Source organism: Aquarana catesbeiana, linkage group LG06 (genome assembly GCF_042186555.1).
Source record: "Aquarana catesbeiana isolate 2022-GZ linkage group LG06, ASM4218655v1, whole genome shotgun sequence".
NCBI lineage: Eukaryota > Metazoa > Chordata > Amphibia > Anura > Ranidae > Aquarana > Aquarana catesbeiana.
In genome coordinates, this window is record NC_133329.1 from 55,105,087 (window position 1) to 55,177,175 (window position 72,089).

Genomic DNA, 72,089 nt, shown 5'->3' on the forward strand with positions numbered 1-72,089 from the left:
CTCGCCTGCAGACCCCCACAACCACCGGGCAAGGGTTTTGGGGATGAGGCCCTTCTCCCCATCAACATAGGGACAAGGTGCTTTGGGGGGGCGCTACCCCAAAGCACCCTCCTAATGTTGAGGGCATGTGGCCTGGTACAGTTCAGGAGGGGGGCGCTTTCTCGTCCTCTCCTCTTTTCCTGCAGCCTGCGTCCTCAGATAAGCATCTGGTATGTATTTTTGGGGGGACACCATGCCATTTTTTTTTTTAAATTTGGCGCGGGGTTCCCCTTAAAACCCATACCAGACCCTTAAGGTCTGGTATGGATTTTTCCATACCAGACCTTAAGGTCTGGTATGGATTTTGGGGGGGACCCCCACGCCATTTTTTTAATTTTGGTGTGGCGTTCCCCTTAATATCCATACCAGACCTGAAGGGCCTGGTATGAAATTCGGGGGGACCCCCAAGCATTTTTTTATTTAAATTTTCTTTCAGGGTTCCCCTGTGGGGGAATCCCATGCCGTTTTTATCAATGAACTTTTATGTGTATTGCCGGACTCACAATTCATTATAGCTGCAAGTAGTTTTAAATTACTTTTTCCTTTAGAAACGTAATTTTGCTGTCAGACTGTTCTAAACACGGGAAAAATGTGCCCCTTTACAGACATACTATAGACACCCCCCCAAGTATGAAATTTAAAGGAATATTACACTTTTATTGTTTCACTTTAAGCATTATTAAAATCACTGCTCCCGAAAAAACGTCCATTTTTAAAACTTTTTTTTGCATTGATACATGTCCCCTGGGGCAGGACCCAGGTCCCCAAACACTTTTTATGACAATAACTTGCATATAAACCTTTAAAATTTTTAATTTTTCATGTTAATGTCCCATAGACTTTTGAATTTTCCCCGAACACCGCATATTGTTTGGTGTTCTGCAGAACATCCGAACAACCAAAGTTCGGCCTGAACTTATGCTCGGGCCGAACCGTTCGCCCATCCCTAGGTGGAAGGATGCCCATCATTGGTGTCAGTGGAATAGTGCTCTGTTGTTGGTGTCAGTGGCAAGAATTATGCCCCCATTGTTGGTGTCAGTAGGAGGAATAGTGCCCCAAGGGCCAGATAAAGGCAAGCAAAGGGCCCACAATTTGGAGACCACTGCTCTAGTGTACTGGGTGCCATTCATAACTAGGGATGAGCCGAACACCCCCCCTGTTCGGTTCGCACCAGAACATGCGAACAGGAAAAAAGTTCGTTCGAACACGCGAACACCGTTAAAGTCTATGGGACACGAACATGAATAATTAAAAGTGCTAATTTTAAAGGCTTATATGCAAGTTATTGTCATAAAAAGTGTTTGGGGACCTGGGTCCTGCCCCAGGGGACATGGATCAATGCAAAAAAAAGTTTTAAAAACGGACGTTTTTTCATGAGCAGTGATTTTAATCATACTTAAAGTCAAACAATAAAAGTGTAATATCCCTTTAAATTTCGTAGCTGGGGGGTGTCTATAGTATGCCTGTAAAGGGGCGCATGTTTCCTGTGCTTAGAACAGTCTGACAGCAAAATGACATTTCAAAGGAAAAAAGTCATTTAAAACTACTTGCGGCTATTGCATTGCCGGTCCGACGATACACATAGAAGTTCATTGATAAAAACGGTATGGGAATTCCCCAGAGGGGAACCCCAAACCAAAATTAAAAAAAAAAAAAATGACGTGGGAGTCCCCCTAAATTCCATACCAGGCCCTTCAGGTCTGGTATGGATATTAAGGGGAACCTCGTGCCAACATTTAAAAAAAAAGCGACGTGGGGTCCCCCCAAAAATCCATACCAGACCCTTATCCGAGCACGCAACCTGGCAGGCCGCAGGAAAAGAGGGGGGTACGAGAGAGCGCCCCCCCTCCTGAACCGTACCAGGCCACATGCCCTCAACATTGGGAGGGTGCTTTGGGGTAGCCCCCCAAAACACCTTGTCCCCATGTTGATGAGGACAAGGGCCTCATCCCCACAACCCTGGCCGGTGGTTGTGGGGGTCTGCGGACGGGGGGGCTTATTGGAATCTGGAAGCCCCCTTTAACAAGGGGACCCCCAGATCCCGGCCCTCCCCCCTGTGTGAAATGGTAAGGGGGTACTTACCCCTACCATTTCACTAAAAAACTGTCAAAAATGTTAAAAATGACAAGAGACAGTTTTTGACAATTCCTTTATTTAAATGCTTCTTCTTTCTTCTATCTTCCTTCATCTTCTTCTTCTTCTGGTTCTTCTGGTTCTTCTGGTTCTTCCTCCGGTGTTCTCGTCCAGCATCTCCTCCGCAGCGTCTTCTTCCCTTCTTCTCCTTGGGCCGCTCCGCATCCATGATGGCATGGAGGGAGGCTCCCGCTCTTCTCTGCTTCATCTTCTTCTCTTCTTCATCTTCTTCTCTTCTTCAAATTCTTCCCCGGGCTGCTCCGCATCCATGCTGGCATGGAGGGAGGCTCCCGCTGTGTGACGCTTCTCCTCTTCTGATGGTTCTTAAATAACGGGGGGGCACCTGGTGACCCCGCCCCCCTCTGACGCACGGGACATGACGGGACTTCCCTGTGGCATTCCCCGTGACGTCACAGGGAAGTCCCGTCAATTCACCGTGCGTCAGAGGGGGGCGGGGTCACCGGGTGCCCCCCCCTGTTATTTAAGAACCGTCAGAAGAGGAGAAGCGTCACACAGCGGGAGCCTCCCTCCATGCCAGCATGGATGCGGAGTGGCCTGGAGAAGAAGATGAAGAAGAGAAGAAGAAAAGAAGACGTAGAAGAGAAGAAGATGAAGAGAAGAGCTGGAGCCTCCCTCCATGCCATCATGGAAGCGGAGAGGCCCGAGGAGTAGAAGGGAAGAAGACGCCGCAGAGAAGATGCTGGATGAGAACACCGGAGGAAGGACCAGAAGAACCAGAAGAACCAGAAGAAGAAGAAAGAAGCATTTAAATAAAGGAATTGTCAAAAACTGTCTCTTGTCATTTTTAACATTTTTGACACTTTTTTAGTGAAATGGTAGGGGGGTACCCCCTTACCATTTCACACAGGGGGGCCGGGATCTGGGGGTCCCCTTGTTAAAGGGGGCTTCCAGATTCCGATAAGCCCCCCGCCCGCAGACCCCCACAACCACCGGCCAGGGTTGTGGAGATGAGGCCCTTGTCCTCATCAACATGGGGACAAGGTATTTTAGGGGGCTACCCCAAAGCACCCTCCCAATGTTGAGGGCATGTGGCCTGGTATGGTTCAGGAGGAGGGGGCTGCTCTCTCATCCCCCCTCTTTTCCTGCGGCCTGCCAGGTTGCGTGCTCGGATAAGGGTCTGGTATGGATTTTTGGGGGGACCCCACGCCGTTTTTTATTAAATTTTGGTGCGGGGTTCCCCTTAAAATCCATACCAGACCTGAAGGGCCTGGTATGGAATTTAGGGGGACCCCCACGTCATTTTTTTTTTTAAATTTTGGTTTGGGGTTCCCCTGTGGGGAATTCCCATGCTGTTTTTATCAATGAACTTCTATGTGTATTGTCAGACCGGCAATGCAATAGCCGCGAGTAGTTTTATATGACTTTTTTTCCTTTCAAATGTAATTTTGCTGTCAGACTGTTCTAAACACGGGAAACATGCGCCCCTTTACAGGCATACTATAGACACCCCCCAGGTACGAAATTTAAAGGGATATTACACTTTTATTGTTTCGCTTTAAGCATTATTAAAATCACTGCTCCTGAAAAAACTGCCATTTTTAAAACTTTTTTTTGCATTGATCCATGTCCCCTGGGGTAGTAAACACTTTTTATGACAATAACTTGCATATAAGCCTTTAAAATTAGCACTTTTAATTATTCATGTTCGTGTCCCATAGACTTTAACGGTGTTTGCGTGTTCGCACAAACTTTTTTCCTGTTCACATGTTCTGGTGTGAACTGAACAGGGGGGTGTTCGGCTCATCCCTACTCTACACCACATAAGCTTTATATAGAAAGGTACAGAGCAAAGATGCTGCTGTAAGCTATATTTTCTTATATGTGTGCCTTGCAAAAACTGTTATGCCCCGTACACACGGTCGGATTTTCCGACGGAAAATGTGTGATAGGACCTTGTTGTCGGACATTCCGACCGTGTGTAGGATCCATCACACATTTTCCATCGGATTTTCCGACACACAATGTTTGAGAGCAGGATATAAAATTTTCCGACAACAAAATCCGTTGTCGGAAATTCCGATCATGTGTACACAAATCCAACTGACAAAGTGCCACGCATGCTCAGAATAAATAAAGAGATGAAAGCTGGTGGCCACTGCCCCGTTTATAGTCCCAACGTATGTGTTTTACGTCACCGCGTTTAGAACGATCGGATTTTCCGACAACTTTGTGTGACCGTGTGTATGCAAGACAAGTTTGAGCCAACATCCGTCGGAAAAAATCCTAGGATTTTGTTGTCGGAATGTCCGAACAAAGTCCGACCGTGTGTACGGGGCATTACAGTCTGAGAATACAGAACTTAAACTAACTAGCAGATTATAGTGGTAAAGAGAAAATTTATTTTGAATGGGACTTTAACCACTTAAGGACGAGCCTCGTTTTGGATTTTAGGTGTTTACATGTTTAAAACAGGTTTTTTTTTGCTAGAAAATTACTTAGAACCCCCAAACATTATATATGTTTTTTTTTTCTAATACCCTAGAGAATAGAATGGCGGTCATTATACTTTATTTTGCACCGTATTTGCGCAGCGGTCTTATAAGCGCACTTTTATTTGGAAAAAATGCACTTTTTTGAAAAAAAAAAATAAGACAACAGTAAAGTTAGCCCAATTTTTTTTTATATTGTGAAATATAATGTTATGCCAAGTAAATTGATACCCAACATGTCACGCTTCAAAATTGCGCCCACTCGTGGAATGGCGTCAAACTTTTACCCTCAAAAATCTCCAGAGGCGACGTTTAAAAAATTCTAAAGGTTGCATGTTTTGCATTACAGAGGAGGTCTAGGGCTAGAATTATTGCTCTCACTCTACCGGTCGCGGCGATACCTCACATATGTGGTTTGACCACCGTTTTCATATGCGGGAGCTGCTCACATATCTGTTCGCTTCTGCGCACGAGCTCGTTGGGACGGGGGGGTTTTTAAGTTTTTTTGTTTTTTTTTATTATTTATTTTACATTATTTTATTTATTTTTACACTGTTTAAAAAAAAATTGTGTCACTTTTATTCCTATTACAAAGAATGTAAACATCCCTTGTAATAGGAAAAAGCATGACAGGACCTCTTAAATATGAGATCTGGGGTCAAAAAGACCTCAGATCTCATATTTACACTAAAATGCAATTAAAAAAAAAAAGTCATTAAAAAAATGACATTGAAAAAATATGCCTTTAAGAGGCGTGGGTGGAAGTGACGTTTTGACGTCGCTTCCGCCCAGCAATGTCATGGAGATGAGTGGGCGCCATCTTAGCCTCACTCGTCTCCAGGCACAGCTTGGAGTAGGACGCGATCGCCTCCACCGCTACCGACGGCTCCGGTAAGAGGCGGAGGGCACCGGATCGCGGCGGGAGGGGGGTCCCTCTCCCGCCACCGACAAAAGTGATCTTGCGGCGAATCCGCCGCAGGGACCACTTTTATCAGAAAGCCAGTCGCCGCACAAAAACGGGGATACCGGGGTTATGGCAGCTAGCTGCTGCCATAACAACGATATCCCCCTTCAAAGTTTGGACGTACATTGGTGTGCGGCGGTCCAGAAGTGGTTAAAGGTACTTCATGTATACACAGAAAAACAATTTATTAAAAGTATAAATCATTTATTGGAAGAAAAAATATACACATTTAAGACACAATAAAATATGCAACTACAGTTACAGTCATGGTCCTGGGTATGCACACCTATCTAAACCCTGACCTAATGAAAAAACTGGAGTTGCAAATACAGAGTTCCTGTGTCCTAAAATTTCGACATGTTTCGCCAAGTCGGCTTCATCAGGAAAAGGACGAAGGCATTCATGTATAAAAAATTAAAACCAATGACTTGTATAGAGCCTTAGGTGTATAAACAGAAAACAAAAAATTGAAATTAATTAACATATCACAATACATAGAGAAAAAAATTAAATTTTAACACGATATAGCATTGTAAGTGCATGATTCACGTTGGTATGTAATAATAAAAAAAAAAAAAAAAACCCAAAAACAACCCAACCCCCACAACCCGGAACCCTTGCCCCGTACCTTGATGGGTCCCGGAGTGAGCACCGCCGGGAGGGGGGGGGGGAGAAGGGAAGTCACATGCCCCCACCGCCTGGACCCCAGACCAGTCCCTATAGTGTCAGACTTCCCGTAGGGGGAGATTTGGTTTTCACTTAGGTCAAACAGGTAAGCAGTGCAGCAATATCTGCAACGAATTATACATCAAAGTATAAGTAATTATAAAACAGCTTGAGGGTAGGGGAAGCACCAGTCCATGACCAATAGTAAATGAACCGTACTCACCACACTCCCATATCTCTATAAGTATAATAGTGTACACGCCCAGAGCTCATGCGGACAGGGCAGTTATTAACGACATCAATAGATTCACTTCGTATGGTAAGCTTCACGTCATCTACACAACTAATAAGACATATAGGCATCTATCTGACATTGCCTTCTACGAAAACACCCAACCCCCATCTCATAATGCAAAAAGTGTATATAGAATAAGAGGTATTCTCACCTCAAAATGACTGATGCTAAAGCTAATCCCGTCCTCAATAGGCACAAAAAATGAGAAAATGCATGGGGGTGGCAGAGAGGCACAAAGCCAAATTGCCAAAAAGGAAAGAAGGCTGTAGGCGATCTCTGCAACATAAAGAGTGTATCAGGATCAATATGGAATCCCTCAGATTTCCAAGTGGGAACACAGGCAGTCACAGAGCCAAAATGAAAAAATTATCTTACAAAAACCCCACTGTCAAGTACCATGAGCTCCCAGGCTGTGTCAACATGCATCTGCGCAATCTGAGGTTTAAATATCCCCCCCGTGGCGCCAAAGTGGGCGTGTGACGTCACGCCGCACTGACGCTCCGCAGACGCAAAGGAGGAGGTGCATGCAGCACGGACTGACATCCGGAAACAATGACCGCATCCGGTTTCCGGCTAGCAGGGTGAAAGACAGACCCTGCACACAGTGCAGGACAGGAAAGCTGTCCTGCAGATGTAATATACAGCTGGGATGTCGTGAAAGAAAATGCACCTCGGGGCAGGCATGCATCGGGACAGTGTCACCCATACGGGTGCATTACTACTCCCAATGCACACCCTTGGGCGTCTGTACGGGAGTCAAAAGACAGGGACAGGACAGACCCCAGCCTGAGGAACGATGTGACAGAAAAAACAAAAACCCAAAACTCACCCACCAACCCCTCAAAATAACATCCAAACCCAATGAGGGCATGCATATATTTTCCATTTATCAATACTCAATCAAAGTAGACAAGTGATCAAAATCTATACACAATTGTATCACATGTATCAATTGATAATTTAGATTTCCATTTACTACCTGGCGGGTGAGTGACCAACAACACCATCTAGTAGGTAGCAGCTAGGCCAATGCCAGGGCACAGGCACACAGGATCACCAGAGGACCCAAAAAGATGGCATAAAGGAAAAGAAAAACCATGAATGACAGAGAAACTGTGGTCAGGAGGGCTCAAGATGCAAACATGGCTGCTCCCAAGAAAAAAAAAAGGGGGGGCACAATTCACAGAAAAGGCTTGTAACTAATCCCCTCGTTCAAACCTGGAGAGCGGGTGGCCTGTAGCATGTAGATCCACCTGGTCTCCAGCTGGAGAAGCTTGTTGTCAATGTCCCCCCCACGTTCATGTTGAGGTAGATGTTCCAGGCTGAAAAAGCCAATTGACTTGCGATTGAAGTTATGATACAATCCCACATGGCGGCTTATGGATGTCTCCATTTTATGTTTTGAAATCAGCGATACATGGTCCCTGATTCTACAAAACAGTGGGCGCTTCGTTTTACCCACGTAAAAGGCTCCACAATGGCATTGCATTAAATACACAGAGCCAACTGACTGACAGTTGGTTCTGTGTTTTGGAGTCCATAGATTTCCGTTGGGGAGCTCAGTGCTCCTTCCTGCAGTGATAAATCGTCAAAAATTACATTTGCCGCATGGGTAAGTAAGTGGCTAGTGACCAGAGTGTCTCTAAGTGAACGGGATCTCCTATAGGTTATTTCTGGATGAGGTTTAATAAATTGACAGACTTTTTGATCAGCGGTCAATAGATACCAGTATTTGTTATAAATTTTGCGTATCTTAGCATGTTGTCAGTTATATTTCGTAATGATTTGCGTTGATGTAGAGGATTTGTCTTGCCTAGGTTTGTACGGCAGCCTATGTCTATTAAGATTTTTCACTCAATTGAACGCTTTCCTTAAGCATGTTCTGCTATAACCCCTAATCAAAAGGCGATCGCGTAAAGCATTGACTTCCCTTTGAAAATCTGCATCATGTGTGCAGTTACGTTTAAGTCTTAAGAATTGACTGTATGGTATGCTTTTGATCAGTTTTTCAGGATGCGAACTACTGGCGTGTAGCAAACTATTTCCCGCCGATGGTTTCCTAAACAGGGTAGAACTAATCATCCCTGTAGCGTCTGTAAAGATTTCAACATCCAGAAAGGTTATGCTTGATTGGTCAAATGTGTATGTGAATTATAAATTATATGTATTCACTTGTAGACTTTCCAAGAATTTTTGCAAGTTTTCTTTTGATCCTGCCCATACCATGAATACATCGTCGATGTAACGATGACATGGAATCATTTGACCAATATCCACCGACCTTGACTCATCCGAAAACAGGTCACATTCCCACCCCCCCAGGTACAGGTTTGCATAAGATGGGGTACACTTGGCCCCCATAGCAACACCTTGCACCTGGAGGTAGTGGGAACCTTTAAATTCAAAAACATTGTGTGTTAGGATAAATTCCAACAACTCAATAACAAATTCGTTATATTTCCAATAGTCAAGGTCACGTTCACAGAGAAACAACTCCAACCCCTCTAGCATGTGGGATTGAGTTATACAGGGCCTCTATGGTTTTTTTTGTTGTTTTATTATTTCATACCAACGTGAATCATGCACTTACAATGCTATATCGTGTTAAAATTGAATTTCTTTCTCTGTGTATTGTGATATGTTAATTAATTTCAATTTTTTGTTTTCTGTTTATACACCTAAGGCTCTATACAAGTCATTGGTTTTAATTTTTTATACATGAATGCGTTCGTCCTTTTCCTGATGAAGCCGACTTGGCGAAACATGTCGAAATTTTAGGACGCAGGAACTCTGTATTTGCAACTCCAGTTTTTTCATTAGGTCAGGGTTTAGATAGGTGTGCATACCCAGGACAATGACTAACTGTAGTTGCATATTTTATTGTGTCTTAAATGTGTATATTTTTTCTTAGAATAAATGATTTATACTTTTATTAAAGCGGGATTTCGGCCACTGTAATTTTTTTTTAAAAGTCAGCAGCTACAAACACTGTAGCAGCTGACTTTAAATAAGTAGACTTACCTGTCCTGGGTGCCCGCGATATCGGCCGCCCGAGGCCGACCCGTCCCTTGGGTCGCGGCACCGCCATCCTTGCGGCTTTACTGCCAGTTTCCTACTGCACACATGCGAGCGGTGCGGCGATCTGTGAATGTGAATTTGTAGGGATGTTGGTACATTTGTATTATATGTTTCTTGTCTGGTGCTGACCTCTTTCCATATACATTTAGATAGCTAGCAGATTAATCCAAGTTAATCTTATATGAACTTATATAAAGATGGATTCACTTCTGTTCAGTCATATTACTACACAGTGAATTCAGAACTGTCTAGTACCGCCGACTGAATCCCTCGTATGCTGCGTGGCGTGCTCTCTCTCATACTTACCTTCCAGCTCCACTCGGGCCAATGTGAACAATGGAGCTGCAGCCTGCCGACATCACTTCTGGTTTCCATCTGTTCCACGAAACCCGGAAGTAACCTCTACATTTAAACAACAATGCTCCCATCCGTAGTGATTCTACGAGTGGAAGCTGCTGGGTGATTTCGATTGCGCCGCAGGTAAAAATCCTGCAAATGAAGTGCCACGTCTGCAATCTTGTGATTGCATTGACGTGGCCCTTCCCATAGTGCACTGTGTCCGGTGCCTGAACACAATGCACTTAGTTAAAGGACTTTTTTTTTTTTCTTAAAGGGGCCATTTACAAAAAAAAAATGTTTTTTTTTTTTTGGTGACTACAGGAGAGGGTGCGCCTCCTATGGATGGGCCGCCACTGCTCTCAGGGCTTCCATTTGTCTGTACTTGTCATAATGTCATAATGGCTGTGTCTAGGGTGTCGGTGTAAGATGGGGGTGGGGGGCAACACCAAGGGGTGTATTTATAAAAAATGTTTTATATATATATATCAGAGCTATTTGTTCTATGCAACTGCATGTACATTCATTCTGTGCAAATGGGTGGCCAAGTCAAATGTCGCTATATTCTATCCAGGAGAATGAATTAAATACTCATTTACTATGATCATCAGCTCCATCTAGTGGCCATATTGTGGTATGTTTCCCCAAAACTCTTGTTAGAGCAGATCTTTAGTCATTTGTGTTCATCTTTCCATCTATCAAATCTTCTGCCCTTGTTGTTGTTTTAACTTTGGATAGTAAAACTTTTTTTTTTTTTTCTGCCAGTAAATCCCCTATACAGGGGGGGGAGGAGAGAGAGAGAGAGAGAGAGAGAGAGAGAGAGAGAGAGAGAGAGAGATTATACAAAAGGGCGTTAATATTGAGACCTGCCTAGAGCGTTGTGATGTCTAAATGTAGCACAGGGTATAATGTATTGTATTGAGCATGAGATAATCTGCATGAGCAGTAATATTCTGCAGTGATCTGATAAATGAACGTTATACAAGATGATTTAAAGGGACAGTCTCCACTGATAATTATGGATGGGTGTAATGCTCAGCAGGGATGAACATATCATTGAAGGAAATTGGTTTTGCCCCCCCAAAACAACTTGCTCCGCTCATTAGCTCCTTAGCAGAGACCCAGAATAGAAAGGACACAATTTTGTTGCGCTGGAATCATAAAAATAGGAAAGATTAATGTAAAAGCAGCTAACACAACATGCGAGGATTGCACATTAATTGATGTAATAAATGGTGTAGCGCTAATTAAAACTGTATAATGAGCTTTCAGTGTTTCAGATGAATAAAACAACAACTTCACTTTAAAAGCCCATATTTACAGTGATGAATCTTGTGAGATCCAGTTGCAAAGAAGCACTTTTGCCTCCAAGTGCTAAACTTCAAGAAGTCGTACCAGAAAACCCCTGGCATTACCTCAATCTTTTTCTTCTTCTTCGTACTGGGGGCAATGCTGTGCGGTGTTTGAGGTGTGATGCTCTGCAGGACTGGGCGCGGTGCTGTGCGGTGTTTGAGGTGCGATGCTCTGCAGGACTGGGGGCGGTGCTGTGCGGTGTTTGAGGTGCGATGCCCTGCAGGACTGAGGGCGGTGCTGTGCGGTGTTTGAGGTGCGATGCTCTGCAGGACTGGGGGCGGTGCTACGCAGTATTAGAGATAGTGTTGTGCAGTATTGAAGCTACAATGCTCTGCACTACTGAGGGCAATTCTACGCAGTATTTGAGGTGCGATGCTCTGCAGTACTGGGGACAGTGTTGTGCAGTATTTGAGGTGCAATACTTTCAGTATTAGGGATAGTGTTGTGCAGTATTTGAGGTGCAATGCTCTGCTGTATATGTATTATATAATAATGTCAATTTTGTTTTATGACAGAATGTTGCTGTGGATCCTTGTCAGTGTGTGCGCCATCGCTGCAGGTAAGAGATCCTCTTCTCTCATCTGATATATTCAAATCTCATGTCACCATATGTCACTCTTCTTATATCTGGAGAGTGGTGATGTCACTTCTGTATAATATATTATATATAGAAAATAGTGATGTCACTCTTCTATAGTATATCTTATATCTGGGGAGTGGTGATGTCACTCCTGTGTAATATATTATATATAGAAAATAGTGATGTCACTCTTCTATAGTATATCTTATATCTGGGGAGTGGTGATGTCACTCCTGTGTAATATATTATATATAGAAAATAGTGATGTCACTCTTCTATAGTATATCTTATATCTGGAGAGTGGTGATGTCACTCCTGTGTAATATATTATATATAGAAAATAGTGATGTCACTCTTCTATAGTATATCTTATATCTGGAGAGTGGTGATGTCACTCCTGTATAATATATTATATACAGAGAATAGTGATGTCACAGCTGTTTTGCCTCCTTTATTCCTCAGCTCAGCAGCGCAGCTCCTCGTACTCCGGTGAATATGGCGGTAAGGCTGGAAAGCGATTTTCACAGTCTGGAAACCAACTGGATGGACCAATCACAGCCCTGAGAGTTCGTAAAAGCCGTTATTTCATCACCGGGTGAGACACACGGCGCCGTTTTTCCTTTTCTCATCAGCTTCATACTAATACATGTGTATATTGGGGGGATTCTCAGTGTCTGTCCCTATTCTCTATTATCACTGAGCTCAGCTGCTCCGGGTTTAGAGAACAGAGTTTGGCAAACTTCAAAGAAGTTCAGATGTCGAACCCAATGGGAGCCAAATCTGTCCAATCAAAATGCTCAGGGCAGTGCCGGGACAAGGTCATTCGGTGCCCAGGGCGAAGACGGCAAACCGCTCCCCCTGGGTCTAAAGAAAGAGTGTCAGTGGGAATCAACTATGTTTCCTATGTGTGCTGCTTTTTACTGCAGATCAATTTGTTCTTCTCCCTGCTTTGCAGGAAAAATTTAAAAAGTGATCATTCCCTCTGTAAAGAGCCCTGTATTAATTATCAGCACAGGGCTCAGAGCAACATGTCACTTATCACTGTCACCTGCTGCCAGATGCCACATGTCACTTATCACTATCACCTGGTGCCAGATTCAGCATGTCACTTGTCACCATCACCTGCTGCCAGATGCCACAAGTTATTTGCCACCGTCACCCGCTGCCAGATTCAGCATGTTACATAGTTACATAGGAGAGGTTGAAAAAAGACACAAGTCCAACCTATGTGTGTGATTATATGTCAGTATTACATTGTATATCCCTGTATGTTGTGGTCATTCGGGTGCTTATCTAATAGTTTCTTGAAGCTGTCGATGCTCCCGGCTGAGACCACCGCCTGTGGAAGGGAATTCCACATCCTTGCCGCTCTTATGCCCCGTACACACGGTCGGACATTGATCGGACATTCCGACAACAAAATCCTAGGATTTTTTCCGACGGATGTTGGCTCAAACTTGCCTTGCATACACATGGTCACACAAAGTTGTCGGAAAATCCGATCATTCTGACGTAAAACACGTACGTCGGGACTATAACGGGGCAGTAGCCAATAGCTTTCATCTCTTTATTTATTCTGAGCTTGCGTGGCACTTTGTGCGTTGGATTTGTGTACACACGATCGGAAATTCCGACAACGGATTTTGTTGTCGGAAAATTTTATAGCAAGCACTCAAACTTTGTGTGTCGGAAAATCCGATGGAAAATGTGTGATGGAGCCTACACACGGTCGGAATTTCCCACAACAAGGTCCTATTACACATTTTCTGTCGGAAAATCTGACCGTGTGTACAGGGCATTACAGTGAAGAACCCTCTACGTAGTTTAAGGTTAAACCTCTTTTCCTCGGTTCCCTCCGCCCAGTCTATAATTGGATAATTAAAATCCCCCATTATGATAACACTTCCCATCCTTGCTGCTAATCCAAATTGTGATAGGAGATCTGTCTCCCCTTCCTCCCTCAGGTTAGGGGGCCTAAAGAATACTCCCAGTATTATTTTCCCCTTAGCTTCATCCCTTTGGAGCTCTACCCATAAGGATTCCACCTCCTCCCTAGCTCCCTTAGTGATGTCATCTCTCACATTCACTTGTACATTATTCTTGATATATAGGCATACCCCTCCCCTTCTTTACCCTCTCTATCCTTGCGATAAAGGGTATACCCTTGAATGTTTGCCAGCCAATCATGAGAGCTGTTGAACCAGGTCTCTGAAATTCTCACAAAATCCAAATCCTCTTCTGGCAACAGTATCTCTAGTTCACCCATCTTGTCTGCCAGGCTCCTGGCATTGGTGAACATGCCACATAGTTTAGACCAGTCACATATTATCGGCTCTTATTGGGTGTTCCGAGATTGCAACTAGGACTTGCCACTATACTTACCTTGGGTTTATGCGCTTTGGTCAACCTACCAGTAATGCCCCCAATACTACCATCTGGAATATGTTCCGTGCAGACTATCTCTACCTCTGGACCCTCCCCCCATCACCTATTTTAATAACCCTTCTAACTTTTTGGCCATCTTCTTTCCCAGCTGATCTGCACCCTCCTCATTTAGGTGCAGTCTGTCCCTTTTATAGTACTGTACTGGTTATCGACTGAGAAGTTAGCCCAGTTCTCCAGGAACTCAAACCCCTCCTTACTACACCAGCTCATCAGCCACTTGTTTACTTCCCTCATCTCCCTCTGCCTTTCTGGTGTGGCTCGATGTATCGGTAGTATTCCTGAGAATACTACCTTGGAGGTCCTTTCCTCAATTTAGCTCCTAAGTCCCTAAAATCGTTCCTTAGGACACTCCATCTGCCTCTGACTTTGTCATTGGTGCCAACGTGCACCATGACAGCTGGGTCTTCCCCAGCCCCTCCCAGTAATCTGTCCACCAGATCCATGATGTGCCGAACCCGAGCGCCTGGTAAACAACATACTGTTCGGCGCTTCAGGTCTTTGTTACAGAATGGCCTCTCTGTCCTTCTAAGAATTGAGTCCCCTACCACCAGAATCTGTCTTTCCTTTCCCTTCGCTTCCCCCCATTCTCACTGGAGGAGTTCTTTCCCCGGCAGCTAGGAGAGTCCCCCAGCTCCAGCAGTGCAGGCACCCTGACTGGTTTCACCAATGTCACTCAATGGAGTGTACTTATTGGGATGCTCCAGCCCTGGATCGGCCTCCCTTAGACGTCCCCCTCTACCCTTCTTGACTGTCACCCATCTACTCTTTGCTAGTGCCTGCACCTCTTTGTCTCCACCCACCTCTGTGCTGGCCCCTGCCGGCACCTGCCCTGTACGTATGGAGGGACTTCTCAGTGCTGACAGTTGCTTCCCCAGATTCAGAACCCGGGCTTCCAGGGAAACAATGTGCTTACATTTTGAACAGCAGTATTCACCCTCGATCGGATGATCAAGGAACGCATACATGCTGCAAAATGAACAACACCCGCCGGGCATCATACCTATTAAATTTAATGAGGATTGGGGATTATACCCTGTCCAAATTACCTAAGAGCTAGCTTCCTGACACTAACACTCAAGACAATACACAGGTACTCAACAAGACAATACACAGGTACTCGCAGAACTACGTGCACTCGCAGACCACTCGCAGAACTACGTGCTCTCGCAGAACTACATGCTCTCGCAGAACTACGTGCACTCGCAGACCACTCGCAGAACTACGTGCACTCGCAGAAATACGTGCACTCGCAGACAACTCACAGAACTACATGCACTCGCAGAACTACGTGCACTCGCAGATCACTCACAGAACTACATGCACTGGCAGAGCTATGTGCACTCGCAGACCACTGGCAGAACTACGTGCACTCGCAGACCACTCACAAAACTACGTCCACTCGCAGAACTACGTGCACTGGCAGATTACTCGCAGAACTACGTGCACTCGCAGAACTACGTCCACTCGCAGAACTACGTCCACTCGCAGACCACTCGCAGACCACTCGCAGAACTACATCCACTCGCAGACCTACGTGTACTCGCAGACCTACGTGCACTTGCAGACAACTCACAGAACTACATGCACTCGCAGAGCTATGTGCACTCGCATATCACTGGCAAAACTACGTGCACTCGCAGACCACTCGCAGAACTACGTCCACTTGCAGAACTACGTGCACTCGCAGACCACTCGCAGAACTACGTGCACTCGCAGACCTACGTGCACTCACAATACACAAGTATACAGTACACAATACACAAGTACTAACGATCCACACGCACTACTCAGACAACACAGGTACTATGACCCCTGTTATAACCCCCTGTTTTAAACTCTGATTTTAACTCACCACTTAGACCAGTTCCACCAACTCTGGTTTTACTCAATGGAGTGTACTTATTGGGATGCTCCAGCCCTGGATCAGCCTCCCTTAGACTTCCCCCTCTACCCTTCCTGACTGTCACTCATCTACTCTTTGCTAGTGCCTGCACCTCTTTGTCTCCACCCACCTCTGTGCTGGCCCTGTCGACAGTTGCTTCCCCAGATTCAGAACCTGGGCTTCCAGGGAAACAATGCACTTACATTTTGCACAGCAGTATTCATCCTCGATCGGATGATCAAGGAACGCATACATGCCGCAAGATGAACAACACCCGCTGGGCATCATACCTATTAAATTTAATGAGGATTGGGGATTATACCCTGTCTAAATTACCTAACAACTAGCTTCCTGACACTAATACTCAAGACAATACACAGGTACTCAACAAGACAATACACAGGTACTCGCAGAACTACGTGCACTCGCAGACCTACGTGCACTCGCAAAACTACATGCACTCGCAGACCACTCACAGAGCTACGTGCACTCGCAGTGCACTCGCAGAACTACATGCACTCGCAGACCACTCGCAGAACTACATGCACTCGCAGAGCTACGTGCACTCGCAGAGCTACGTGCACTCGCAGGCCACTCACAGAACTACATCCACTCGCAGAACTATGTGCACTTGCTGACCACTCGCAGAACTATGTGCACTAAGACCACTCGCAGACCTACGTGCACTCGCAGACCACTCGCAGAACTTCGTGCACTCGCAGACCACTCACAGAACTACGTGCACTCGCAGAGCTACGTGCACTCGTAGACCACTCGCAGAACTACGTGCACTCGCAGACCACTCGCAGAACTACGTGCACTCGCAGAACTACGTGCACTCGCAGACAACTCACAGAACTACATGCACTCGCAGAACTACGTGCACTCGCAGATCACTCACAGAACTACATGCACTGGCAGAGCTATGTGCACTCGCAGACCACTGGCAGAACTACGTGCACTCGCAGACCACTCACAAAACTACGTCCACTCGCAGAACTACGTGCACTGGCAGATTACTCGCAGAACTACGTGCACTCGCAGACCACTCGCAGAACTACGTCCACTCGCAGAACTACGTCCACTCGCAGACCACTCGCAGACCACTCGCAGAACTACATCCACTCGCAGACCTACGTGTACTCGCAGACCTACGTGCACTTGCAGACAACTCACAGAACTACATGCACTCGCAGAGCTATGTGCACTCGCATATCACTGGCAAAACTACGTGCACTCGCAGACCACTCGCAGAACTACGTCCACTTGCAGAACTACGTGCACTCGCAGACCACTCGCAGAACTACGTGCACTCGCAGACCTACGTGCACTCACAATACACAAGTATACAGTACACAATACACAAGTACTAACGATCCACACGCACTACTCAGACAACACAGGTACTATGACCCCTGTTATAACCCCCTGTTTTAAACTCTGATTTTAACTCACCACTTAGACCAGTTCCACCAACTCTGGTTTTACTCAATGGAGTGTACTTATTGGGATGCTCCAGCCCTGGATCAGCCTCCCTTAGACTTCCCCCTCTACCCTTCCTGACTGTCACTCATCTACTCTTTGCTAGTGCCTGCACCTCTTTGTCTCCACCCACCTCTGTGCTGGCCCTGTCGACAGTTGCTTCCCCAGATTCAGAACCTGGGCTTCCAGGGAAACAATGCACTTACATTTTGCACAGCAGTATTCATCCTCGATCGGATGATCAAGGAATGCATACATGCCGCAAGATGAACAACACCCGCTGGGCATCATACCTATTAAATTTAATGAGGATTGGGGATTATACCCTGTCTAAATTACCTAACAACTAGCTTCCTGACACTAATACTCAAGACAATACACAGGTACTCAACAAGACAATACACAGGTACTCGCAGAACTACGTGCACTCGCAGACCTACGTGCACTCGCAAAACTACATGCACTCGCAGACCACTCACAGAGCTACGTGCACTCGCAGTGCACTCGCAGAACTACATGCACTCGCAGACCACTCGCAGAACTACATGCACTCGCAGAGCTACGTGCACTCGCAGGCCACTCACAGAACTACATCCACTCGCAGAACTATGTGCACTTGCTGACCACTCGCAGAACTATGTGCACTAAGACCACTCGCAGACCTACGTGCACTCGCAGACCACTCGCAGAACTTCGTGCACTCGCAGACCACTCACAGAACTACGTGCACTCGCAGAGCTACGTGCACTCGTAGACCACTCGCAGAACTACGCGCACTTGCAGACCACTCGCAGAACTACATGCACTCGCAGACTTACGTGCACTCACAGAACTACGTGCACTCGCAGACCACTGGCAGAACTACGTGCACTTGCAGGCCACTCGCAGAACTACGTCCACTCGCAGAACTACGTGCACTCGCAGACCAATCACAGAACTACGTCCACTCGCAGACCACTGGCAGAACTACGTGCACTTGCAGACCACTCGCAGAACTACGTGCACTCACAGACCACTCGCAGAACTACGTCCACTCGCAGAACTACGTCCACTCACAGACCACTCACAGAACTACGTGCATTCGCAGAACTATGTGCACTTGCAGGAACTACATGCACTTGCAGGAACTACATGCACTCGCAGGAACTACATGCACTCGCAGACCACTCGCAGAACTACGTGCACTCGCTGACCACTCACAGAACTAAGTGCACTTACAGACCACTCGCAGAACTACGTGCACTTACAGAACTACGTGCACTCACAGACCACTCACAGAACTACGGCCACTCGCAGAGCTACGTGCACTCGCAGACCACTGGCAGAACTACGTGCACTTGCAGACCACTCGCAGAACTACGTGCACTCACAGACCACTCGCAGAACTACGCGCACTCACAGACCACTCACAGAACTACGTCCACTCGCAGAATTACGTCCACTCGCAGACCACTCGCAGAACTACGTGCACTCGCAGAACTATGTGCACTCGCAGACCACTCGCGGAACTACGTGCACTCGCAGAACTACATGCACTCGCAGACCACTCGGAGAACTACATGCACTCACAGACCTACGTGCACTCACAACACACAAGTATACAGTACACAATACACATGTACTAACGATCCACACACACTACTCAGACAACACTCAGGTACTCACACTACACGGGTACTATGACCCCTGTTATAACCTCCTCTTTTAAACTCTGATTTTAACTCACCACTTAGACCAGTTCCACTAAATCTGGTTTTAACTCACCACACAGGTACTCAACAAGACAATACACAGGTACTCGCAGATCTATGTGCACTGGCAGACCTATGTGCACTGGCAGACCTACGTGCACTGGCAGACCTACGTGCACTGGCAGACCTACGTGCACTGGCAGAACTTCGTGCACTCGCAGAGCTACGTGCACTCGTAGACCACTCGCAGAACTACGCGCACTTGCAGACCACTCGCAGAACTACATGCACTCGCAGACTTACGTGCACTCACAGAACTACGTGCACTCGCAGACCACTGGCAGAACTACGTGCACTTGCAGGCCACTCGCAGAACTACGTCCACTCGCAGAACTACGTGCACTCGCAGACCACTGGCAGAACTACGTGCACTTGCAGACCACTCGCAGAACTACGTGCACTCACAGACCACTTGCAGAACTACGTCCACTCGCAGAACTACGTCCACTCACAGACCACTCACAGAACTACGTGCACTCGCAGAACTATGTGCACTCGCAGGAACTACATGCACTTGCAGGAACTACATGCACTCGCAGGAACTACGTGCACTCGCAGACCACTCGCAGAACTACGTGCACTCGCAGAACTACGTGCACTCGCTGACCACTCACAGAACTAAGTACACTTACAGACCACTTGCAGAACTACGTGCACTTACAGAACTACGTGCACTCGCAGACCACTCGCAGAACTACGTCCACTTGCAGAGCTACGTGCACTCGCAGACCACTGGCAGAACTACGTGCACTTGCAGACCACTCGCAGAACTACGTGCACTCACAGACCACTCGCAGAACTACGCGCACTCACAGACCACTCGCAGAACTATGTCCACTCGCAGAATTACGTCCACTCGCAGACCACTTGCAGAAATACATGCACTCGCAGAACTATGTGCACTCGCAGACCACTCGTGGAACTACGTGCACTCGCAGAACTACATGCACTCGCAGTCCACTCGGAGAACTACATGCACTCACAGACCTACGTGCACTCACAACACACAAGTATACAGTACACAATACACATGTACTAACGATCCACACACACTACTCAGACAACACTCAGGTACTCACTCTACACAGTTACTATGACCCCTGTTATAACCTCCTCTTTTAAACTCTGATTTTAACTCACCACTTAGACCAGTTCCACTAAATCTGGTTTTAACTCACCACACAGGTACTCAACAAGACAATACACAGGTACTCGCAGATCTATGTGCACTGGCAGACCTATGTGCACTGGCAGACCTACGTGCACTGGCAGACCTACGTGCACTGGCAGACCTACGTGCACTGGCAGAACTTCGTGCACTCGCAGAGCTACGTGCACTCGTAGACCACTCGCAGAACTACGCGCACTTGCAGACCACTCGCAGAACTACATGCACTCGCAGACTTACGTGCACTCACAGAACTACGTGCACTCGCAGACCACTGGCAGAACTACGTGCACTTGCAGGCCACTCGCAGAACTACGTCCACTCGCAGAACTACGTGCACTCGCAGACCACTGGCAGAACTACGTGCACTTGCAGACCACTCGCAGAACTACGTGCACTCACAGACCACTTGCAGAACTACGTCCACTCGCAGAACTACGTCCACTCACAGACCACTCACAGAACTACGTGCACTCGCAGAACTATGTGCACTCGCAGGAACTACATGCACTTGCAGGAACTACATGCACTCGCAGGAACTACGTGCACTCGCAGACCACTCGCAGAACTACGTGCACTCGCAGAACTACGTGCACTCGCTGACCACTCACAGAACTAAGTACACTTACAGACCACTTGCAGAACTACGTGCACTTACAGAACTACGTGCACTCGCAGACCACTCGCAGAACTACGTCCACTTGCAGAGCTACGTGCACTCGCAGACCACTGGCAGAACTACGTGCACTTGCAGACCACTCGCAGAACTACGTGCACTCACAGACCACTCGCAGAACTACGCGCACTCACAGACCACTCGCAGAACTATGTCCACTCGCAGAATTACGTCCACTCGCAGACCACTTGCAGAAATACATGCACTCGCAGAACTATGTGCACTCGCAGACCACTCGTGGAACTACGTGCACTCGCAGAACTACATGCACTCGCAGTCCACTCGGAGAACTACATGCACTCACAGACCTACGTGCACTCACAACACACAAGTATACAGTACACAATACACATGTACTAACGATCCACACACACTACTCAGACAACACTCAGGTACTCACTCTACACAGTTACTATGACCCCTGTTATAACCTCCTGTTTTAAACTCTGATTTTAACTCACCACTTAGACCAGTTCCACTAAATCTGGTTTTAACTCACCACACAGGTACTCAACAAGACAATACACAGGTACTCGCAGATCTATGTGCACTGGCAGACCTATGTGCACTGGCAGACCTACGTGCACTGGCAGACCTACGTGCACTGGCAGACCTACGTGCACTGGCAGACCTACGTGCACTCGCTGACCACTCGCAGAACTACGTCCACTCACTGACCACTCGCAGAACTACGTCCAGTCGCTGTCCACTCACAGAAATACGTCCACTCACTGACCACTCACAGACAGGGGCGGATCCAGGGGGGGGCAACAGGGCAATTGCCCCCTCCGAGATTGTGGGTGAGTGGGTGGGCAGGGCAGGCATCGCTGTTGGTGAGAGAGCCGGCGGACGGCTCCACAGCTGAGAGCACGGGCGGCTCCGAAGTGAACAGCTGTGTGCGGCTCAGTGACAGTTTGTGAGCGGCTGCAGTGCTGGCCAATCAGGGAGCCGGCGGGCGGCTCCACAGCTGAGAGCACGGGCGGCTCCGTTACGTGAACCGCTGTGTGCGGCTCAGTGACAGTTTGTGAGCGGCTGCTGGCCAATCAGGGAGCCAGCGGGCGGTGGAGCAGAGAGATAACATCATCTCTCACCGCCCAGCGCCGCCCTGCATCCCTGCAGTTCCGCCCACACTGTTGAATGCACAGGCAGCCGCGGCAGCAGAGAGATTACATCATCTCTCTGCTGCCCCCCCTGGGGCGGGATGCAGCGCTGACACATCCGCTCAGGATGAGCCCTGTGTTCGCTCTGCTCCCATCGCTCTCCCAGTGGCAGCAGCCAGCCCATTCCTCCCTGCCCAGCACTGATGACAGGGGGTCACCAGTTAAATAAGCCTGACTCTGACTGGGACACAGCAGACAATTATAGCAGTCAAGTGACAATCCGCAACGTGTGGCATGGGACGTGGCAAGTGACAATCTGCAACGTGTGGCATGGGACGTGGCAAGTGACAATCCGCAACGTGTGGCATGGGACGTGGCAAGTGACAATCCACAATGTGTGGCATGGGACGTGGCAAGTGACAATCTGCAACGTGTGGCATGGGACGTGGCAAGTGACAATCTGCAACGTGTGGCATGGGACGTGGTAATTGACAATCTGCAACGTGTGGCATGGGACGTGGCAAGTGACAATCCGCAACGTGTGGCATGGGACGTGGCATGTGACAATCTGCAACGTGTGGCATGTGACGTGGCAAGTGACAATCTGCAACGTGTGGCATGGGACGTGGCAAGTGACAATCTGCAACGTGTGGCATGGGACGTGGTGATTGACAATCCGCAACATGTGGCATGGGACGTGGCAAGTGACAATCCGCAACGTGTGGCATGGGACGTGGCATGTGACAATCTGCAACGTGTGGCATGGGACATGGCAAGTGACAATCCGCAATGTGTGGCATGGGACGTGGCATGTGACAATCTGCAACGTGTGGCATGGGACGTGGCAGGTGACAATCCGCAACATGTGGCATGGGACGTGGCAAGTGACAATCCGCAACGTGTGGCATGGGACGTGACAAGTGACAATCCGCAACGTGTGGCATGGGACGTGGCAAGTGACAATCCGCATCTAGTGACAGGTGACGTGGCAAGTGACAATCCCCAACGTGTGGCAGATAACAGTGGCAAGTGACACGCTCGGGGCTCCCACTGATTCTATGGTGAGTTGAACCATTTCATTTTTTATAACCAGGTAATAATAGTAATAATGCGCTTCAATCATCCTGACACCATAACAACCATGGTGCCGTGATGATTGAAGCGCTAACACCAGCCATTTCCCCGTTAAATTTACCCAAAAAAAAACATATTTTCTGGCAGTGCCCCTCCCGAGACTAGGCTCTGGATCCGCCCCTGCTCACAGAACTACGTCCACTCACTGACCACTCGCAGAACTATGTCCACTCGCAGAACTCTCGCAGAACTACGTGCACTAGCAGAACTCACGCAGAACTACGTGCACTCACAGAACTCTCGCAGAACTACGCGCACTCACAGAACTACATGCACTCGCAGAACTACGTGCACTCGCAGACCACTCGCAGAACTACGTGCACACACAGACCTACGTGCTCTCGCAGACCTACGTGCACTCTCAACACACAAGTATACAGTACACAATACAGAAGTACTAACGATCCACACACACTACTCAGACACTCAGGTACTCACACTACACAAGTACTATGACCCCTGTTATAACCTCCTGTTTTAAACTCTAGTTTTAACTCACCACTTAGACCAGTTCCACTAAATCTGGTTTTAACTCACCACTTAGACCAGTTCCAACAACTCTGGTTTTAACTCACCACTTAGACCAGTTCCAACAACTCTGGTTTTAACTCACCACTTAGACCAGTTCCACCAACTCTGGTTTTAACTCACCACTTAGACCAGTTCCAACAACTCTGGTTTTAACTCACCACTTATACCAGTTCCAAAAACTCTGGTTTTAACTCACCAGAATCTGTCTTTCCTTTCCCTTCGCTTCCCCCCATTCTCACTGGAGGAGTTCTTTCCCTTGCAGCTAGGAGAGTCCCCCAGCTCCAGCAGTGCAGGTCCCTGACTGGTTTCACCATTGTCACTCAATGGAGTGTACTTATTGGGATGCTCCAGCCCTGGATCAGCCTCCCTTAGACTTCCCCCTCTACCCTTCCTGACTGTCACTCATCTACTCTTTGCTAGTGCCTGCACCTCTTTGTCTCCACCCACCTCTGTGCTGGCCCTGTCGACAGTTGCTTCCCCAGATTCAGAACCTGGGCTTCCAGGGAAACAATGCACTTACATTTTGCACAGCAGTATTCATCCTCGATCGGATGATCAAGGAACGCATACTTGCCGCAAGAGGAACAACACCCGCTGGGCATCATACCTATTAAATTTAATGAGGATTGGGGATTATACCCTGTCTAAATTACCTAACAACTAGCTTCCTGACACTAATACTCAAGACAATACACAGGTACTCAACAAGACAATACACAGGTACTCGCAGAACTACGTGCACTCGCAGACCTACGTGCACTCGCAAAACTACATGCACTCGCAGACCACTCGCAGAGCTACGTGCACTCGCAGACCACTCGCAGAACTACATGCACTCGCAGAACTACGTGCACTCGCAGACCACTCGCAGAACTACGTCCACTCGCAGAGCTGCGTGCACTCGCAGACCACTGGCAGAACTACGTGCACTTGCAGACCACTCGCAGAACTACGTGCACTCACAGACCACTCGCAGAACTACGCGCACTCACAGACCACTCGCAGAACTACGTCCACTCGCAGACCACTCGCAGAACTACATGTACTCGCAGAACTATGTGCACTCGCAGACCACTCGCAGAGCTACGTGCACTCGCAGAACTACATGCACTCGCAGACCACTCGGAGAACTACATGCACTCACAGACCTACGTGCACTCACAACACACAAGTATACAGTACACAATACACATGTACTAACGATCCACACACACTACTCAGACAACACTCAGGTACTCACACTACACAGGTACTATGACCCCTGTTATAACCTCCTGTTTTAAACTCTGAACTCACCATTTAGATCAGTTCCACTAAATCTGGTTTTAACTCACCACACAGGTACTCAACAAGACAATACACAGGTACTCGCAGATCTATGTGCACTGGCAGACCTATGTGTACTGGCAGACCTACGTGCACTGGCAGATCTACGTGCACTCGCTGACCACTCGCAGAACTACGTCCACTCACTGACCACTCGCAGAACTACGTCCACTCACTGTCCACTCACAGAAATACGTCCACTCACTGACCACTCACAGAACTACGTCCACTCACTGACCACTCGCAGAACTATGTCCACTCGCAGAACTCTCGCAGAACTACGTGCACTAGCAGAACTCACGCAGAACTACGTGCACTCACAGAACTCTCGCAGAACTACGTGCACTCGCAGAACTACGTGCACTCGCAGACCACTCGCAGAACTACGTGCACACGCAGACCTACGTGCTCTCGCAGACCTACGTGCACTCTCAACACACAAGTATACAGTACACAATACATAAGTACTAACGATCCACACACACTACTCAAACACTCAGGTACTCACACTACACAAGTACTATGACCCCTGTTATAACCTCCTGTTTTAAACTCTAGTTTTAACTCACCACTTAGACCAGTTCCACTAAATTTGGTTTTAACTCACCACTTAGACCAATTCCAACAACTCTGGTTTTAACTCACCACTTAGACCAGTTCCACCAACTCTGGTTTTAACTCACCACTTAGACCAGTTCCACCAACCCTGGTTTTAACTCACCACTTAGACCAGTTCCACCAACCCTGGTTTTAACTCACCACTTAGACCAGTTCCACCAACCCTGGTTTTAACTCACCACTTAGACCAGTTCCACCAACTCTGGTTTTAACTCACCACTTAGACCAGTTCCACCAACTCTGGTTTTAACTCACCACTTATACCAGTTCCAAAAACTCTGGTTTTAACTCACCAGAATCTGTCTTTCCTTTCCCTTCGCTTCCCCCCATTCTCACTGGAGGAGTTCTTTCCCTTGCAGCTAGGAGAGTCCCCCAGCTCCAGCAGTGCAGGTACCTGACTGGTTTCACCATTGTCACTCAATGGAGTGTACTTATTGGGATGCTCCAGCCCTGGATCAGCCTCCCTTAGACTTCCCCCTCTACCCTTCCTGACTGTCACTCATCTACTCTTTGCTAGTGCCTGCACCTCTTTGTCTCCACCCACCTCTGTGCTGGCCCCTGCCGTGTACGTTCCTGGCTCTCCTTTAGTATGGAGGCACTTCTCAGTGCTGACAGTTGCTTCCCCAGATTCAGAACCTGGGCTTCCAGGGAAACAATGTGCTTACATTTTGCACAGCAGTATTCACCCTCGATCGGATGATCAAGGAACGCATACATGCCACAAGATGAACAACACCCGCTGAGCATCATACCTATTAAATTTAATGAGGATTGGGGATTATACCCTGTCTAAATTACCTAACAACTAGCTTCCTGGCACTAATATTCAAGACAATACACAGGTACTCAACAAGACAATACACATGTACTCGCAGAACTACGTGCACTCGCAGACCTACGTGCACGCGCAGACCTACGTGCACGCGCAGACCACTCGCAGAACTACATGCACTCGCAGAACTACGTGCACTTGCAGACCACTCGCAGAACTTTGTGCACTCGCAGACCTACGTGCACTCACAACACACAAGTATACAGCACACAATACACAAGTACTAACGATCCACACACTACTCAGACAACACTCAGGTACTCACACTACACAGGTACTATGACCCCTGTTATAACCTCCTGTTTTAAACTCTGGTTTTAACTCACCACTTAGACCAGTTCCACCAACTCTGGTTTTAACTCACCACTTAGACCAGTTCCACCAACTCTGGTTTTAACTCACCACTTAGACCAGTTCCACTTGAACAGAGTTCCAGCAGACTCAAAGATGAGCAGGCTCACAATGAGTTCTACACAAGGTTATATAGGACTCAAGCACCTGTGACCAATTAACCACTCCCTTTAATTAATAGGCTGAAGGAAGCAAAGAAAAAAAGCTGTTTAAAAAGTGTCAGAAAAGGGTGTTAAAAAGAACCTAAAAAATGCAACCTCAAGGTCCACACTGTTTAGCTTCCAACCAGATATCACTTGCCAACATCACCTGCTGCCAGATGCAACATGTCACTTACCACTGTCACCCATTGCCAGATGTCATGTGTCATTTGCCATCGTCACCTGCTGCCAGATGCCTCCTCCCCTCCCCCAATCGGATCCAGACAGTTTGTTTATGAACCTGCTGCAGATTAATAGATTAACTGTCTGGATCCGAATGGGGGAGGGAAGGAGGCTGGAGGGGTGAATTACCATTGCTATTTTTAATTTTTGTAATATGAAGCATGGGGGGGTTAATGTACTGCCACTGGTCAGCCACTAATGCATCAGTGACCAGTGGCAGTACATTAACCCCCCCATACTGCATATTACAGAAATTAAAAATAGGTAGCATTGGTAATTATCCCCCCTCAGCCTCCTGCCCTCATCTGATCCAGACAGTTCATTTATTAATCTGCAGATGGCATTTGGCAATCATTATCTGTTTGGTGCTTAATTTGGTGCAATCATATACACACTTTGCTGACCTGGTTCCTCCTCGGCGGCACCTCCACCTCCAGGTTGCAGCTTCAGCAGCAGCTCTCTATGCTCCTCCCATCCCGCCTCTGGCCGTGAGTGACATCACGCCGCAGGGACGGGACTACGAATCGTCTTCATAGGGGAGCGAAGTGCTGACAGGGAAGGGCTGGTGGGGTCTGTCTCTGTCTAGGCTTGTGCCGGGTGCAGGAGTATACTTGGCACATTGTAACAGAGACAGGTATAGACGACTACAGTACAGGCACAGCTATTAGTGGCACTGGCTAGTGCTTTCTGTGAAACACACTGCCGACACTTCACCTGTGCCCCCTCCCTCCTGCAAATTGTACCGCCCAGGGCATCCGCCCCTTCCACCCCTGCCTTGTACCGGCTCTGGCCCAGGGCACCGCCCTGGGAACGTGTACCAGTGCAGAACAACATGTACAACTTCCACTGGGCCGGGAGCAGTGACAGGTACAAAGGAAAAATGTTTTTTAACTGATGGCAAATGACATTTCCCATATGGCTTCTATTTAAAATAAAGAAATGGTGCACAGACCCCTGAAAAGGTCCCCCAAAAATTTTGAGGGACCTTTGAGGATGTCTAATCCCCATTAGATTGCCTTTTACATCAGGATTCCCATTGGACTCCCCTTACATCAGAATCCTTATTAGAGTCCCCCTTACATCAGGGTTCCCTTAAGAGTCCACCCTTATATCAGGGTCCACATCAGACTCCACCCTTACATCAGGATTCCCATTAGACTCCCCCATTACACCAGGATCCCCATTAGAGTCCCCCTTACATCAGTGTCCCTATTGGAGTCTACCCTTATATCAGGGTCCCCATTAGAGCGTCCCTTACATCAGGGTCCCTGTCAGAGTCCACCTTTATGCCAGGGTCTTCATTAGAGTCCCCCTTACATGAGGGATTGAATTGGAGCCCACCCTTAAGTCAGGTTACACATTAGAATTCCCTGTTCCATTGGGGTCCCCATTAGAGTCCCATGTTACATCAAGGTCCCCATTAGAGTCCTCCCTTAAGTCAGGGTTCCCTGTTACATCGGGGCCCTTCTTACTTCAGAGACCCCCTTTACACCTGAGTCCCTATCAGAGTCCCCATCATAATGCCCCTTACATCAGGTTCCCCATTAGAGTCACCCTTTACAAACTCTGGGTGTTGGTTGGGGGGGTTGAAGTGGAGACCATGGGCGACCTCTGCTGACCTGAATCCTCAATCAGTGCACACTGAGTTTACCTCACTGACTCTAGTGGTGGGCCGGATAAGACCTTGCAGAGGGCCAGATGTGGTGTAGTTTGGAGATCCCTGATTTAGGACTATGACATGACTATTGAGAAATAATTGTGCTCCTCATCACCATCTTGTGGCCATAATGTGGTATTTTCCCCATTCACACATTCCAATTGCAGAGAAAATAGACTGAAGAACATTTGATCTTGCCCCATTCACACAGGGTGAATGTACAGTACATGCAATTTCGATAGAGGAACTGCTCTGTAATTTTTTGATTTTTGCATTTGTGTTTTATTTTGTGTATTTCATTGTTACATGTGTAAAGTCATTTAAAATAATGAGACTAGAAAAACATGTCCAGTGTAGCTGAAAAGAGCGTTCATAATCCTCATGGTCCAGCTGATTGCATCCAAAATTAACACAAAAAATCACCCAAATTTGACCATCCCTATTAACACCTTCCTGCCCAGCTTATAGCAGATTGACGGCCGGGCAGAGGCTTTGCCATCCTGACTGGAAATTATTGGTTCAGCTCCATCAGTGTCCATCAGTGCAGCATATCAGTGCCCAACAGTTTAGCATATTCATGCCCATCAGTGCAGCCTAATCAGTGCAGCTTATCAGTGCTGCCTCATCAGTGCCCACCAGTGACGCCTCATCAGTGCCCACCAGTGACGCCTCATCAGTGCCCATCAGTGCAGCCTTATCAGTGCCCACTAGTGCCACTTCATCAGTGCCCATCAGTGCATCCTCATCAGTGACGCCTAATCAGTGCCTATTAGTGCCGTCTCATTAGTGCCCATCAGTGCATCCTCATCAGTGCCCATCAGTGCCTATTAGTGCCACATCATCAGTGCCTATCAGTGCAGCCTCATCAGTGCCCATTAGTGCAGTATCATTAGTGCCCACCAGTGCCTATCAGTGCAGCCTCATCAGTGCCTATTAGTGCTGCCCCATCAGTGCCCACCAGTGCTTCCTCATCAGTGCTCATCAGTACTGCCTCATCAGTGCCCATCAGTTCTGCCTCGTCAGTACCTATTAGTGCCGCCTCATCAGTACAGTCTCATCAGTGCCACCTCATCAGTGCCCATCAGTTCTGCCTCATCAGTGCCTATTAGTGCCGCCTCATCAGTACAGTCTCATCAGTGCCTATTAGTGCCGCCTCATAAGTGCCCATAAGTGCAGCATCATCAGTAATAATCAGTATCCATCAGTGCAGCATATCAGTGCCTCCTATCAGTGTCCATCAGTGGTGCCTTATTTGTGCCCATCAGTGAAGAAGAAAATTATTAATTTGTAAAATTGTATTACAGAAATGATGAAAAAGGGTTTTTTTTTTCAAAATTTTCGATATTTTTTTCATTTGTTTAGCAAAAAAGAAAAAAATCCCAGTGGTGATTGAATACCACCAAAGGAAAGTTCTATCTGTCTCAAAAAAATGAAAAAAAAAAAGTAATTTGGGTACAGTGTTGCATGACCGCGTAATTGTCATTCAAAGTGTGACAGCGCTGAAAGCGGAAAATGAGCCTGGGCAGGAAGGGGGTGAGATCGCCCGGTATTGAAGTGGTTAAACTAATGCATAAATCTTGTGATTTTTGGGGGAAATACCTGCGGCACTGGCAGCAATGGGAATGGAGCTTATGGCCAGGGCCAGATTTACCATTAGGCTTGACTGGGCTCAAGCCCATGGGCCCCGGGCCAATAGGGGGCCCCGCCCTTTTTGAAAGCAGCCGAGTTACACAAGACATCCGGCTCTGTATCTCGGCGGCACAATGACACTGGAGCAAGGCTACACTGACAAGTCTGCAAATAACACTGATGAGGCTGCATTGTTGGGCATTTAAATGTAAGTTTTTTTCCTTAAACTTCCCTCCTAAACTTGCGGTGCGTGTTATACACCAATAAATACGGTAATTATCATTTTATCCATTTTTATTGCTTTTATTAATCGTGGACCCAGGACGAATACCAGTACAGTATCCCCCACTTATACGCTTATATATTATCTACTTTTGTGAGTAGCCATTTGGCTGTTTTGTCTTGTCCAATTAAACAGAAGTTCTCTAATACTGCACTGAGTCTGGCGCACCTTGTCCTTTTCTATTTCTGTTTTATAGAGCTGTGCATATGTATAGAAGGGTAGGGCCCGAAAGTGACTCAAGCCCAGGGGCCCCGACCACCCTAAGTCCTGCCCTGCTTATGTCAGTTTTATTCATATTATTTATCTTATGTTACAATTTTAGATGTTCTTTCTCTATTTCTCTTCTGAAGAATGACGTGGGTTTGTTCCCTCCACAGGATCCAGGTGCGATATGGGACGACGTGGTCAGAGTACCGCGGGGGCACAGCGGGTGATCTGGAGGAAATTCTCCTTTCCCCCGGAGAGCACATTAGCCGGGTAAATGGGAGATATACCTCCACCGTCTGCCAGCTGGTATTTATCACCAATAAGGAGCGTGTGTTCAGTTTCGGCAAAGATATCGGATTTACCTTCAACGCCTCCCCTCTGTTCCCTGACACCTTCCTGAGATACATCAGCGGACGCTCCGGCTCCGCCATCCGCGCCATCGGCTTCCACTGGGACTATCCCTCCAGCAACTGCATCCACTGCAACAAGTAATTTCCAGACCGCTGTGCCGACCTGAGCTGCAGAGTATCGCCCCCCGTCTGTCATCTGTCTACCTTACCCCCCATCTGTATCAGCTCCCAATATTCCGTGTATCCTCTCCTCATAATAAAATCTGCATCTACAATGCCTGTCTGATTCTTTTATATTAAAACAAAATTATAGGCTTTCTGAAAGGAGAACTATAGTCAACTACACTATATTACCAAAAGTATTGGGACACCTGCCTTTACACACACAAGAACTTTAATAGCATCCCAGTCTTAGTCCGTAGGGTTCAATATTGAGTTGGCCCACCCTTTGCAGCTATAACAGCTTCAACTCTTCTGGGAAGGCTGCCCACAAGGTTTAGGAGTGTGTCTATGGGAATGTTTGACCATTCTTCCAGAAGGGCATTTGTGAGGTCAGGCACTGACCTCCAATTCATCCCAAAGGTGTTCTATCAGGTTGAGGTCAGGACTCACTCATCTTCTATGTCTCTATGGACCTTGCTTTGTGCTTTGTGATTATGGTGTGGGGTTGTTTTTCAGGGGTTGGGCTTGGCCCCTTAGTTCCAGTGAATGGAAATCTTAAGGCATCAGCATACCAAGACATTTTGGACAATTTCATGCTCCAAACATTGTGGGAGCAGTTTGGGGATGGCTCCTTTCTGTTCCAACATGACAACACCAGTGCACAAAGCAAGGTCCATAGAGACATGGATGAGCGAGTTTGGAGTGGAGGAACTTATCTGGCCTGCACAGAGTCCTGACCTCAACCCAAAAGAACACCTTTGGGATGAATTAGAGCACAACATCAGTGCCTGACCTCACAAATGCCCTTCTGGAAGAATGGTCATACATTCCCATAGACACACTCCTAAACCTTGTGGACAACCTTCCCAGAAGAGTTGAAGCTGTTATAGCTGCAAAGGGTGGGCCAACTCAATATTGAACCCTACGGACTAAGACTGGTATGCCATTAAAGTTCCTGTGTGTGTGTAAAGGCAGTCGTCCCAATATTTTTGACAACATAGTATATATAAAGGGCCCATTTTCTTCCTTGTGGCACGTTAACGTGTGTTTTCTTGCGTGCTGCCAACACACCTCAACTTACTAAAAAAAACACGACCCATTTTTTAAAACCCCACAAGGCACCAGTGTGCGTTGTGAAGCGTTTCAACACAGGCGTGTTGCCTCTAGTACAGGAGTCTCCAAACTATCTAAACAAAGGGTCAGTTTACTGTCCTTCAGACTTTAGGGGGGCCGGACTGTGGTCATTGGTAGTAGAAAATATCCTGGTGTCAGTGGTCGTAAATAATGCCAAATCTTTAGTGGGAAGAATAGAGCCCCATCATTGGTGTCAATGGTTGAAAAAATGCCCCATCATTGGTGTCAGTGGGAGGAATAATGCCCCATTATTGGTGTCAGTGGGAGGAATAGAGCCCCATCATTGGTGTCAATGGGAGGAATAATGCCCCATCATTAGCGTCAATGGGAGGAATAGTGCCCCATCATTGGTGTCAGTGGGAGGAATAGTGCCCCATCATTTGTGTAAGTGGGAGGAATAGTGCCCCATCATTGGTCTCAGTGGGAGGGATAGTGCCCCATCATTGGTGTCAATGGGAGGAATAGGGCCCCATCTTTGGTCTCAGTGGGAGGAATAGTACCCAATAATTAGTGTCAGTGGGAGGAATTGGGCCCCATCATTGGGGTCAGTGGAAGGAATAGGGCCCCATCATTGGTGTCAGTGGGAGGAATAGGGCCCCATCATTGGTGTCAGTGGGAGGAATAGTGTCCCATCATTGGTGTCAGTGGGGGGAATAGTGCCCCGTCTTTGGTCTCAGTGGGAGGAATAGTACCCAATAATTAGTGTCAGTGGGAGGAATAGGGCCCCATCAGTGGTGTCAGTGGGGGAATAGTGCCCCATCATTGGTGTCAGTGGGAGGAATAGTGTCCCATCATTGGTGTCAGTGGGGGAAATAGTACCCCATTATTGGTGTCAGTGGGGGGGAATAGTGCCCCATCATTGGTGTCAGTGGGAGGAATAGGGCCCCATCATTGGTGTCAGTGGGAGGAATAGTGCCCCCTCATTGGTGTCAGTGTGGTGTCAGTGGGAGGAATAGTGCCCCGTCATTGGTGTCAGTGGGGGGGAATAGTGCCCCATCATTGTTGTCAGTAAGTGGAATAGTGCCCCATTATTTGTGCAAGTGGGAAGAATAATTCCTGTTCATTAGTGTCAGTGGAAGAAATAGTGACCCATCATTGGTGTCAGTAGGTGGGAGTAGGGATAGGCCAAACACCCCCCCATTCGGTTCGCACCAGAACATCCAAACAGACAAAAAATTTGGTCAAACACTGTTAAAGTCTATGGGACACGAACATGAAAAATCAAAAGTACTAATTTTAAAGGCTTATATGCAAGTTATTGTCATAAAAAGTGTTTGGGGACCTGGGTCCTGCCCCAGGGGACATGTATCAATGCAAAAAAAAGTTTAAAAAAAACGGCACGTTTTTTCAGAAGCAGTGATTTTATTCATGCTTAAAGTGAAACAATAAAAGTGTAATATTCCTTTAAATTTCATACCTGGGGGGTGTCTATAGTATGCCTGTAAAGGGGCGCATGTTTCCTGTGTTTAGAACAGTCTGACAGCAAAATTACATTTCTAAAGCAAAAAAAAGTCATTTAAAACTACTCGCGGCTATAATGAATTGTCAGTCCAGCAATACACATAAAAGTTCATTGATAAAAATGGCATGGGATTCCCCCACAGTGGAACCCCGAACCAAAATTAGAAAAAAAAAGTGTGGGGGGCCCCCTCAAAATCCATACCCGACCTATGGATTTTAGGGGAGCCCCGCGCCAAAATGACAAAAAAATGGCGTGGGGTCCCTCCAAAAATCTATACCAGACCCTTATCCGAGCACGCAACCTGGCAGGCCACAGGAAAAGAGGAGGGGATGAGAGATCGCCCCCTCCTGAACCGTACCAGGCCACATGCCCTCAACATTGGGAGGGTACTTTGGGGTAGCGGCCCCCCTAAAGCACCTTGTCCCCATGTTGATGGGGAGAAGGGCCTCATCCCCATGACCCTTGCCCGGTGGTTATGGGGGTTTGCGGGCGAGGGGCTTATCAAAATCTGTAAACCCCTTTAACAAGGGGACCCCCAGACCCCCAGATCCCGGCCCCCCCTGTGTGAAATGTTAATGGGGTACAAATGTACCCCTACCATTTCACAAAAAAAGTGTCAAAAATGTTAAAAAAGACAGATGGTTTTTGACAATTCCTTTATTAATGTTTTCTTCTTTCCCCGCTTCTTCCATCTTCTTCGGGTCTTCATTCGGTTTTATTCCTCCATCTTTTTCTTCCCCCGCTTCTTCCTCTTCTTCCTCCGATCCTCTGCTTCTTCCTTCAGTCTTCTCATCCGCATCTTCCTCCGGTGTCTTCTTCCCTGCTTCTTTTTCCGGACCATCCGCATCCATGGGAGGTTCCCGCTGTGTGACGCTTCTGTTCTTCTGACACTTCTTATATAACTGAGGGCGGCCACCTGGTGATCCCGCCCCCTCTGACATCACGGGGAAAGCCATAGGGACGTCCCTGTGTGTCAGAGGGGGGCGGGGTAACTGGGTGGCCCTCGGTTATATAAGAAGTGTCAGAAGAACAGAAGCGTCACACAGCGGGAACCTCCCATGGATGCGGATGGTCCGTAGAACGAAGCGGGGAAGAAGACGCCGGAGGAAGATGTGGGCGAGAAGACCGAAGAAAGAAGCAGGGGATCGGAGGAAGAAGAGGAAGAAGCGGGGGAAGAACAAGATGGAGGAAGAAAACCGAACGAAGACCCGAAGAAGATGGAAGAAGCGGGGAAATAAGAAAACATTAATATAGGAATTGTAAAAAAACGTCTCTTGTCTTTAACATTTTTTACACTTTTTTTTGTGAAATGGTAGGGGTACATTTGTACCCCATTACCATTTCACACGGGGGGGCTGGGATCTGGGGGTCCCCTTGTTAAAGGGGTTTCCAGATTCCGATAAGCCCCTCGCCTGCAGACCCCCACAACCACCGGGCAAGGGTTTTGGGGATGAGGCCCTTCTCCCCATCAACATGGGGACAAGGTGCTTTGGGGGGGCCGCTACCCCAAAGCACCCTCCTAATGTTGAGGGCATGTGGCCTGGTACGGTTCAGGAGGGGGGGGCGCTTTCTCGTCCTCTCCTCTTTTCCTGCAGACTGCAGACTGCGTCCTCAGATAAGCGTCTGGTATGGATTTTTGGGGGGACCCCACACCATTTTTTAAAAAATTTTGGCGCGGGGTTCCCCTTAAAATCCATACCAGACCCTTAAGGTTTTGGATTTTGAGGGGACCCCCACACCATTTTTTTATTTTGGCACGGGGTTCCCCTTAATATCCATACCAGACCTGAAGGGCCTGGTATGAAATTTGGGGGGACCCCCACGCATTTTTTTATTTAAATTTTCTTTCAGGATTCCCCTGTGGGGGAATCCCATGCCGCTTTTATCAATGAACTTTTATGTGTATTGCCGGACCCACAATTCATTACAGCCGCAAGTAGTTTTAAATTACTTTTTTTCCTTTAGAAATGTCATTTTGCTGTCAGACTGTTCTAAACATGGGAAAAATGCGCCCCTTTACAGACATACTATAGACACCCCCCCAAGTATGAAATTTAAAGGAATATTACACTTTTATTGTTTCACTTTAAGCATTATTAAAATCACTGCTCCCGAAAAAACGTCCATTTTTAAAACTTTTTTTTGCATTGATACATGTCCCCTGGGGCAGGACCCAGGTCCCCAAACACTTTTTATGACAATAACTTGCATATAAACCTTTAAAATTAGTACTTTTTTCCCCGAACACCGCATATTGTTCAGTGTTCTGCAGAACATCCAAACAACCAAAGTTCGGCCGTTCTCCCATCCCTAGGTGGAAGGATGCCCATCATTGGTGTCAGTGGAATAGTGCTCTGTTGTTGGTGTCAGTGGCAAGAATTATGCCCCCATTGTTGGTATCAGTAGGAGGAATAGTGCCCCAAGGGCCAGATAAAGGCAAGCAAAGGGCCCACAATTTGGAGACCACTGCTCTAGTGTGCTGGGTGCCATTCATAACATACTGTACACGTGTGACGGCAATCCAGAAATGTAAATGAACCCATAACTCTTTGCTGCTGCCACCTGGTGGCCCTTTAAGTAGATGTTAATGGAAGAGAATTCTCCATCATATAAACCCTGTGATTGGTTGTCATGTGGTCACGTGATCGGGATCCCGTACCACTTGCTCCTGGTTGCCAATAGAGATCAGAAGATGTTGGTGACAGCTCGGTTAGTGAGCTGGGAGCATGTTTTCAGCACAGAACCTGAAATCCCAATGGAGGCCTATGTACAGTGTCTGGGCCTTAGAGCCTCCCAACCCTGACACTGCATACAGGCATTATGGCTGCTGGATGAGGTTAAAGAGTAGACTTCCTCTTGCCGAACATTTTGCTTTTTGATTTTGGGATAGTATTTCTTTTTTTTATTGCTGTCAGTGTCTCCATTAAGAAAAATTTATTAATTTCCTGTCCCTGGTGACCACAAAGTAAGTGCAGAGGTTCTAACACGCCATACTATTCAAACCCAGGGTGGGTGGACTTCCGCTTTAATTTATGAATGCCTTCCTTTAAAAGTAGAACTAAAGCCAAGCCTTTTTTTGGGGGGGTACAATAAGGGAGGGTTATACCCCCTGCCAGGTTTTTATTGCTGTCTGTACCTCCATTAGAGTGAGTCACTCTCTCTATTTGTCCTGGTTACCGTTATCTCCGGGAGTGAAAGTGAAAGAAAATCCCAAAGTTCAGGTTGTCGCCAGAACAGGAATAGAGGGGGAATCTTCCAATGGGAACACAAGTTCCAGGGATTTCCTCAATTTGGAAGGATGTTCTCTCATTTCCTGTTGTGACTATGGGACAGGAAGTGAAAGGAAATTCCTCCAATCTGATACAGATGGCAAAAAAAAATTCTGGACGGGGGTTATAACCAGGGATGCACCGATGCCACTTTTTTAACCACTTAAGGACCAGCCTCGTTTTGGATTTTAGGTGTTTACATGTTTAAAACAGTTTTTTTTGCTAGAAAATTACTTAGAACCCCCAAACATTATATATTGTTTTTTTTCTAACACACTAGAGAATAAAATGGCAGTCAATGCAATACTTTTTTTTGCACCGTATTTGCGCAGCGGAGAAATGTAAGCATCCATTGTAATAGAAAAAAAGCATGTCAGGACCTCTAAAATATGAGATCTGGGGTCAAAAAGACCTCAGATCTCATATTTACACTAAAATGCAATAAAAAAAAAGTCATCTAAAAAAATGACATTGAAAAAATGTGCCTTTAAGACGTATGTGCGGAAGTGACGTCTTGACCAGCAGTGCCATGGAGACGAGTGGGCACCATCTTAGCCTCACTCGTCTCCAGGCACAGAAGGGAGACAGATGCGATCACCTCCACTGCTACCGAGGGCTCCGGTAAGTGGCGGAGGGCACTGGATCGCGGCGGGTGGGGGGGCCCTCTCCCACCACCGATAAAAGTGATCTCACGGCAAATCCGCCACAGTTGCTGCCATAACAACGATATCCGCCACCAAACTTTGGATGTACATCGGCGTGCGGCGGTCGGCAAGTGGTTAACACCGAGTACGAGTACCAATACGTTACCTCAGGTACTCGTTGATACCAATTACCGATACCTGTTTTGTGTCATGTGACATTTTTTTTTTTAAATAATGAAAGATTATTACATTTTCCTTATAATATGAGAAATTGAAACTCAAAATACATTATGAAAGAAATAAAATGTTTTTATTTGCTGGTCACAAAGCTGTTAAAGCGCAAATTGCACAGAACATGTTATATAAAATAATGTCAATGACATGTACATTGTAAGTTCGCAATGTTTAGGATTGAGGAGAAGCAAGAACACGAGAACACTACAGTACCTCAGTCAACTCACAAGACATTGTGAGTTGACAAAAAAACTTTATGTGTTCAACTTCTTACACACAAATTATGTTCATTATGTCCAGGATGGCAAGGATGTGTATTAGGTTGGCATGACAGCTGATCACATGATGTAAACAAAAGCTTGGTAATCTTTTTTTTTTTCTCCTCACGCTGAGAAAAAAAGCCGATCACCGACTTATGTTAAAGGGACATCGGTTCCGAAGAGGAAGGAGGTACATATGCCTCATCTGTGCCTGCCATTGCCACCTGCCAGTGCCCACAGTGCCCAGCAGTGCCACCTATCAATGCCCACAAGTGCCACCTATCAATGCCCATCATTGGTGCCAATCAGTGCCACCTAGCAGTGCAGGCATCAGTGTAAGCAATCAGTGCCCATCACTGCCATCCATCAGTGCCCATCACTGCCACCTATCGGTGCCCATCAGTGCCGCCTCATCAGCGTACATCAATGAAGGAGAAAATGACACATGTGACAGCATGTGAGGAGAGCCGATCAGCGGCATCTCCTCACAGGGGAGACTGTACAGATAGTTAGGGCACTGATTACAGGGCAGCCCTAGCAGTGCCCAGCAATGACACCAATCAGTGCTGCCTTTCAGTGCCCATCAGTGCCACCCATTAATACTCATCATTGCCACCCATCAGTGCCCAACAGGACCGCCCATAAGTTCCTCCTATCGGTGCCACCTATCAGTGCTACCCATCAGTGCCACCACCTATCAGTGCCGCCCATCAGTGCCCCCTATCAGTGAACTTCAGTGAATGAGAAAAATTACTTACAGTGCGTTCAAAAAGTATTCATACCCCTTGAAATTTTCCACATTTTTTCATGTTACAACCAAAAACGTAAATGTATTTTATTGGGATTTTATGTGATAGACCAACACAAAGTGGCACATAATTGTGAAGTGGAAGGAAAATGATAAATGGTTTTCAATTTTTTTACAAATAAATATGTGAAAAGTGTGGGGTACATTTGTATTCAGCCCCAATGTGAGTCAATACTTTGTAGAACCTCCTTTCTCTGCAATTACAGCTGAAAGTCTTTTTGGGGATGTCTCTACCAACTTTGCACATCTAGAGAGGGACATTTTTGCCCATTCTTCTTTGCAAAATATCTCAAGTTCTGTCAGATTGGATGGAGAACATCTGTGAACAGCAATTTTCAAGTCTTGCCACAGATTCTCAATTGGATTTAGTTCTGGACTGTGACTGGGCCATTCTAACACATGAATATACCTTGATCTAAACCATTCCATTGTAGCTCTGGCTGTATGTTTAGGGTCGTTGTCCTGCTGGAAGGTGAACCTCCACCTCCACCTCAGTCTCGTCTTTTGCAGACTCTAAAGCCTCATACACACGATCGGACTTCCATCGGACAAATCTGTGGATTTTTGCCTGAACGGCGTTGTCCATGAGCTTGTTCTGCATACACACGGCAGAATATTTTCAGCCAACATTCACGAAACCACGTGGTCTTTTAGCTCTTTAGCGCCACCCTTTGGGCAGCTTCCGCTATTGTCTGATGTTTAGCATTGGTTCGGAGCATGCGTGTTTGTACTTTGGATGTGTGTACAAGGCTATACTCTTTCCATTTTTGGATGATGGATTGAACAGTGCTCCGTGAGATGTTCAAAGCTTGGGATATTTTTTTTTATAACCTAACCCTGATTTAAACTTCTCCACAACGTTATCCCTGACCTGTCTGGCGTGTTCCTAGGACTTCATGGTGCTGTTAGTTCACTAAGGTTCTCTAACAAACCTCCGAGGGCTTCACAGAACAGCTGTATTTATACTGAGATTTAATTACACACAGGTGGACTCTATTTACCAATTAGGTGACTTCTGAATGCAATTGGTTCCACTAGATTTTAGTTAGGGGTGTCCGAGTAAAGGGGTCTGAATACAAAATGCACTCCACACTTTTCACAGATTTATTTGTATCTTTTATTATTTTCCTTCCACTTCACAATTATGTGCCACTTTGTGTTGGTCTATCACATAAAATCCCAATATAATATATTTATGTTTTTTGATTGTAACATGACAAAATGTGGAAAATTGTAAGGGGTATGAATACTTTCTCAAGGCACAGTATTTACAAAAAAAATTTGGTCTTTTTCATATTTTAGCAAAAAATAAAACCCCCAGTTGTGATTAAATACCACCAAAACAAAAACTCCATTTGTGTGAAAAAAAGGACAGCAATGTAATATGGGTACAGTGTTGCTTGACCGCGCAATTGTCATTCAGAGCCTAGGTTCACACTGACATCGGGAATGAAATCGAGCGCGTTCGGCTGAACTATTGAACGATTTCATACTCCCATGTCAGTCCCGACTTTTGGGTGCGATTTCAGAGACATCTGTGTGGGTTTCTGTACAAATGTCTATTGAAATCGCACTCCGAAGTTGCCAAAAGTAGTACAGAAACTACTTTGGGAATCGGTGTGACACTGCAAGTGGAATCGATGCGGCGTTGCACCGATTCGGATGGTGCCATTGCCGGCAATTGCCACCGATTTGGCATGCGATTGACATGTCGAATTGCATGCCAAATTCCTCCAATGTGAACCTGGGTTTAATGTGAGAACACTGAAAGCTGTAAATTGTCCTGGGCAGGAAGGGGGTGCCTGGCAGGCAAGAGGTTAACTGATAAGGCTGAGGGAGGGATGGAGTAGGAAGCAGGGGCGGATCCAGGGGGGGCAACGGGGCAATTGCCCCCTCCGAGAAGTTCATGATTGGCAGGCCAGCCAGCAGATAAGTGAGCGGGCGGGAGGGCGAGTGTTCGGGTTAATGAGTGGGCAGGCCAGGCAGCGGGGGTCGGCAGGTGAGAGAGAGCCTGAGCGGGCAGGTCAGCGGATGAGTGGGGTGGTTGCAAGGTGAGTGTGTGGGCATGCAGGGCAGACATTGAGTGAGGGGGCGGGCCGGTCCACAGGTGAGCGGAGAGACTGGCCAGTCAGCAAGCCGAAGGGCAGGGAGCAGAGAGATGACATCATCTCACCCCCTGCACTGCATCACTGCAGTTCCGCTCTCACAGCCGTGGGCAGCAGAGTGATTACATCATCTCTCTGCTGCCTGCCTTCACTCTGACACAGTGTAGACTAGAGGCATAGTTGCCAACAGTCCCGATTTTCCTGGGACAATCCCGATTTTGGGACCCTCGTCCCGATCGGAGGCTGTCCCGAATCGGGATTTGCCCAGGGAAATCGAGAATGTTTGCATCTAACATTTTTTTGGCAAGCAGGCTTCAGCAAAATGGCCTCGGTGCCGCCGCTGCCACTAGATCACTCCCCCTTGTGTTCAGTGGAGAGAGGAAGGGGGCTCGATCCATGCAGCCAATGAATCGGCTTCTCCTCTCGCACAGATCGGCCCCTCTCCTCTCCATTGAACACACGGCGCCAGCGGCCGCTCATCATCATGCTTTAATGCCCAAGCTGCATTCAGAAGGGCAGAGGCGGCTCTAGGCTTTGTGAGGCCTTAGGCAAAACTTACACATGAGGCCCCACGGACTGGGACGCTCCGTAATGAGGCCGCTATTCCTCAGGCTGCGGGCAGTATCTGATTTGTCCGTCAGCTCCTAAGCCACAGAGTCCCAGTGGGAGTAGGCGGAGCCGCTGGCGTCAACTTCAGTGATTGAGAACAGGCAAATTAGGCGGCTGCGAGGCCCCCCTGTGAGTGCGAGGCCTTAGGCGACCGCCTAATTTGCCTAATTAGAGAGCCGCCTCTGCAGAAGGGGTAGGGAGTGCACCTCCATTTAGACCTTGCCCGCCTACTGACCACTGTCATGCTGCCACAGCCATGCTTTGCTGAAGATTAGGAGGTAGTGGGACTCCCGTGTGAAAAGAACAAGGGGGGGGCTGAGGACTCTGATGTGAAAGGAAGGGGGGACTGAAGGTTCTGATGTGAAGGGGGAGGGGGAACTGACATCCCTGATATGAAAGGGGGGGGACCTGAGGACTGATGTGAAAGGAGGGGACTGAGGGCTGTGATGTGAATGATTCCAGGGGACATTAGAATGATGTGAAAGGGGGGGGGGGACTGAGGACTCTGGAAAGGGGGGAACTGAGGACTCTGATGGGAAAGAGGGGAACTGAGGACTCTGATGGGAAAGGGAAGGACAGAGGACTCTGATTGGAAAGAGGGGACTGAGGACTCCGATTGAAAATGGGAGACTGAGGACTCTGGTGTGAAAGGGGGGGGCTGAGGACTCTTATTGGAAAGGGGGGAACTATGGACTCTGATGGGAACAGGGGGACAGAGGACTCGGATGTCAAAGGGGGAACTGAGGACTCTAGTTGGAAAGGGGGGAACTGAGGACTCTGATGTGAAAGGGGGAACTGAGGACTCTGATTGGAAAGAGGGGGGACTGAGGACTCTGATTAAAAGGGGGAACTGAGGACCCTAATTGGAAAGGGGGAATTGAGAACTCTAATGTGAAAGGGTGCCAGGTCACTGTGGACTTTGATGTAATGAAGGAAGGGGGGGAGGGAAGCTGGGGACTCTGATTGTATAAAGGTACCAGAAGACTGCAGACTCTGATGTGAAGAAGGATTGGAAAGGGGGGAACTATGGACTCTGATGGGAAAAGGGGGACTGAGGAATCTGATGTGAAAGGGGGGAATTTAGGACTCTGGTTGAAAAGAGGGGGGACTGAGGACTCTGATTAAACAGAGGGGAATTGAGGATTCTGATGGGAAAGGGGGGAATTGAGAACTCTAATGTGAAAGGGGGAACTGGGGACTCTGATGTGAAAAGATGCCGGAAGCCTGCAGACTCTGATGTGAAGAAGGATTGGGGGGGTTGAGGACCCTGATGTGAAAGGGAGGGAGAGGCTGAGGATACTGATGTGAAAGGGGCAGGGGGACTAAAGACATCGATGTGCAAGGAGGAACTGAAAATTGTGATGTGAAAGGATTCAAGGGGGGACCTGAGGATTCTGATAGGAAAGAGGGGGGACTGAGAACTCTAATGTGAAAGGGGGGAACTGGGGACTCTGATGTGAAAATATACCGGGAGACTGCAGACTTTGATGTGAAGCTGGAGAGGGGGGGCTGAAGATTCTGATGTGAAAGGAGGGGCGGGGGACTAAAGGCATTGATGTGTAAGGGGGAACTGAATACTGTGATGTGAAAGAATTCAAGGGGCCTGAGGACTCTGATGAGAAGAAGGGGGTTCTGCAGATTCTGATAGGAAAAGAGGGGAGACTAAGAACTCTTATGTAAAGGGGAGGACTCTAATATGAAAGGGGGGACTGAGGATCCTGATCTGAAAGGGGAGGAACTGATGCAAGGACAGAATCTGCTGGGGGCAACTGATGCAAGGACAGACTCTGCTGGGGGCACCTGATGCAAGGACAGACTCTGCTGGGGGCACCTGATGCAAGGACAGACTCTGCTGGGGGCACCTGATGCAAGGACAGACTCTGCTGGGGACACCTGATACAAGGACAGACTCTGCTGGGGGCACCTGATGTAAGGACAGACTCTGCTGGGGACACCTGATACAAGGACAGACTCTACTGGGGGCACCTGATGTAAGGACAGACTCTGCTGGGGACACCTGATACAAGGACAGACTCTACTGGGGGCAACTGATGCAAGGACGGACTCTGCGGGGGGCACCTGATGCAAGGACAGACTCTGCTGGGGGCACCTGATGCAAGGACGGACTCTGCTGGGGGCACCTGATGCAAGGACAGACTCTGCTGGGGGCACCTGATGCAAGGACGGACTCTGCTGGGGGCACCTGATGCAAGGACAGACTCTGCTGGGGGCACCTGATGCAAGGACGGACTCTGCTGGGGGCACCTGATGCAAGGACAGACTTTGCTGGGGGCACCTGATGCAAGGACGGACTCTGCTGGGGGCACCTGATGCAAGGACGGACTCTGCTGGGGGCACCTGATGCAAGGACGGACTCTGCTGGTGGCAGGCGATGTGGCAGGTGACACGCTCAGGGATCCCACTGATTCGGCATTATGGTGAGTTGAATGATTTAATTTTATATTACAATGTAATAATAGAAATAATGCACTTCAATCGTCCTGACACCATAACAACCATGGTGCCGGGATGATTGAAGTGCTAACACCAGGTGTTTGGAGTATCTTTATCTGCTGATTGTTAAACTTTCTAGAATACACATATTTCTATTGTTGTGTAGGATCTGGGGCTGCTGCTCCTTCATTCCTCTGTCCCCCTTTCTTTCTCCATCCCTCATTCATCTCTAACTCGAACCACACTCCCTTTGAGCCACGCCCATTTAAGCCACGCCCACTATTTCACGTAAACCACACCGCAGTTTTATTTTTATTGCTATGTCATGCCTACAAACGCATGCCCCACCCCCTAATTATTATACGGCTCCGCCTACAGCCAAAAAAGTGTCCCACGTATTTTTTTTGCAATGTTGGCAACTATGTAGAGGAGGCTGTCCTAGTGTACTTTGTAATCTGCAAGACAGAACACACACACACTCTCAGCCCAGGTGCAGCCAACATCCCTGTCACAGAACACATCGCAGCTGCAGCTGAGCGCGGGATGGAGGGATCACTGTGTTCTTTCACTACAATTCGGCTGCTAATTCAGCATCCAGCCCTATTAACCCCCCCTGCGCCGGAGCTGCCCGAGCACGTAGCACTCGGCTGGGTCCGGAAACTGCACATGCGCAGTACTGAGCTGGCTGCACTGTGGCTCTTTTACAGGGAATCGGGGGGGGATTGTCACTCTGTCCCCCGGCCCTGCCCCTGCCCCAATGCAATTTCGCTCTCCACCTGCTCTGAGACATACAATAAATAGCTGTTAGACTTAAAATCAGTTTACTGTATAAGATCAGGCAGCAATTGTGATTGATTGCCAGCGGTTACAGCATATCTTTACTGCTTACTGACTGGTTGCTAGAGGTTACAGCACACATTACGGCTCATTGATTAGTTGCTAGAGGTTACAGCAAATGATTTCTGCTTGTTAATTGTTTGCCAGAGATTACTGTACAGTAATACTGCTCTCTGATTAGTTGCTAAAGGTTACAGCACATCATCTCCTCTCTGCAGGGGGGCATGATATACGTATGAATGCCGCCTTTATTTACATATCAGTGCCGCCGGCCGCAACTATTTACTTAGGAATGCCGCCACTATTTACATATGAATGCCGGTTATTTACATGTAAACACAGGGTCTGCAGGTGAGTCATCTGTACACAACAATAGGGCAGAGCTGGGCAGCATTAGTACAAGCACTTCACACTGAGATATCGGGACACAGCACAGGACTAAATCTTCAAGGAACAAGGGAATTTAAACTGGGATAGTTGGCAAGTATGAGGCAGCTGCTTTGGGCCCCACAACAATGACAGGGCCCAGGGCAGCTGCCCCTTTTGCCCTGCCTTAAAGACGGCCCTTACTAAACTCCTGAAACTACATATAGTGTGCAATGGGCTGACATGGAGGGGAGGAGTTAATAGCGGGCAGAAAAAAAGCTCAAACGCCTTGAGGAGCAGCTGCTTTGAGCTGCATTGTACAACTGTGCAGTCATGTGCAGGCATTATGCCTTGAAATTGAAAAGCTCAAATTTCACAGAACATGAAATATTATGTCATCATTGATGACGTCACGTGTAAAACAAACATCACAAGTTCACAACAACCAACCCAAGTGCAATACAGTTAAATAATGTTAGGCATGAGGAGGAGCAACTAGAACAATACCTTAAAACTTACATTATTTTGTAAACATTAAAAAAAAAAAAAAGGGGTGCATGCGCGGAGCAGACAGCGATGGACATGTCCCGCTGAGGCTCTGTTATTCCCGGGACTTTGCGGCTACCACAGACGCCCGAATGGCAGGGTAACTAAACAAAAAGCATACTAGTATCCTGTGAACCAAATAGAATGGTTTTGGGAGCTGCCCGAGGCAAAACAAAAGTGAAAAGCCACAAGGAAAAACCGCTCAGAGGCTCCTGTAATATGGCTCAGTCAAATTCTCCTCACACAGCTCAGGCCTGCGCTGACAAGAAACAGCTGCATTTACCTCAGGAACTGTATGACACAGATAGTGAATACAGCGCCAGCTCCCAGCCACAACAAGCAGATACATTACACCCAAATATATTAAAACAAATAGAGAAAATGCTACAGAAAGCTTTAAAGCAGACCTCTGACCAAATTACAGAGAAACTGACAAAAGAAATACGTGATTTAGGCCAACGCACAGCTGAATTGGAAAACAGAATGGATGACATTGAAACTAATGTACTATCACATGACAATGAATTGGAGTCTCTTAAAGATGAAAATTTAACGCTGGAAGCGCGTTTAGAAGATTTTGAGAATAGGGCACGTCGTTCAAACCTCCGCATACGAGGTATGCCTGAGTCAATCATTGACCTTCAATCGACTATGACTGCTCTTTTTCAGGAATTAACACCATCAATCCCAATTGAAAGATTGGAAATGGACGGAATCCATAGAGCTTTGGCGCCGCGCAAAGCTGTAGGTCCCCCTCGTGATATCATTGTAAAGTTCCACTTTTTTCGCACAAAAGAGCAACTTATGACAGCTGCCAGGAACAAAGAATCTCTTACTTTTCAAGGTCATTCATACCAGATTTTTGCTGACCTATCACCAATAACAGTTGCTAAACGGCGCGCGATGAAACCTTTGCTCCAAAATCTCCAACACCACCATATCCCTTATCAATGGGGATTCCCATTTTCTATTCGTTTTACATTTCAAGGCACCAAATATTCAAGCAGATCCTTCAAACAATTACAGAACACTTTGCAAAACCTTCATCTATACAATGGGCCCTCTACTATCCCTCATCGATGTACAACATCTAATTCTACACAAAGTGCATCTAAGCCTGGAACTGACAGAAGCAGACAAAGTGCATCAAAAAGGGGTCGATTCAATTCCCCAGACCTGGACCTACCAGACACAATGGACTGAACGCATTTTGCATTTCTCTCTGAAGCTCATTTAACTTAATGGTTCACCTACCTTATCTTTAATTTTAAATATTTCAAGTTGTTAATATGTTATAAGTTAAAGTATATAAATTTACATTCAAATATTCATATATAATTAATTAAGGATTTGTTAAAAGGAATACTATTTAATCTGACTCTTATGTTTGCTTATTTTTTAAGGAATATAGCCAAAATCGGATGTCTAAATTGAATTTTTTTATTTTTTCATAAAATTTGGCCGCGGGGGACCCGAGAATTGGTCACTGCTGCCCCCATTTTTCTGTCCTAGGACTCTCCTCCACTTGGGTTACAGTGTGAGGGGCCTCCTCGGATAGACTTTGTGCCTCTGAGCTAGCAGATTTGCGTGCTCAGTACACCATCGTTTTATTTTTATACATATATTAGTAATTATAACTTATTTTAACCACTTGCCGACCGCCTAACGCATATATACGGCGGCAGAATGGCACGGGCAGGCAGAATCACGTACCCGTACGTGATCTGCCTCCCGCGGGTGGGGGGTCCAATCGGACCCCCCCCCCCCGGTGCCATAGGCGGTCGGCTCTCGTTCGCGGGTGATGAGAGGTGAGGGGGAGGCCATCCATTGTTGGCCACCCCCTCCCGATCGCTCCCGGCGAATGAAAACGCTTCCTTTCCCTCTGTAATGTAAACAGAAGCAAAGGAAGTGATGTCATCCCTCCTCGAGCCGGTCTTTTCGTCCCGGCGCAGAGGAGAGAAGACATCCAAGTAAGTGCACCAACACTACACTTACAGTAGAACACGCAGGCACACTTTTCACCCCCCAGTCACCCCCCGATCACCCCCCTGTACCCCCTGTCACTCTGACACCAATAGCAGTTTTTTTTTTTTTTTGCATTGGTGTCAGTTTGTGTCAGTTACAAGTGTTAGGGCAGTTAGGTTAGCCCCCTTTAGGTCTAGGGTACCCCCCTTTAGGTCCAGGGTACCCCCCTAACCCCCCCTAATAAAAGTTAACCCCTTGATTACCCCCCGTCGCCAGTGTGGCTAAGCGATCGTTTTTCTGATCGCTGTATTAGTGACACAGGTGACGCTAGTTAGGGAGGTAAGTATATAGGTTCGCTGTCAGTGTTTTATAGCGACAGGGACCCCCATATACTACCTGCTAAAGGTTTTAACTCCTTGATTGCCCCCTAGTTAACCCTTTCACCAGCGATCACCGTATAAGTGTTACGGGTGACGCTGGTTAGCTAGTTTGTTTTTTGTAGTTTATTATAGTTTATTACAGTTTATTATAGTTTATTATAGTTTTAGGGCACCCGCCGTTTATTACCTTATAAAGGTTTAACCCCCTAATTGCCCGGCGGTGATATAAGTTAAGTTTTTAGGATCTGATAAGGTCTGCGTCGCCCCAGGCAGTGTCAGGTTAGCGCCAGTACCGCTAAAACCCACGCACGCAGCATACACCTCCCTTAGTGCTATAGTATCTGAATGGATCGATATCTGATCCGATCAGATCTATACTCCCCAGCAGTTTAGGGTTCCCTGAAACACAGTGTTAGCGGGATCAGCCCAGATACCTGCTAGCACCTGCGTTTTGCCCCTCGGCCCAGCCCAGCCCACCCAAGTGCAGTATCGATCGATAACTGACACTTACAAAACACTAAGCACACATAACTGCAGCGTTCGCAGAGTCAGGCCTGATCCCTGCGATCGCTAACAGTTTTTTGGTAGCGTTTTGAATCAGTCGCTAACAGTCAGGAGCTTTTTTGCCTGTGAGTCTCACTAGTGTACCCCTAAATTTAGAGGCCAAAATGGCAAATCGAAGGTACACTAGTGAAGAGGCCTACACGTTTCTGAGTATGACAGATAGTGAAGAGGAAGTCACTCATCTGTCAAGTTCAGGCTCAGAATACGAACCTGTAGAGGACAGCGGCTCCATGACAGATAGCTCTGACGACGGAGTTGTGGTCCCTGCTAGGGTCAGGCGTACCAGACCCCGAACTTCTTCTGTCCTTGAAGTGCAAGAACCACAGGGCTCTCGTATGGAGCAGAGAAGTACTAGCGCCGCTATTCCTTCGGGTGAACTGGCAAGCACCAGCGGCCTAGTACACCCTGGTCGTACATCCAGCACTGCAGTAACACGTGGTGACGTGGCGAGTCCCATAAGTGCAGTTCAAGCTGGTGAGGTGGCAAGCACTAGTAGGGTCCCGCTGCCACCAAGAAGAAGACGAACACAGGCCCGTCGTGCCCATAGTGCCCTTCCTGCTGCATTCGCCAATCCGAATTGGGAACAAACCACTTCTGCAGCACCCGTACTTCCCCCTTTCACTGGCCAACCCGGAATTCAGGTGGAAACAGTTGACTTTACGCCACTGGATTTTTATTTGCTGTTTTTCACCGAAGATCTCTATAGATCTATTGTGGACCAAAGCAATTTGTACGCTGGTCAACACATTGCCACTATTCCCCAGTCCTCCCTTGCCAGAGATTGGAGACCAATTACGGTCTCCGAATTTAAGACCTTTCTGGGCCTTTCCCTCCCCATGGGCATAACCAAAAAGAGTGAGTTGCGGTCATATTGGTCCACTGACCCAATTCACCATATGCCCGTGTTCTCTGCCTCCATGACCAGGGCACGATACGAGCAGATTTTGCGATTCATGCACTTCAATGACAATGAACTCTGTCGTCCTCGTGGAGACCCTGCATACGATCGGCTCTACAAAATTCGGCCCCTCGTAAACCACTTCAACCAGTGTTTTGCAGACTTGTTTACTCCCCATCAAGTTGTCTGCGTTGATGAGTCCCTGATTAAGTTTTCTGGCCGCTTGTCATTCAAATAGTACCTTCCCAGCAAGCGTGCCAGATACGGGGTCAAGATGTATAAGCTCTGTGACAGGGCCACAGGCTATACATGTAGATTTATGGTTTACGAGGGCAAAGATAGTCACGTAGAGCCGATAAACTGCCCTGACTACATAGGAAGCGCTGGCAAGATAGTGTGGGACTTGGTGTCACCCTTATTCGGAAAGGGGTACCACTTGTACGTGGACAATTATTATATGAGCGTGCCACTTTTTAGTCACTTGTTTGATCATCAGATTGGAGCATGTGGCACCGTGCGACCTAATCGCCGGGGCTTTCCCCAGCGGCTTGTAGAGTCCCGTCTTAGGCTGGGGGAGAGAGCCTGCTTGCAGTGTAATAATTTGCTCGCTATGAAGTGGAGGGACAATAAGAATGTTTTCGTTCTTACCTCCCTTCATGCAGACACGACGACCCAAATTACTACGGCGACTGGTGTTGTGGAGAAACCCCTCTGTGTCCACGAATACAACCTTAATATGGGAGGGGTGGACCTCAACGACCAGTTGTTGGCGCCGTACCTAGTTGCCCGTAAGGCCAGACGCTGGTACAAAAAAGTGTCTGTTTATTTATTTCAATTGGCTTTGCTGAATGCTCATGTGCTATACAGAGCTTCAGGACGGCCTGGATCCTTCCTTAAATTCCAGGAAGAGATCGTCAGAGCTCTTCTGTTTCCAGACGGTGCTCTACCTCACCTTCCCAATCCAAATGCAGTAAGCCGGCTGCATGGGAGGCATTTTCCTTATGTCCTCCAGAGTACCCCTACCCAACGAGCCCCCCAAAAAAGATGTCGTGTCTGCAGCAAGTGCGGATTTAGGCGTGACACCCGGTATTATTGTCCCTCCTGTCCTGACAATCCTGGTCTATGCATTGGTGAATGTTTTGAACGCTACCATACACTAGTGGAGTATTAGCGTAGGGTTCAGCACGGCACAGACTAGGCACACTAACACAGGGTCTCCCAAGATGCCATCGCATTTTGAGAGACCCAAACCTGGTACAGTTACAGTTAAGTTACTAAAAAAAGTGTTTAAAAAAAAAAAAAAATACAAAAAAAAAATATAAAATAAAAAAACCAAAAATAGTTGTTGTTTTATTGTTCTCTCTCTCTATTCTCTCTCTATTGTTCTGCTCTTTTTTATTGTATTCTATACTGCAATGTTTTATTGTTATGTTTTTATCATATTTGCTTTATAGGTATGCAATTTTTTTATACTTTGTTTTTTTATTGTTGACCACTTTTTTGTTTTCAGGTACGCCATTCAGCTGCAGAGCGGATTTATTTATCTTGACAGAAACAGCGTTTGCTCCCACGATACATAAAGCCGTGACTCCAGCGCTGTCGGAGGTGATTTCACCACCACAGTTACATACTTCAGCATATATGCCGAAGCGTGGGGGCAGCAGTGGGTGGAGGAGCAATTTTCTCCTGCCTTTTGCTGGAGGATGCCCCCATGCTTCGGCATATATATATTTTAGGTAGGCACAGGTTGCGTTAAATGTTTTATTTTTTACTATGTTTTTTTTTGTATTTGCTTTGCAGGTATGGTAAGTATTACTGTTATACTGTAATGTTACTTTGTTTTTTGTTAACCATCATTTGCTTAGCAGGTACGCCATTCAGTTGCAACGCGGATTTATTTATCTTGACATATATGCCGAAGCGTGGGGGCAGCAGTGGGTGGAGGAGCAATTTGCTCCTGCCTTTTGCGGGAGGATGCCCCGCTGCTTCGGCATATATAAATGGTGCATGTATGCCCATCATTAGAAGTGGGCGGATGAAGGGAGGTATTCTAATGGTGGGCATACCCACCGATCAATATCTTTTTTTCGTTCAGCCCACAGGCTGCATGAAAAAAAAGTTTACAATACAAGGACCAGCAACGTACTGGTATGTTGCTGGACTTTGAGTGGTTATACCAGAATGATGCCTGCAGGTTTAGGTATCATCTTGGTATCATTCTTTTCAGCCAGCGGTCGGCTTTCATGTAAAAGCAATCCTAGCGGCTAATTAGCCTCTAGACTGCTTTTACAAGCAGTGGGAGGGATTTCCCCCCCCCCACCGTCTTCCATGTTTTTCTCTGGCTCTCCTGGCCCAACAGGGAACCTGAGAATGCAGCCGGTGATTCGGCCAGCTGACCATAGAGCTGATCAGAGACCAGAATGGCTCCAATCATCTCTATGGCCTAAGAAACCGGAAGCTACGAGCATTTCATGACTTAGATTTCGCCGGATGTAAACAGCGCCATTGGGAAATTGGGAAAGCATTTTATCACACCGATCTTGGTGTGGTCAGATGCTTTGAGGGCAGAGGAGAGATCTAGGGTCTAATAGACACCAATTTTTTCAAAAAAGAGTACCTGTCACTACCTATTGCTATCATAGGGGATATTTACATTCCCTGAGATAACAATAAAAATGATTAAAAAAAAATAAAAATGAAAGGAACAGTTTAAAAATAAGATAAAAAATCAAAAAATTAATAAAGAAAAAAAAAAAAAAAAAAGCACCCCTGTCCCCCCCTGCTCTCGCGCAAAGGCGAACGCAAGCGTCGGTCTGGCGTCAAATGTAAACAGCAATTGCCCCATGCATGTGAGGTATCACCGCGAAGGTCAGATCGAGGGCAGTAATTTTAGCAGTAGATCTCCTCTGTAAATCTAAAGTGGTAACCTGTAAAGGCTTTTAAAGGCTTTTAAAAATGTATTTAGTTTGTCGCCACTGCACGTTTGTGCGCAATTTTAAAGCATGTCATGTTTGGTATCCATGTACTCGGCCTAAGATCATCTTTTTTATTTCATCAAACATTTGGGCAATATAGTGTGTTTTAGTGCATTACAATTTTAAAAAGTGTGTTTTTTCCCCAAAAAATGCGTTTGAAAAATCGCTGCGCAAATACTGTGTGAAAAAAAAAAATGAAACACCCACCATTTTAATCTGTAGGGCATTTGCTTTAAAAAAAATATATAATGTTTGGGGGTTCAAAGTAATTTTCTTGCAAAAAAAAAAATTTTTTCATGTAAACAAAAAGTGTCAGAAAGGGCTTTGTCTTCAAGTGGTTAGAAGAGTGGGTGATGTGTGACATAAGCTTCTAAATGTTGTGCATAAAATGCCAGGATAGTTCAAAACCCCCCCAAATGACCCCATTTTGGAAAGTAGACACCCCAAGCTATTTGCTGAGAGGCATGTCGAGTCCATGGAATATTTTATATTGTGACACAAGTTGCGGGAAAAAGACAATTTTTTTTTTTTTTTTTGCACAAAGTTGTCACTAAATGATATATTGCTCAAACATGCCATGGGAATATGTGAAATTACACCCCAAAATGCATTCTCTTGCTTCTCCTGAGTACGGGGATACCACATGTGTGAGACTTTTTGGGAGCCTAGCCGCGTACGGGACCCCGAAAACCAAGCACCGCCTTCAGGCTTTCTAAGGGCGTAAATTTTTGATTTCACTCTTCACTGCCTATCACAGTTTCGGAGGCCATGGAATGCCCAGATGGCACAAACCCCCCCAAATGACCCCATTTTGGAAAATAGACACCCAAAGCTATTTGCTGAGAGGTATAGTGAGTATTTTGCAGACCTCACTTTTTGTCACAAACCCGTACGCGGCTAGGCTCCCAAAAAGTCCCACACATGTGGTATCCCCGTACTCAGGAGAATCAGCAGAATGTATTTTGGGTGCAATTCCACATATGCCCATGGCCTGTGTGAGCAATATATCATTTAGTGACAACTTTGTGCAAAAAAAAAAAATTGTCACATTCCCGCAACTTGTGTCAAAAAATAAAATATTCCATGGACTCAACATGCCTCTCAGCAAATAGCATGGGGTGTCTACTTTCCAAAATGGGGTCATTTGGGGGGGTTTTGTGCCATCTTGGCATTTTATGGCCTTCAAAACTGTGATAGGTAGTGAGGAGTGAAATCAAAAATTTATGCCCTTTGAAATCCTGAAGGCGGTGCTTGGATTTCGGGGCCCCGTACGCGGCTAGGCTCCCAAAAAGTCCCACACATGTGGTATCCCCGTACTCAGGAGAAGTAGCTAAATGTATTTTGGGGTGCAATTCCACATATGCGCATGGCCTGTGTGAGCAATATATCATTTAGTGACAACTTTTTGTAATTTTTGTTTTTTTGTTTTTTTTTGTCATTATTCAATCACTTGGGACAAAAAAAATAAATATTCCATGGGTTCAACATGCCTCTCAGCAATTTCCTTGGGGTGTCTACTTTCCAAAATGGGGTCATTTGGGGGGGGGTTTGTACTGCCCTGCCATTTTAGCACCTCATGAAATGACATAGGCAGTCATAAAATAAAAGTAAATTCCAGAAAATGTACCCTAGTTTGTAGACGCTATAACTTTTGCTCAAACCAATAAATATACGCTTATTGACATTTTTTTTACCAAAGACATGTGGCCGAATACATTTTGGCCTAAATGTATGACTAAAATTGAGTTTATTGGATTTTAGAGAAAGCTCTATTTGTGGGAAGAAAAGGACGCAAATTTCGTTTGGGTACAGCATTGCATGACCGCGTAATTAGCAGTTAAAGCGACGCAGTGCCGAATTGTAAAAAGTGCTCTGGTCAGGAAGGGGGTAAAACCTTCCGGGGCTGAAGTAGTTAAACATATGACTCTTATTATTTCTTTCTTCTCTCATCTATTTCTCCTTTTTTCTTTTATCCAATCTTTCCCTGGGGTTTCTTTGATTCCGCACCTGATAACAGAAATATATCGATATATTTTATGTAAAAATTATATATGGCTCCTTTAAATGTCCTAACCTTAAATGTCCAAGGTCTAAACATTCCTCATAAGCGAACTAAAGTATTCAGATCTTTATCCTCCTCAAAAGCCCATATAGTGTGCCTCCAAGAGACGCATTTTACTGAAACTTCAACCCTTAAATATTTTGGGACATGCTACCCCCAAGTTTATACTGCTTCAGCTAAATCAAAACGCAGAGGAGTACTAATAGCATTTCACCGAACTACACCTTTTTCCCTCATAACAGAGATCGAAGATCCAGAAGGCCGCTATCTCATACTTTTGGGACACCTATGTGATATCCCACTCACAATTGTTTCCTATTATGCACCTAATAAAAGACCAACATCATTCCTCTCTCACTTGCTACAAGTAATCGATTCACATAAAATGGGCACACTTTTGATATGTGGTGATTCAAATCAAGTTCTATACCCCTATCTAGATAAATCCCCTACTCCAACTGTATCCAGCTCTCAATCGCGTATGTTTCAAAGACTTCTTCAACAACATTCACTGCTCTATTCCTGGCGTGAAATAAATTCTTCAAAACGTCAATTCTCTTTTTACTCCCACCCACATAAATCTTTTTCCCGTATTGACCATATCCTAATATCTATAAGTATGTCACCAGAATTGCTCAACTCTTATATTAAACATTATACTTGGACAGATCATTGTGCGATAATTTCAACCTTTACTTCTTTAATCCCAAAAGCTCAAGACCCCACATGGCACATAAACGATTCAATTCTCACACACCCATCACATTCATCTGACTTAGAATCAGCAATAAAAGAATATCTGGGATACAATGATACTCCTGATACATCCCCACTGACATTGTGGGAAGCCCGTAAACCTGTTCTTAGAGGGGTCTGTCTACGACAAGCATCATACCTTAAAAAAGAAAAACGACAACTACAACAAAAACTAGAAAAAGAATTTAAAGACTGCCACACAAATTTCCAATCAAACCCTACTCCAGTGTCAAAAGCACAACTTGATAAGGCAAGTTTAAATCTTGACCTATTCCTATCAGAATCGGTGGACAAAACAATACGTAAATCTAAACATAAATTTTACTTTAAAGCTAATAAACCTGGCACCCTTCTTGCACGTGCGCTTCAAAAATTAAATAACCCCTTTAAGCCAATTCGCCTAAAAATACCCCATGATAAATACACTAGTAACCCAGTAAAGATATTACACATCTTTCATAAACATCTTACTTCTTTATACAAAAAAGAAGGATCCTTCGACCAATCCTCAGCAGAATCATTTTTTTCACAAGTTAAACTTTCAACCATTTCTCAAGTTCAATACGATAACCTTGAAAGTCCTATTGAACCTATAGAAATTGAAATAGCAATTAAATCCCTTAAGTTAAATAAACGACCAGGCCCTGACGGATTCTCAGCCCTCTACTATAAAAAATTTTCCCATACTCTTACTCCCATCCTGACAAAATCATTTCACTCCCTACTTAACAAACAATCCTTCCAACCGGAAACTTCAACAGCAATAATTTCAATGATGCCTAAACCTCAGTCTGATGACTCATCTTGTACTAACTTTAGACCTATATCCTTATTAAACCTAGATATAAAACCACTAGCAAAAGTAATGGCATCTCGTCTTAATAATATAATTGGTTTATTAATAAGCAAAGATCAAGTAGGTTTATGCCTTTATGACAAGCAGCAGATAATGTCCGTAGAGCATCATTATTGATTCAAGCAGCTAAAACAAGGCGAATACCTCTGTGTCTCCTGTCATTAGATATCAAAAAAGCATTTGATACAGTGACGTGGCCCTACTTAAATTTCACTCTACAAAAATGGGGCTTTCGACCTCATTTTCTAAGTTGGGTCACTTCACTTTATAATAATCCCAAGGCATGTGTTAAATATGCAGGATACAAATCAGACATGTTTGACATAAATAGAGGAACACGTCTGGGTTGTCCTCTCTCCCCACTTTTATTTGCCTTACTCATTGAACCTCTTGCCCAGGCTATCCGTACAGACCCCTCAATCAAGGGCATAGATTTAGCAGGCCATCAACATAAATTATGTCTATTTGCTGACAATATATTAATTTTTATGTCTTCCCCTCATATTTCTGCTCCCAATCTTATAAGCAAACTAGATCACTTTTGCCCAAATTTCTGGATTAATTATAAACTCACAAAAATCAACAGATTTAAATGTCTCTTTACCCCCGCAAACACTACAACAAGCTCAAACATCTCTGCCTTTTACATGGTCAACGTCTCACCTCACATATCTAGGTATTACTCTTACCCCCAATCTATCTGATATCTTCTCTGCTAACTATCCTCCACTACTACGAAAAATTACTAATTTTCTTAAACAATGGTCCTCTTTGCCAATATCATGGATTGGTAAAATAAATGTAATAAAAATGACTGTATTACCTAAAATGTTATATCTCTTTCGTATATTACCCATTCCTATCCCGGCATACTTCCTTAGGAACCTACAACGTAAAACACAAGCATTCATATGGAGCTCCTTAAAATCTCGCTTACCTACCCACACACTTTATCTTTCTAAACTTAAAGGAGGATTAGGTTTCCCTAATTTTACTGATTATTTTCATGCAGCACAAATAGCACATATTCCTAAATATCACACGAAACACGAGATCCCCCTCTGGGTAGCGATTGAATCAATCGACTGTAATCCGATCTCCATACCAAATCTAATATGGTCTACCTCTTCTGACCATAAAATAATAAAAAATAGGATTACTAAACATACAATTGCTAAATGGGATAGATTCAAAGTAATCAAAAGACTACAATCTCCACACATACCTCTTGTATCATTTATTAGAAATCCACTTTTCTACCCAGCTCATACATCTCCTAAAACTCTTTAAAAAATGGATTTCTGCTGATTTAACACAACTCTATGACCTGATAACGACCACTTCACTTAAAACATTTCCTGAAATATGTGAAACCCATCAATTTCCAGATTCAGAACTCTTTCTTTATCTACAGATCAAAAATTTTTTTATGCCATTTATACAAGGTAGAGATAATCTATGTGACATAACGCATTTTGAACGTATTTGTAAATATGACCCCCACTCAAAGGGGCTTGTGTCAATGTTGTATAGTCACCTGAATGCTTTGCCTGATACAAAAACACCCTCCTATGTGGAAAAATGGGAGAATGATCTTGGTTTTCACATGGACTCATCCAAATGGGATAAAGTCTGGGCCAATACCAAAATATCTTCTCATAATGTAGTAGACTTAGAGGCGAACTATAAAGTACTTATGCGTTGGTATCTGGTCCCTGTTAGGTTCGCAAAATATGTTCCACAATACTCTCCACTTTGCTTTCGCGGCTGTGGTGATCTAGGAACACATTTTCATATCTTTTGGGATTGCCATATAGCAAAAAATTTTTGGAAATAAATATTCATAATGCTCTCTAAATTATTCAAGAAAACTATCACCCCAGATCCGACAATTGCGCTTCTAAATTTAAAGCCTACCCAAATCTCCTATACACAATTTAAACTCCTTCTACAAATTACCACAGCCGCAAAGCAGACCATCGCCAAAGCGTGGAAGTTCTCATCACTAATGCTTTCTGAAACTACGAATAGAATACATCAGGCCATGATCCTCTCGAAAACAGATGCCATATCCAATGATAACATACCTAAATTTGAGAAAATTTGGAGTCCTTGGGTGACCCACTTTCTTTCTCCTAATTTTGACACTTCTTTACTAAGACCTTGGTAACAATATAACTTTGTTTTGAATAACTGATAAAAATATACTATGTATATATTGTTACTAAGAAATCCCCAGAAACCTCTACTAATCCAGACTTTTTTTTTTCTTCTTCTTCTTATCTTTACTTTCCTTTAATTCTTTTCTTTTCTCCTTATTCTATCCTGTCTTCTCCTATTTATTTTTACATAACGAAATGGTAGCAAAACACTCACTTTTATAATGTTCAATTATAATACAATAATAGATAGTAAGCTCTAATGTCCTATTATAAATAACTGAATCTCATAGTAATTAATATTATTTCTTTATTACATATTACTCAAAGTTAAAAGTTTAACAACTTTTTCATTTTTTTGTTGCTCTTGATTATATAATTGTTAAAATTGATTGTAACACCTTAGTCTTTCGAAAACATATAGCCTATTTAAGTCTTTCATTGCTTGTAACTACAAGAAATACTAAGATCTGATATGTAAATTCAATTAATGCTACCATTTAATGTAATCAATATTTTGTTAATTGTATCAATGTTTATATTTTCAAAATCAATAAACAAATTTGACGAGAAAAAAAAAAAAAGTGCTTGCTTCTAATTCAACTTCTTACGAAACTCGTGAAAGAAACATTTCACAGAACAAAATGATTTTTTATGTTCATTCCAGGATGGCAAGGACTTAGCAGCAGTAAGGCCACATGCACAATACAGATCAAAGTAGCTGCTCCTACAGGCATTTGAGATCCCTCTTTTGGCTCGCTCTTTTGGAGCATTTTGTTTGCCTGTTGTTAACTCTATGCCTCCATATTAGGCTATGTGTCCCCCATGCATGGCCATGCATTGCACACTATGGGTTGATTTCACTTTTTCACTTCAGGAATTTAGTGGCAGGGCAGTTTACAGACAGAATTTTTTTTTTTTAAAGGCCAACATGGATGGGAGTTAACAGGCACAGGAAACGCTAAAACCGCTCAAACACCAGGTGGAGCAGTTGCTTTGAGCTGCAGCATGCAACTGTGCATGATACCTTACAGTTGGACAGTAACAGGCGGTAGATTACTTTTCCAAATCAAACCCAAGTGGCAAGTTTGTTTTAAGAAACAGAAGAATCTCTGCATGTTCAGTTAGAAGTCGGTTTCTGGTGTCAGTCAGAATGTGTGACTCTGCACTGAACAATCTCTCACTTTCCACACTACTGCAAGGAGCTGAAAGATATTTTTGTGCCATTTGGCCAAGATTGGGAAATCACAGTTTATTGACTGCCCAATACCCAAGAGGTTTGTCTGAACGAGGCACGGTGACCTCTCCAAGATATGCTTCTAGTTGTATGGTAGCAGCTGTGGGAGCACTGTTCTCAAATGTAGATGAATAAGAAATTTCTTGAAAAACACTGTCCACACCGGTACCTGGCTGTTGGTCAGTGCGAGGCCTTTTGGCAGCTGGTTTCTAAAGCACCTCAGGTTAGGGATGAGCCGAACACCCCCCTGTTCGGTTCGCACCATGCCAACAGGAAAAAAGTTTGTTCGAACACGCGAACACCGTTAAAGTCTATGGGACACGAACATGAATAATCAAAAGTGCTAATTTTAAAGGCTTATATGCAAGTTATTGTCATAAAAAGTGTTTGGGGACCTGGGTCCTGCCCCAGAGGACATGGATCAATGCAAAAAAAGTTTTAAAAACGGCCGTTTTTTCAGGAGCAGTGATTTTAATAATGCTTAAAGTCAAACAATAAAAGTGTAATATCCCTTTAAATTTCATATCTGGGGGTGTCTATGGTATGCCTGTAAAGGGGCGCATGTTTCCTGTGTTTAGAACAGTCTGACAGCAAAATGACATTTCAAAGGAAAAAACCCATTTAAAACTACTCGCGGCTATTGCATTGCCGGTCCGACAATACACATAGAAGTTCATTGATAAAAACGGCATGGGAATTCCCCACAGGGGAACCCCGAACCAAAATTTAAAAAAAAAATGACGTGGGGGTCCCCCTAAATTGCATACCAGGCCCTTCAGGTCTGGTATGGATATTAAGGGGAACCCCGCGCCAAAAAAAAAAAATGGTGTGGGGTCCCCCCAAAAATCCATACCAGACCCTTATCCGAGCATGCAACCTGGCAGGCTGCAGGAAAAGAGGGGGGACGAGAGAGCACCCCCCCTCCTGAACCATACCAGGCCACATGCCCTCAACATTGGGAGGGTGCTTTGGGGTAGCCCCCCAAAACACCTTGTCCCCATGTTGATGAGGACAAGGGCCTCATCCCCACAACCCTGGCCGGTGGTTGTGGGGGTCTGCGGGCGGGGGGCTTATCGGAATCTGGAAGCCCCCTTTAACAAGGGGACCCCCAGATCCCGGCCTTCCCCCCTGTGTGAAATGGTAAGGGGGTACTTACCCCTACCATTTCACAAAAAAACTGTCAAAAATGTTAAAAATGACAAGAGACAGTTTTTGACAATTCCTTTATTTAAATGCTTCTTCTTTCTTCTATCTTCCTTCATCTTCTTCTTCTTCTGGTTCTTCTGGCTCTTCTGGTTCTTCCTCCGGCATTCTCGTCCAGCATCTCCTCCGCGGCGTCTTCTATCTTCTTCTCCTCGGGCTGCTCCGCACCCATGGCATGGGGGGAGGCTCCCACTCTTCTCTTCATTTTCTTCATCTTCTTCTCTTCTTCTTTTCTTCTCTTCTTCTCTTCTTCTCTTCTTCATTTTCTTCTCCGGGTCGCTCCGCATCCATGCTGGCATGGAGGGAGGCTCCCGCTGTGTGACGGCGTCTCCTCGTCTGATGGTTCTTAAATATCAGGGGCGGGGCCACCCGGTGACCCCGCCCCCTCTGACACACGGTGACTTGATGGGACTTCCCTGTGACGTCACGGGGAATGCCACAGGGAAGTCTCGTCATGTCCTGTGCGTCAGAGGGGCCGGGGTCACCGGGTGGCCCCGCCCCCCAATATTTAAGAACCGTCAGACGAGGAGACGCTGTCACACAACGGGAGCCTCCCTCCATGCCAGCATGGATACGGAGCGGCCCGGAGAAGAAAATGAAGAAGAGGAGAAGAAAAGAAGAAGAGAAGAAGATGAAGAAGAAGATGATGAAGAGAAGAGCGGGAGCCTCCCCCCATGCCATGGGTGCGGAGCGGCCCGAGGAGAAGAAGATAGAAGACGCCGCGGAGGAGATGCTGGACGAGAACGCCGGAGGAAGAACCAGAAGAAGAAGAAGATGAAGGAAGATAGAAGAAAGAAGAAGCATTTAAATAAAGGAATTGTCAAAAACTGTCTCTTGTCATTTTTAACATTTTTGACAGTTTTTTAGTGAAATGATAGGGGTAAGTACCCCCTTACCATTTCACACAGGGGGGAGGGCCGGGATCTGGGGGTCCCCTTGTTAAAGGGGGCTTCCAGATTCCGATAAGCCCCCCATCCGCAGAGCCCCACAACCACCGGCCAGGGTTGTGGGGATGAGGCCCTTGTCCTCATCAACATGGGGACAAGGTGTTTTGGGGGGCTTTGGGACTTGCTTGTGACTTGAAGGTTAAGACTTGAGACTTGCCTGTGACTTGCAAATGTGTGACTTACTCCCATCACTGTTAAATTGTATTGGCAGGGGCAGGACTTGCATATAAGCTGGGGTCACATGCTTGGAAGAGGAGATTCAGGAGGAAGAGGAGTTGGAACCATGTAAAGAGTGCTGGAGGAGGAGGCTTGAAGGCCTGGGGGTTCAGAGACCCCAGTGCTGGATAGCAGGAGGAATTCGGGGGTGCTGGAGGAGGTTTGAAGGCCTGGGGGTTCAGAGACCCCAGCGCCGGTAGCAGGAGCAGAGGTCATCATGTAGACCAGAGGAGAAACCGGGCCTCCCAGCTGGGGATGTACCAGGCCATGAGGATGAGGAATTAGGAGCAAAGCGAACAGAGGAAACTGGGAATTGACTTTCTGTGAGTACCATGGACTCTTTGTTTCCCTGCAAAGGTAAAGCATAATGGGCTACTATGTATTGCATAGTAGCCCATTATGTGTCACTTGCCTAACACAGGAGCCTGCGATGTCCCCGATTTCCTCGCCGGCTGGAAGCGTCCATCTTCCTTCCGGGGTTGGGGACTCCGGCTCTGCGACTGGCTGGAGTCGCGTGACGTCACTCCCGCATGTGCGCACGGGAGCAGCCAGTCACGGCATGACCTTCACTTGGAACGGCACAGCGAGAGATTTCTAAAGGGCGCATGCGCCGAACAGGTTGGCGCATGCGCAGAAGAAATCCTTGTACGGGGAATTGTAAATATCTCCTAAACCATATAGGTTTAGGAGATATTTACAGCACCTACAGGTAAGCCTTAATATAGGCTTACTTGTAGGTAAAAGTGTGTTGTAAGGGTTTACGACCACTTTAATTGGGTGTGAGCAAAGGGAGTGCAACCCAGTGGTGCTTATCCGTAAACTTGCTATGAGCTCAAGGACTTATGCCCCGTACACACGATCGGATTTTCCGACGGAAAATGTGTGATAGGACCTTGTTGTCGGAAATTCCGACCGTGTGTAGGCTCCATCACACATTTTCCATCGAATTTTCCGACACACAAAGTTTGAGAGCAGGCTATAAAATTTTCCGACAACAAAATCCATTGTCGGAATTTCCTATCGTGTGTACACAAATCCGACGCACAAAGTGCCACGCATGCTCAGAATAAATAAAGAGATGAAAGCTATTGGCCACTGCCCCGTTTATAGTCCCGACGTACGTGTTTTACATCACCGCGTTTAGAACGATCGGATTTTCCGACAACTTTGTGTGACCGTGTGTATGCAAGACAAGTTTGAGCCAACATCCGTCAGAAAAAATCCTAGGATTTTGTTGTCGGAATGTCCGAACAAAGTCCGACCGTGTGTACGCCCTATTAGTGTGAAGTACTTTTCTGAACTGACAGGGATTGATTGCAAGAGTCAAGGAATTAGGCGGTGGAGGCCTGGGATTTTGGAATCTTTTATCCACAGCATTATTCAGAGTGATGCTGGTCAGCTCAGAAAAAAAGGAAAGTACACAAGACCAGAGACAGGAACCAGAATTAATAGAGGCATCTCATATTTTCTATCTACTTGTTTACCAACCCAAGTTCAAGAATAAAGTTCTTTAAAAAATATAAAGACTGTCTGGTGTTCTGAAGTTGCATGGGAAGGAAGATCGGGGGTCATTGACAAAAAGGTAATGAACAACTTTGCAGCTCCCAAGGGAGTAGTGCGCTACATGGAGGTCCCACCGAGATTATCTTTATTGTCAACCCGTTACCCATGGCAACTATGTTGGATTTAAACACTGTCTTGCATCACAGTTCGAGATGTGTATGGGGCTTGTAGATGTCGCTGTTGCCCTTGGAAACATGGACACAAGGAGTGGCATGGCCGGGGACTATGGAGAAATTGATCCCTTACAGTGGGACATCGCAAGAGGAACATTTTCTTTTACTGTGAAAATCATGACTGCTGCTTTAGCCTGCAATTCTACAGTGCCTGCCACCAGGTGTCGCTGGGGTGCACAAAGAAAATGTAGCGTTGCAGTTCCTTGTGCGCTGAATCAACGATTGAAGGGGCGGAGCCTCGCCCAGGAGGAGAAGATACCAGCGTTCAGCATGCCACATGCCACACCCAAGGTGGAGGAAGATGACGGAGGGTGTTCAGAGCACACCTGCCATGTAGCGGTTATCTGATCAGCAGGACAAAGTCCTTGTGGACACCAGTATTAGACTGGAACATCTCCGGAGGACTGGCGCTAGGAGTAGTAGGAGGAGTGGAGAGGCTCTGCATGTTGTGTCACGGCTGTCAGAAGCCTATCGTAGGAGTCAATGCCTGGGCCGGTGTGGGCATTGTGGTATGCAACTGACACGCCTGGGACCTGTACAGCAGGAGCTCCAGTACTACTACTACTGCCAGTTCTGTAACCGGACTATGTCTGCCGCAAATCCAGAAGACCCGGAGGGCTGGAGAGGGCCGCGTGTCACCTGTGTCTGCAGTGGAGGAGTTCCCGACTGGTTCAGGGGAATTGGAAGTACAGGTAGGACCTGATGGGGAAGCCTGTGGCCTGGCCAGGGACCTGGGGACTGCTGGTGTTATTGGGCAATCCCCGGGAGAACACCCTGAAGAGCCGGCTGCTTTAAGTAAGCCCCTTGCTGACCCCTTTTGGAAGGAGCCACAGTTGCAGGAGGAGGATCCCTCGGGTGAGCCAGACAGGGTAGGCAAGGGCCGGGCTGTGGACTGGAGGTCACCAGAGGTGCTGGACAAGTATGGATCCATGGAGCGTCTTTTTGAGTGGTCATCTCCAGAAGAAGGTGATTGCAGTGAAGAGGAGGAATGGCTCCTAATAAGTTCTACCTCCGCAGGAGCTTCCACTGGAGTTCCTGAGAGTAAACCAACCTACTTAAAACCCTCAGTATCCCCATTAGACTTTCATCCAAGTCATCAAAGACTCTTTCTTCTGGAACATTCTCCTACCAACAATGGGCTATAAGAGCCCCAGCCTCATGCGTTCTGCCTGGGCGGGGAAGGCCAAAGGAACTGCCACGGTTGTCTCGATACCAGAGGGATATGCAAAAAGGAGTCGCACAGGAGTGGGGTCTTGATTATTCGTACGTTCCAGATCAGGCCATGGAGACAGTTGAGGCCTCCCGGGAACAGTGGGAGAGTGACCTGATCTGGGATTACTTGCATGTCCCTAAGCCCCAGTGGACACCTGACAGTGAGGTATGGGTCAGATTCCAAGATATTTATAGACAGTGGAAGCTTGGGAGGACCATCTATAAGGACAGGGTTTTAGTCCTTAAAGCGGGGCAACACATCCGCAGTTATTACATCTCTGTGAAAGGGGAAGGAGACACTAGTAAAAGGCTACCAGACCCTTGGTATTATCTTTTAACAGGATCACAGAAAAGATGGTCACAGATGTTCTGGAAAATACCTATTGACTGCAAGTGGGCAGCTGGGTTAGGGTGGGTCTATCCCCATTGACTGCCTATACAGGGCTGTAGCTCCGGGTGCCTGACAAACAAGAGTTATGGACACTAGAGCGTGCCATTCCTGTTCATTTTCCCTTTGTTTAAAAACAAAAACAAAAAAAATGGGACTTCTGTTTAGAAGCCAAACAGAAAGTAGTTTGGCATACGGACATATGTATATTGTCATAGGCGTGTCTGCTCAGGTTGCATCCTGTAGAAATCTTCTAGATTTCTTTTGAGGGGATGGCAAAGCTGGCAGAAGAACCCATGGCAAGTTGTCTGTCAACAGACAGACGATAATAACCCCTTTGTTTGTTGAAGTGTTAAGTGATTAGATAAGTTGTAGATTAGGATGAATATTATTTGTTTTCTCTTAGGAACCATCGGAAGTGACGGTTGTCTGTCCCCCTTATGGAAACAGATGAAGACCTGCGGCAACCAGAGTGTTCCTCCTGAGGGAACCATGCTCTGGTTCTGTTTGTAGGGATTATTAACTATAGGGACCTATAGTTAGGCTGTATTAACCATTTCCGGACCGGCGCACGCCGATGTACGTCCAAAGTTTGGCGGCGGATATCGTTGTTATGGCAGCAGCTAGCTGCCATAACCCCGGTATCCCTGTTTTCATGCGGCGGCTGTCTTTCTCATAAAAGTGGTCCCTGGGGCGGATTCGCCGCGAGATCACTTTTATCGGTGGCGGGAGAGGGCCCCCCTCCCACCGCGATCGGGTGCTCTCCGCCGCTTACCGGAGCCGTCAGTAGCGGCGGAGGCAATTGCATCTGTCTCCCTTCTGTGCCTGGAGACGAGCGAGGCTAAGATGGCTCCCACTCATCTCCATGACACTGCTGGGCGGAAGCGATGTCAAAACGTCACTTCCAACCACGCCTCTTAAAGGCATATTTTTTTCAATGTCATTTTTTTAAATGACTTTTTTTTTTTTTAATTGCATTTTAGTGTAAATATGAGATCTGAGGTCTTTTTGACCCCAGATCTCATATTTAAGTGGTCCTGTCATGCTTTTTTCTATGTTTACATCCCATTTAAACATTTAAAACAGTGTAAAAATAAATAAAATAATGTAAAATAAATAATAAAAATAAAAAATAAAAATTTTAAAACCCCCCCGTTCCGACGAGCTCGTGCGCAGAAGCGAACGCATACGCGAGTAGCTCCTGCATATGAAAACGGTGGTCAAACCACACATGTGAGGTATCGCCGCAACCGGTAGAGCGAGAGCAATAATTCTAGCCCTAGACCTCCTCTGTAACGTAAAACATGCAACCTGTAGAATTTTTTAAACATCGACTATGGAGATTTTTGAGGGTAAAAGTTTGACGCCATTCCATGAGCGGGCGCAATTTTGAAGCGTGACATGTTGGGTATCAATTTACTTGGCATAACATTATATTTCACAGTATTAAAAAAAATTGGGCTAACTTTACTCTTGTCTTATTTTTTATTCAAAAAAGTGAATTTTTTCCAAAAAAAGTGCGCTTATAAGACCGCTGCGCAAATACAGTGCAAAAAAAAAGTATTGCAATGACTGCCATTTTATTCTCTAGGGTGTTAAGAAAAACCATATATAATGTTTGGGGGTTCTAAGTAATTTTCTAGCAAAAAACCTGTTTTAAACATGTAAAATCCAAAAGGAGGCTGGTCCTTAAGTGGTTAATGTGTACAAAAATAATGTCTGTGTTGTTTGTATATTTTCTATTAATGTTACCCTTATGTTCCCTTCCTTTATGATAAGGAGAATATGAGATGCCTTCCTCTTTGAACAAAAAAGGGAAATTTTTCAATTTCCATTTTTACCCACAAACTAAGGACAGTTTGAATTTTTAGAGGGGGTGTATTCCATTCAGGTGGGTGCTTAATGTGTTCTGTGATAGGTAAATTTGGCCTAGGCCTTGCATTTTTTTTCCTTAGGCCTGGTTGTTTATTTGTGGGTGGGAGTGTTAGAGTAGAGATCGGCGTGGCCACCTACACGCTGGCTCAAGGAAGTCCCCTCATCCTTCCAGTGGAAATGTTCTGGAAGGGAGGCAGGATTTGGGAATTGAGTGTCAGGCAGCTTATATGGAGAGCTCTGGACCAATAATTAAATTGTATTGGCAGGGGCAGGACTCGCATATAAGCTGGGGTCACATGCTTGGAAGAGGAGATTCAGGAGGAGGAGGAGTTGGAACCATGTAAAGAGTGCTGGAGGAGGAGGCTTGAAGGTCTGGGGGTTCAGAGACCCCAGTGCTGGATATCAGGAGGAATTCGGGGGTGCTGGAGGAGGAGGCTTGAAGGCCTGGGGGTTCAGAGACCCCAGTGCTGGATAGCAGGAGGAAATCAGGAGTGCTGAAGGAGGAGGCTTGAAGGCCTGAGGGTTCAGAGACCCCAGTGCTGGATAGCAGGAGGAATTCGGGGGTGCTGGAGGAGGAGGCTTGAAGGCCTGGGGGTTCAGAGACTCCAGTGCTGGATAGCAGGAGGAAATCGGGAGTGCTGAAGGAGGAGGCTTGAAGGCCTGGGCGTTCAGAGACCCCAGCGCTGGATAGCAGGAGCAGAGGTCATCATGTAGACCAGAGGAGAAACCGGGCATCACAGCTGGGGATGTACCAGGCTATGAGGAGGAGGAAGTAGGAGCAAAGCAGACGGAGGAAACTGGAATTTGACTTTCTGTGAGTACCATGGACTGTTAATTGGGTGTGAGCAAAGGGAGTGCAACCCAGTGGTGCTTATCCATAAACTTGCTATGAGTCCAAGGACTTAGTGAGAAGTACTTTTCGAACTGACAGGGATTGATTGCAAGAGTCAAGGAATTAGGCGGTGGAGGCCTAGGATTTTGGAATCTTTTATCCACAGCATTATTCAGAGTGAAGCTGGTCAGCTCAAAAAAAGGAAAGTACACAAAACCAGAGACAGGAACCAGAATTAATAGAGGCATCTCATATCTTCTATCTACTTGTTTACCAACCCAAGTTCAAGAATAAAGTTCTTTATAAAATATAAAGACTTTCTGGTGTTCTGAAGTTGCATGGGAAGGAAGATCTGGGGTCATTGACTAAAAAGGTAATGAACAACTTGTCAGCTCCCAAGGGAGTAGTGTGCTACACAAGCAAAGCAACAACTGTGGAGGCTTGCTGTGGGGGCACGTAAGTATACATGTGTTTGTCATTTGTTATCGATTTTGTTTTGTGTTTTTTATGAAGGTGATATTTACAGTGTTATCACTTGCATTAAAAAAACTTTTTTTAATGCAAGTGATAACACTGTAAATCTCACCTTCATAAAAAACAAAATCAATAATTATTCAAATAAAACAAATGCAAAATAGCAGCCAGCAATAAATAAATGATTACCTTGGATCGAGTAAGGTAGCGATGCAGTAAAGTGGATTGTAAAGTGGATTGTGGATTGATTAAAGTGGATGTCAGAGAACATCCTTCTGCAAAGCACCAAGCAATGTGTTCTTCATCTTTTTAACACCGTGGTCCTCATGCACTTCTTTCAATAATAATCGCTGTAGCACAGTGACTGCAGGAATTATATCTGAGCAGGGCCGGACTGGCCTACTGGGATACTGGGAAATTTCCCGATAGGCCGCCTGCCCTGGGGCTGCTTTGATCTCCGCTCCCCTCTCTCTCCTCCTGTGTATATCGGAGCTGGGTCTGTGTTCGGCCGTGCTGTTACAAGGTCCCGCCCCCCCTGGACTTTCTCATGTGATAGGTGGAACCTTCAATCTACTATCACATGAGCCTAGGGGGGCGGGACCTTGTAACAGCGTGGCCGCTGAACACAGACCCAGCTCTGTGATGCAACACGTGAGATATGCGCTGTCTCTGTGTGTGTGTCTTACAATGGTGGGAAAAGTGAGGCTGAATTCACGGGCACAGGCTGCAATGGTGGGCACATGAGGCTGAATTCATGGGGACAGGCTGAATGCACGGGCACAGTGAGGCTGCAATGGTGGGCACAGTGAGGCTAAATTTAGGGGCACGGGCCTGCAATGGTGGGCACAGTGAGGCTGAATGCACAGGCACAGTGAGGCTGCAATGGTGGGCCCAGTGATGCTGCATTCATGGGCACAGTGAGGATGTAATGGTGGGCACAGTGAGGCTGCATTCATGGGCACAGTGAGGCTGCAATGGTGGGCACAGTGAGGCTGCATTCACGGGCACAGTGAGGATGCAATGGTGGGCACAGTGAGGCTGAATTCACAGGCACAGGCTGCAATGGTGGGCACAGTGAGGCTGAATTCATGGGCACAGGCTGCAATGGTGGGCACAGTGAGGCTGAATTCATGGAAACAGGCTGCAATGGTGGGCACAGTGAGGCTGAATTCATGGCAGAGTGAGGCTGCAATGGTGGACACAGTGATGATGCATTCATGGGCACAGTGAGGCTGCAATGGTGGGCACAGTAATGCTGCATTCACGGGCACAGTGAGGCGGCAATGGTGGGCACAGTGAGGCTGAATTCATGGGCACAGTGAGGCTGCGATGGTAGGCACAGTGATGCTGCATTCACGGGCACAGTGAGGATGCAATGGTGGGCACGGTTATGCTGCATTCACAGGCATAGTGAGGATGCAATGGTGGGCACAGTTAGGCTGCATTCATGGGCACAGTGAGGATGCAATGGTGGGCACAGTGAGGTGGAATTCATGGGCACAGGCTGCAATGGTGTGCACAGTGAGGCTGAATTCACGGACACAGTGTGGCTGCCTTTACGGGCACAGTGAGGATGCAATGGTGGGCACGGTTAGGCTGCATTCACAGGCATAGTGAGGATGCAATGGTGGGCACAGTTAGGCTGCATTCACGGGCACAGTGAGGCTGCAATGGTGGGCACATGAGGCTGAATTCATGGGCACAGGCTGAATGCACGGGCACAGTGAGGCTGCAATGATGGGCACAGTGAGGCTGAATTTAAGGGCACGGGCCTGCAATGGTGGGCACAGTGAGGCTGAATGCACAGGCACGGTGAGGCTGCAATGGTGGGCCCAGTGATGCTGCATTCATGGGCACATTGAGGATGTAATGGTGGGCACAGTGAGGCAGCATTCACGGGCACAGTGAGGCTGCAATGGTGGGCACAGTGAGGCTGCATTCACGGGCACAGTGAGGATGCAATGGTGGGCACATTGAGGCTGAATTCACGGGCACAGGCTGCAATGGTGGGCACAGTGAGGCTGAATTCATGGGCACAGGCTGCAATGGTGTGCACAGTGAGGCTGAATTCATGGAAACAGGCTGCAATGGTGGGCACAGTGAGGCTGAATTCACGGCACAGTGAGGCTGCAATGGTGGACACAGTGATGTTGCATTCATGGGCACAGTGAGGCTGCAATGGTGGGCACAGTAATGCTGCATTCACGGGCACAGTGAGGCTGCAATGGTGGGCACAGTGAGGCTAAATTCACGGGCACAGTGAGGCTGCGATGGTAGGCACAGTGATGCTGCATTCACGGGCACAGTGAGGATGCAATGGTGGGCACGGTTAGGCTGCATTCACAGGCATAGTGAGGATGCAATGTTGGGCACAGTTAGGCTGCATTCATGGGCACAGTGAGGATGCAATGGTGGGCACAGTGAGGTGGAATTCATGGGCACAGGCTGCAATGGTGTGCACAGTGAGGCTGAATTCACGGACACAGTGAGGCTGCCTTTACGGGCACAGTGAGGATGCAATGGTGGGCACGGTTAGGCTGCATTCACAGGCATAGTGAGGATGCAATGGTGGGCACAGTTAGGCTGCATTCACGGGCACAGTGAGGCTGCAATGGTGGGCACATGAGGTTGAATTCATGGGCACAGGCTGAATGCACGGGCACAGTGAGGCTGCAATGGTGGGCACAGTGAGGCTGAATTTATGGGCACGGGCCTGCAATGGTGGGCACAGTGAGGCTGAATGCACAGGGACAGTGAGGCTGCAA

General features: G+C 46.5%; 1 protein-coding gene across 2 annotated transcripts; it reads left to right on the top strand.

Annotated features, from left to right (window-relative positions):
- Positions 1-11,593: 11,593 nt before the first annotated feature.
- On the top strand, positions 11,594-31,974 carry LOC141147570 (zymogen granule membrane protein 16-like). 2 transcript variants are annotated; one of them, XM_073634795.1, is made up of 4 exons: positions 11,594-11,681; positions 11,830-11,873; positions 12,357-12,489; positions 31,520-31,974. In XM_073634795.1, the coding sequence occupies exons 1-4, from the start codon at positions 11,641-11,643 to the stop codon at positions 31,839-31,841; spliced, it is 540 nt and encodes a 179-aa protein (XP_073490896.1). In that variant the 5' UTR covers positions 11,594-11,640; the 3' UTR covers positions 31,842-31,974. The 2 variants fall into 2 exon arrangements, with proteins under 2 accessions (XP_073490896.1, XP_073490897.1); XM_073634796.1 differs by having other exon boundaries at positions 11,600-11,727.
- Positions 31,975-72,089: the final 40,115 nt, after the last annotated feature.

Excerpts from the sequence above, each read along its gene's own strand:
- LOC141147570 (XM_073634795.1), top strand. The coding sequence starts at position 11,641 with ATGCTCTGCACTACTGAGGGCAATTCTACGCAGTATTTGAG. Across the intron at positions 11,682-11,829 it reads AATTCTACGCAGTATTTGAG|AATGTTGCTGTGGATCCTTG; the intron begins GTGCGATGCTCT and ends GTTTTATGACAG. Across the intron at positions 12,490-31,519 it reads AGCCGTTATTTCATCACCGG|GATCCAGGTGCGATATGGGA; the intron begins GTGAGACACACG and ends TTCCCTCCACAG.